At 45.5% G+C, this 72,089-nt stretch overlaps 2 pseudogenes; both read right to left on the bottom strand.

Annotated features, from left to right (window-relative positions):
• Positions 1-43,798: 43,798 nt before the first annotated feature.
• Positions 43,799-46,517, bottom strand: LOC146864067 (syncytin-2-like; annotated as a pseudogene).
• Positions 46,518-49,451: 2,934 nt separating this feature from the next.
• LOC146864066 (uncharacterized) lies at positions 49,452-65,197 on the bottom strand (annotated as a pseudogene).
• Between the last annotated feature and the right edge of the window lie 6,892 nt (positions 65,198-72,089).

Here is a 72,089-nt window from a genome sequence, read left to right as displayed (position 1 = left end):
TTTATTGGCATTTTTTTTATTTCAGTACAGATACAGATGAGGTTTTCAAGAGGCAAAAACAGGACCATGTTTACATTTCCGTTCAGAGGCAATAATATGTATAACAGTGATATACAGCCCAGTATGGAGGTCATTTCAGTTCCCTCTTGTTTCAAGTGACTTCCCTCCCAACTCCCCTCCCCTCCTTCGGCTATCCTGTGGCTATAAGGGCCTCCTGCGAGTCTTCCACCAAGACAAAAAGGAATATTTAACCACAAGTTTATATTCTGACCAAACACAAAAAGAACATCTTGTGCTCCTGTGTTTTGTAATCATCGTCTCTTTCACAAAGCATCAGTAATATGTACTTGATCTGTAGATAGGAATTTGATGTGGAACTTTTGGATAGAGAGAGTGTGGTAGGGAGACCAGTTTGTTGAGTTAGGTGATAAAAATTCTTCTTTTCAAAGATGAAATTCTGAACATACATAGTAAAAAAAGCAGTGGGGCTAAAATACAACCCTGACGAACCCCTTTGTCAATTTTAAAGTGCTTTGTGCATTTACCATCTTGGTTGACTCTGACCCTTGCATAAAGATCCTTGTGAAGATCTGCTAAAAAGTAGACTAGACAGCCGTCCATTCCCATGTCTATCAATATTGACTATAACTTTGTTCTATTTACTAGGTCAAAGGTTGAAGACAGGTCCATTAAGGCCAGCTGCAGCGTACCTTGACTGTATATTTCTCTGCCAAAAGGTCCAGGTTTAGGCATTGATCTATTGTACTTCTACCTTTTCTAAAACTATATTGGCAATCTATCAAAATTCCAGAATCGTCCAACCAATCGGAAAGTTTATTTAAAATAAGTCTACCTAAAATTTTCACCACTGAATCAATCAAGGAAATAGGTCTATAACAAACTGGGTCACCTCTCTGCCCCTTTTTTAAATACTGGAATTCCCAAACTACAAAGATACAATTAATTAAACAGGCCTGCACTGTATGTTTCTATGTATGGTGGCTCTGTAGTAAATACAGCATGGCCCAACTGTGTTATACAAAGAGTAAGTATTAACTGGATGGCAGGTCAGTGCCTTTGGATTGCTGGTAAAACTTGATGAATGATTTTATTGGGTGGAGCCAGTTAAATGTCAGGTCATTGTATAGGGTAGCAGGCTAAGGTCATGGTCTTTCATGTGACAGATGAGTGCCTCAGAGAATGGTTTAAGGTGTCAGGTTAGAAGCGGGCTCTCCAACCTCTCTATATTAGGAGCCACTTATGTTCAATGAAAATTATCCAGTGACGGCTGGCATGTACAAAGGGTAAAAGGGTGTGTGGGCACAAAAAAAGACAATTAAATCTAATAGACTTACCTTCCTGGCTTGCTGTGTGACGTCCTCCTCGCTCGGTTCTTCTCTCCTCGAGGCAGGCTGAAACGCGGGACCCAGCCAGCTCCCCTAACCAATCCTGGCTCTGCTCTCACAAGCATGAGAGAAGTGCCAGGATGGGAGAGAGAAGCCTCACTCAGCGCCCTCAAGAGCACTGGAGGCCTGCGTTTCTCTAACTAAGCTCTAAGACAGCTAGGTTGGAGGGGTTTAAAAAGCGCATGTCTGGCTGGCCGTCGCAAGAAGCCCGCAAAAGAGACATGGCATTTCAAACTTTAGCGCACAGCTCCCGGCTGCCACTCAGCAGCAATTTCCCAGGCCCGTCCTGACACTCAGTTCAGGACGGTTTGCTAAAAAATAAAATGGTAATAAATAGACTTTATTACCAGTTTATTTTTCAGCTTTGGGGCTTGTGAAGCGACACTTCTCCGCTCAAATGGAGAACGCCCCGGAAATTATCATGAGATACTAACGAGCTACCAATATTAGATTTGTTTTAATGACCACATTAGACAATGTAATATTAGTGCCCGGCATATACAAAATTACCGGTAATAATCACCGCAGTGCATCAGGCATAGTTCCAACTATGGTGGTTTAAGTGCCCTAGTTGATGAGGTTTAAATGTGAAACTTGAGTGTTGTGATACATTCTTTCAGGAAATTGTGTTTTTTTTACGTCGTTTCTTTTTGTTTCTCAGCATATGCTTGTTGTTTGATGTCCTTTTCATCGCCCACTCCACTGTTCATATACCCCACGTTCCGCTCTTTATGCTGACCTTTGGCGTGTATTTGTCTTTGCAGACACACTTTGACATTGTGATAAAACATTATTAAGGGGGGCCTGAAAAGGGAAATGACAGCACCTATTTGTTGGAAAAGAACGGCATGTAAGTCAATGAAAATACAAACTGTGGAAAATTAAAAATGGAACAAATTAAAATACCTGAATTACAACATCAGAAATGATTATATTTCTTGAATCCCAAATAAAATACATAATAGAAGGATAAAAATAGGGATACACATTCTTCCGTCCTTCGTTTGATTCGGGAAATGACGTGGACACTGAAACTTTACAGTGTGAACTCACCAAAGACAAGGAGCGTGAGGGGTATTTTATATGCGTGTGTGCGCATATTAATGCAAATATATCTGCTGAACAACTTGCATTAGGGATGCCATGCTTGTCTACACATATCGGTTACTAATCAGTGCTACAAAACTCTAAATTTATCATTTGAAAGGGCATTTTTCATTCTAACTCTGAATATCTGTAGTCATGCCTGATTACCTAACATCAATACTCACATCCTCATAGACTTAAACATGAGTTCACCAATAACATCATCAATATTACCCCGGTTATAATCATATATAAGAACCACACTCAACAACTAGATGTCTGCAGTACTTCTGTCAGCAACTAGATGTCCTCAGAGGAATTATAGAACGAGGAAAGGATGCAGCTGCTTCAGTCACATGTTATTGGTATCAGAGCAGACTTTAAACAGAGATGTAATCCTTCAGGCCCACTGTCAGCAACCAGATGCCCTCACGGACAGTGGCTAACGAAGGCAGTTTACTATAGTTCCACTTCACGTCATTAGAGACCTCATCCACTAGATGCAGGTTTGGCGTGTAGGACATGTGGAGAAAAATGTTAGATTTTTTTAATTATGAAAAATGGCAGAAGCTGTAGTTTTTAAAGGGTATTCAAATGCATGAAATGCTTTCTGCACAGGGAAATATAATGCCAAACTTTTTCTGTTCCTGAAGAGCAGCCCCTTCAAATGTAGCAGTGTACCAGTGTGGGAGTGAGAGGCAAATCTAGAAGGCAAAATGTGTTTCTCTATTTGGTGTTTCTTTTCTTTTCTTTGGGTAGGCTTGATAGAACATAATGCAAGAAGAATGTTTTAGAGGGGAAAACAAAATAATCACGTGGTTGCTATTATGGCCTCTGAGTTCTTCTCCTTCCAATGGTAATCTCCAATGGTAATCTTCCTCTTCGTTTCTTTGTTTTAGGACCGGGCTTCCATGGTGTGTCGTCCCCGGTTTGCCAGGAGAAAAGACACGAAGAGCAAGGTAAGTGAAAAGGTCTGGTGTATTTTGTTTAGGAGGGATAGAGACCATCAAAAACAACCAGGGGTGTTAGGATAAAGCTTCTTCTAGTGAGAATTATAAATCGTCCCCCCCTTTCTATTTGGTTTTCTAATTACTCATATTCTGGATCTCATGTTTTAATTACTGAGATTTTGGGGAAAGGGAAGTGCACAAGAAAATCATGTGAAATCGTGCTTTGCCTATTTTATCATCAACTCTTTATGGTTTGAAGCTGACTGCGCCCTTCATGCTATTTGTCTTCTTAAATGCTCTTACTATCTTTTGATAGATTGGTCTTCCTCTCATGCCTACTCTCAGGTTTCATTTTCATCAGGGACAACCCTGTTTAGGTCGAGCATTCAAGACTTCTTGTATATACTTTAGTATATACTTATATGTGTATGTACTTTGTGGGCTCTGGAGATCAGCCCTAGGACTTGTCTGCTTCCACTTAAGGACTTTTTTCTGTTCAATTGCCTCTATTTAACTGTCTTGATACAAAACGACCAGCAGAGGTCAGTAAAATACCAGAATTGATTTCTGCTGAGTGACTTTTTTTTCTTTTTTTTCTGGCAACTGCCTCCATTTAACCTTCTTGATAGAAAGTCAGTAAAATACCAGAATCACTTAGCATTCTCTAGATTCCAGTCCATAGAAATTGTCTTCCACGAGCACCCATAGACAATACAATTTTTTTCAAATCTTGTATTTTCAGTGATATGACCACAGAAGGCCCTGACTTTATATAAAAAACAGAGCTTTGGATTATACCATTTCCCGCTGAAAGGCAATATTTCTCTTCATGTGTTCCCATACCTGGTGTGTCACACAGTTTGGTGCTTACTTTCCCTCCATGTTAAAGAACATGAGATGTTTCAGCACTCAGGCTAATGTGCTGCATAGCTAAATACATATAAGGTCCCAAAGGCGAGACCGATTGCATTGCAAATGCTTGTTCCCTTTTTGGTGCCTTCTATTCACAACAGATATAGAAAAGGAAAGAAAAACAACTAGAACTTAAATGAAAGAAAAATGGTCCTAAAAACAAATTCTCTAGACAGGGTCGTTTTTTCTGGACACCACTATTCTAGTGATTGGAACAGTGCCTTCTTCTGGCCCCTCAATCCCTACTTGTTTCGGTTCGCCCCTGTTGAACTTGGCCCTTTTTGCAGGGTCATCCCTGAACTCTTTGCCTTCCTCCTGGATTTTGTCTGACCTGTTTTTGTTGGTTTTATGACTCGGGGCACTTTACCACTGCTGATCAGTGCTAAAGTGCTTATGTTCTCCCTAATATAAATTAATGTATGGATTAGTGACTCCATGATTGGCTAGTTTGGTTTACATGTCAGACCCTAGCACAGTACACCGAGTGTGCCCAGGGCTTGTAAACCAAATGCTGCTGGTGGGCTTCCAGCACTGGTTGTGCCACCCAGAGAAGCAGCCTGTAACAGTATGTCTCAGGTCTGCCACTGCAGAGCCTATGTGCAGTCTGGTACTGCCAAGTTGACTGGGCAAGTGCACCCACTTGCCAGTCCCTAAACCTTCCCTTTTCTGCATATTAGTCACCCCTATGGTAGGCCCAAGGGCAGGGTGCATTATTGGTAAAAGGTATGACATGCCCTGATGTGTGTGACATGTCCTAATAGTGAATTACAGGCATTTTCATGTTTCACTATTGCAAGGCTACCTGTTCCCCATAGGTCAGAATGGGCAGTTTGATTATTACATCTTATAATCCTAACTGACTCAGGGAACTAGGTAGAAATTCGAGTTTAGTATGCCTGAACTCAGAATGATAAAATACATCTTTTAGTGAAGGTGGTTTTTACATTCTGTGTTTGAAAATACCACTTTTAGAAAGTAGGTATTTTCTTGCCTAACTATCCAAGCCTGCCTCTGCTAGGTTGTGTATTCCATGTCTGGAGTTTGAGTGACAGGGGCTGAGGGATTCCAGGAGACAAGGTGAGTCAGCACAGGGCTGAATAAAGAGATCTGCATGTAGATGGGTGGGAGGAGTTGTACCTGGGACCTGAATAGGGCTGTGCCTTCCCTCCACAATGCTGGCTCCACCTCCTGTGGTGCATCTGATGTCCCTGCCCTGCACTGTGAAAGGAAAGAAGGAGTCATGGAAACAGAGTGCTCCAGGACTGGCCAGAACTGGTTTGGACTAGGCAAAGGCCTATTTTCCTTCAGAGAACAAAATGTATAAAAACGAGGACCCAGACCCCAGACCCCAGCACCTAGATTACTTTTCTGAAACAAGAAGAAACCTTTGCTGATTAGGGGAACCAGAGGAACTGAGTAGAGACTATCCTTAACTGAGTGCTGCTGTTTGGGGGATTGGCCTGCAGTGGTTGCCTGACTGCCAAAGAAAGGAGAAAGGAACTTTGTGTGTACTTTATTCAACTTGTGAAGGATCTCCAAGGGCTTGAGAAAGAGTTTGCCTCCTGCTGAAGTCTCAGGGACAACAGACCTCACCCACCAGCTTCCCAAGAGTTCTTTGGAAGTGCCTGCAGTTGTGTTGGGCTTTTTGAGGAACTGCGTGCCGCAAGGAGTTGGAAGCGCGACGCACGAAGAAAAAGCATGTCGCCGTACTGCCGCTGGTGCTTCACCTCGCATCACCGGAGAAGAGGATCGACGTCGCATCAGACGCCACCGCATCATCGGAGAAGCGTGTCACAGCATCGCTGGGAAAGCGTGTCACCGCTGCAGTTGTCGACTCATTGCCGAAGCACATCGCATCACCGGAGAAGAGGATCGACGTCACCTCAGATGCCACTGCATCACCGGGAAGCGTGTCGCAGGGGCTGTCGCAGCTCAGAAGTATCGTTGAGTCGCCGCACGGCCATCAGGCGTGCACACATCGTGTCGCATCAAGAAGAAGACGTCATCATTGTTTCATTGCTCCGGATCTTCATCGCATCACGGCGTTGCGGGCCGAATCGCCAGGGAAGCGCAGTAAGAAACTGACGCATCACCTCCCCTCACAGAGCAGAACCGACGCATCCTCTACGCATCAGTAGGGACCCGACGCATCACCGTTCTTGCATGTAAGGAACCGACGCTAATGATTGATAAAACTTCTCACAGATATTAAAGGTATTTCTAAGGCTGCAGTACAACTTTTAACAACAGGTGCCCTTATTGACAAACATTTTGAATTTCAACTATCAGGAAACAGATGTCACAAAGTACAAGGTGGCGGTCCTTCAGAAATGCCATCAACAATATTTCTGGTGCTGTCACAAGTGATGCCAGTCATTATGCCATTTGTAATGTGTGATGTCATGAGAAGTCGAATTGGGGTGAAATGATTATATACCTATCCATAACTAGGAAATTGAGGGATTTATCATAATTTAGATCATGACTATAATGACCATTTTCAGTGAATTTCGACTTTAATTACAATTTTTCCAGAGAAACGGGGTTTAATCAAGTAGATATATAATATTAATTACAATATTTTTGTTTTTATGCAGCACCTTCTGCTGTTTCAAAGTAGTGTAATTATAGGTGTGAAAATTAGCCATTTTAATAGAACTTAGTTTACTGATCTGGGAAGCATTACAGGCTCGGTGGGCCATGCTTGGATTCGAACTCTTTACCTGCAATTACACATATCTTTGCAGTGGCCCCTTAGACGGCCTACAAGCTTAGTAACCTTTCTCACGAGAAAACAATAGTGTGCCTTAATAAAGATTTTTCAGTGCTTTTCAGGTTCTAGTAAAATATTTCAAATAAAATATTTTAATAATTAGTCAGAATTTAGCAGCATGTCTACACCCAGAACCTGCCGGGCAAGGCCTTTGCACTAAAGCACCCAACAGGTACTGTTTGTGGCCACACGTAGTGTGCACCGGACCCGCTACCTACTGGGCATATTATCGGGCCATCCAGATGGTGTGGCAGAGTCTCATGAACTATAGCCAGTACTCTAACTCCAGTATTGGCAGGGATTATCTATACTGTGCCCAGCAAGAACTGGCAGCAGTGCATGACCAAGCACACACCGTGTCCTTGTACCCCCTATGGCGCAAGCTTTACAATGTGATGCATCTACCTAGATGCGTCACGTTGTAAATGGGGCACAACATGGCGCAGGGTTTACGCCGCCGCTGCGTCACAAAAGTGACGCAACGGCGGCGTAAAAGTGGCGCAAGTCCGATATAAATCTGCCCCCTAGTTCTTTTCCCAGAAACCCAGGAATACCAAGTTGCTAGGGGGCAGATTTGTATCGGACTTGCGCCACTTTTACGCCGCCGTTCCGTCACTTTTGTGACGCAGCGGCGGCATAAAGCCTGCGCCATGTTGCGTCCCATTTACAACGTGACGCATCTAGGGAGATGCGTCACGTTGTAAAGCTTGCGCAACATGTGGGCGTACCTGCACAGGGGGGAGGGTGTTCCGGCACAGGAACGCCTCCGAAAAGTGGCTAAGTGAAATCTACAAGATTTCACTCAGTCACTTTTCCGGCCATGCTACGTCAAAACCCTGCGCCTGCTTGAAGCAGGCATAAGGATTGACGCAGCATTGTAACGATAGGGCACCCCCGAGCCTTGCTGGAGCTGCGTCGCGCTTGCGACGCAACTCCAGCAATGCGCCAACCTTCCGCTATCAGATGCGTCACGCATCTGTTTATCCTTGCGCCACGATGCGCTGCATTGTAAATGCGGCGCATCTATTGTGGCGCAAGGGTAAACTTTCGTGACGCATCTTTCCTGGCGCATCCCTGCTGATTTGCAGGGATGCGCCAGGAAACATAAATCTGCCCCCTGGTTTTTTGTTCTCAGTTATAAAAATAAGCAGCAGGTTCATCCGACGAGGTCTCTGATGGGGGACGAGGAATAAAGCCAGAACCAGGGATTGTTCCAGGCACCGATTGATCCTTAAATGAGGAGATTAATGGCCTCCCTGGAAGACTGAGGCAAGATGCGAAATGTTCCAGCCTCTAAGACCTCAGGTGCCCTTTGTGGCTTATTCCCGGGATTAATAAATTGGTATTTGATGCTGTACTAATGCATGGAAACTTCTAAATCAGTCTTGAAGGCCCCACGGAGGCAAACGGAATAGATTTGTTCTGTTTTTGTATGATTTTGTGCTGGACTTCACACTGTGAGGAATAATGGACGCAAAGCTGCGATTAATTATTACATTCTTACGACCTTGCATAATATAATCGCTTCTGAGAGTCGACACATTTTGTCTACATACCTTCACAACAATAAACCTCAGTCTCGAGCCAGGGCATGCCAGGATAATGTTCTGTGTAACTAATTTATCGGGTTAAATGCTTCTGGAATGTCCTGGCTGTCGTTAAAGCCAGCATGTTTAGGCTTGCTTTGTGTAGTTATTGTTTATGAGACGTCTGCAACCAATACAAAATTGTAAGTTTTCATTTTTTTTCTAAGTTTACATTTTTTGATCTATGCATCTGTCTCTTGATTAATCATACTCTGATCTCTTTCAAGACTGCCAACCCTCTCAAGTCATGGAGACAACCTTCAAGCTGTCTTATTCATTCACCCATGCACAGCGCCTTCTTGTACACTGAAGTCCTTTGTATCTCCACCGCACCCCTCTAAATTTACTCCAACATTGTTCCTGTGAATTAATTCATTCATTTAACCTTTAATGTAGCCAGCCATCCATGCTACTCACTTATCTATTCATCCATTGATGCTCTCACACATCTATCCATTCATCCAACCATTGACTGATTGTCACAGTCAACAACAACAACAACAACAACAAACTTTATTCGGTTCTTTCAAATTAAACCATAAAAGGCATACAAACATCAATAAAACTCCACCTATATATAGAGTATTCCAAAAAGATAATAAACAGAAAAGAAAAAGAAGCACATACTGACAAAATGAATAACAACTTGATCTCAGCCTGATGGCAGCCCTTAAAAAATTGAGGGGCATATTCACAAGAAACTATCGCAGAGTCAACGGCACTTTATCGCAGCCAAAGTTTCAATAAATCCATCGCCCCATTCACAAGCTGGTGTTAACAGCCCATAGCACCAGTTTACCCGCGATAGCAGCCGCAAAAAACATCGCCACAGAGGACCCGCACAACTATTGCTAATGAGATTCAGAGTGGGCGTTCCCGTGCCAAAATCTGCGACATCACACCACAACATTCTCAACGACCAGCCACATCGGCGATAAAAACACAAAACAGGCGAAAAGGCGCGTTAGCACCAGGAAATCTACACCTGCTCTGACCTGGTGTAAAGTCAGACAGCAGCCTGCACAACAAAAGGGAGACCAGCCCAGGGCCACACCCGAAGGGCAACAGAAGGCATGGAGCCACCCATCATGCGGCCCGACACCCAAGAGGGCCACAACACCCACCGACACCAACCCCAGGATCACCCCTCCCTGGCATCCCTCGACCAAAGACATGCCACATCAGCTACACCTAAACATGCACTAAATAATCTACCTGACGTCGCACAATCACAACTGTCGACACAGAAAAGAGCAGCACACATTCACTTTCGAAGCTTTATTAAAATGAACACTGAAATGTAATGAAGAGACATGGCCGCTCCGTAGGTCCCAGCCTGCAAGACAAAAATCATGATAAGAAGGTGTGTCCTCCGCACATCAAAGGACAGAGAGAAGGGGAGAGAGAGGAAGAGAGGGAGAGAGAGAGAAGAAGAAGAGAGGGGGAGAGAGAGAGTGAAGAAGAGAGAGGGAGAGAGAGAGAGAGAGAGAGAGAAGAAGAGAGGGGGAGAGAGAGAAGAAGAGAGGGGGAGAGAGAGAGAGTGAAGAAGAGAGGGGTAGAGAGAGAGAGAAGAGAGGGGGAGAGAGAGAAAAAGAGAGGGGGAGAGAGAGACAGTGCCACCCTTGCGTACCCAGGCCACACTGCTCACCTGCTGCCACCGGTGTGTCTCCAACCACGTGCAGGTATGTATTGCTATTCACCAGGTCACACATCTGAGTCAGAGCCGCCAGCTGAAACAGAGTCCAGATACATGACTGGCACAGTACACACACCTGCATAAGACAACATTGCCTGCCTGCCCATGCACACCCAGGCAGAGGCCCCCCCAACCCTTCCCACCAACCATCGGAGGATGCCCGCCCATGCACACCCAGGCATAGGCAATCCAATCCCTCCCGCTGCCATGGGAGCATGCCCGCCCATGCACACCCAGTCCTCACTGCTATCCGCCACCAGTGCGTAGACAGAAGGTCCCACCACGTGCTGCTGCAAGCCACAAGCTCGGTGCCCGCGAACATTTCAACCTCCACACCATGCAGCCACGCTCCGCAGGGCAACAGGTGTCATCTGTGGTGCTGGGTCTTGATTACTCCATGGCAAAGGACATTCCAGTGCACCCGGCACCATTGCAGGCTGCACACCCGCTCAGCCCAAAGGGTGCCACTAACTCTGGGATCCCGGAAGCGACGCCATGTGGCGGTAGGCCCACGCTGCCCACTGGCTCTGGCCTACACTGCGGTCCAGCAGGGCACACACAACCTGAGCTGTCCGGACCGCCGGGACGGGGCATCATCGCATGCTGCACACCCGCTCAGCAGCTTAAGGTGCCACTGACTCAGTGCACCCAAAGTCACCGTCCGGTGGCGGGGTACCAGGGCCGGCCACAATGCTCCGAGTGCCATTAACCCTGTGCAACCCCAGTCAGCTCCACGTGGTGGCAGGCCCATGCCGGCCGCAAGGCTTTGGGTGCCACTAACCCTGTGCAAGCCCAGTCAGTGCCACGTGGCGGTAGGCCCGTGTCATGCGCCAGGAATCAGATGCCACCAACCCTGTGCACAACAACTCATGGGCCCTTTATGAATGCAAAGCGTGGAACTGCCGTCATCTAGTCACCACCAGAAGCGGGGAATGTGACATCATCGGCCCCTTATGTTGGCAGAGTCACATGGCCAGTGATGCCTGTCCCAGATGGGTGTGGTGTATGTGCAAACCTGTCCTCAGGGAGTGACTGTGACATGCTGACGACTAGACCAGTGACCTGCACACTACCAGCGAGTACGCCTGCGACGGGTAGCAATGAGGGCCCCCCTCGGAGCGTAAGCGGAGTGGTCTGGCCTGCCGTACGCCGGACCAGCGCAGGGCTTGCAACAATGACTCGTGGGCTCGGGCGTGGTCCAGTCCATGTCCGGACAAGGAAGTGACTGATGCGTGTGTCCCTGTTGTAGTGTTCACGGGACCAGATACACAAAATGCAATGCCGCACCCTCTGACTCGCATCCCACAAGATGAACATCATTGACGCAAGGGAAGGCACTGTCCCCACATTCATCCACACATCCATACCTGAATGATGTAAGACATGACACAGCAGTGCGTCACTGGATGTTTATTTGCACATCCAGTGCAGTTATGCAGCTGGAGTGGTACAGGACAATGCCGAGCACATTACACAATATGGGCCCGTGGAGGGCCAGCCAGAGTCCATACGGGGATGACATGTACTGCGGAAGAGGAAGGGTACAGTCCGCAGTCTGTCCGCCATGTCATTGGTCGTCGAACAGGATGTGGCAGTCCATGTGACTGTCCAAGGTGAGTGCATCGGAGTGTATCGGGGGTCAGTGGAAGATCATGAGGCCGTATGCGGCACCAAGCAGAAACAGGCCAGGTGGCGGAAATTAATGCTAGTGCCTCCTGATCACAAAGCCATCCACGTCCTCATCCCCAGATGTGTGCCCTGCCACCCCTGTGGGTGTTGCAGTCCCGGCTGCAGCACTGTGTGCCACTGACACATCAGGGGCCTGGGTGGATACGTCTGCCGCATTGTGAGGCACTGACACACCAGGGGGCGGGAATGTGGATGATGTGGGGGCAGCAGCATTCATCAGCGCCACGTTTTGTGATGGCAATGCCGTGATGGATGTCTGCAGCGCATGTTAGATCCCAGCTACATTCCGATGATGTGCAGCGGTGGCTGCCATCGTATCCGCCTCCATACGCACCATGTCCTCCATGAGCCTCTGCATGTGTGCCAGCTCACAGCTGGTATCGCTGGAGCCACTCTGAGCGGACAGCTGTTCTACTCTCTGCGTCATGACACCAGCGATGTCAGTCAGGGCTCGTTGGAGACCATGGGGCGGACATAGACACCCAAGGATGGCATCCAGTTTGGCAGCAATGAGTTCAAACCCCACCCGCACCTGCTCAGCCGTCTCCCCCTGGCCCTCCAGCACACGGCGTTGGAAGGCCATTTGTTGTTCCTGGGGGACTTGGGAGGGTGCCGGGGCTGTGAGTGCCTCCTGCTGGGTGGTTTGGGTGGTGGGTGGGGTCTCTTCGATGTAGCTGGCCTGCCCTGATCCTGGAGGTGAGTTGCGAATGAGGTCAATGATGTCTAGGAGGGCTTGTGCGTCGATGCTGGTGTTGTCCTCCTCGTCATCAGTGAAGAGTGGCTGGGTCTGCTCTGCAGGATGTGTTGACGTTGCCCCTGCGATGTGAAGGGGAGATGGTGTATTACAATGTGTCCACATGTATGTAGCCGCATGGTACAGGTTGACATTCTGACAGCATGGCATTGTACATTGTGACAGTCTGTGGGCCTGGGCGAGGTGCCAGAGTCATTGTGGGTGTGTACTGTGCCCTGCTTGATTGTGCATGTGTGCCATCGTGGTCATCTCCACCCATCCCCCCAGTAGCTGGTGGTCACTCACCCTGTTGCGGGTGTGTTGTGTCCTGTCGAGCAGTGTCCGGTCCCCCCGACTCCGGCCACAGTATCCACACTGATGACTGTCGACACCAGCTCCTCCATGTCATCCAGCACGAGCTGTGGCACTGGGCGTCCACCTCCAGTCTGCATTGCTGCCTTCTGGTTGGCTGCGAGTTTCTCCTTGGTCTTCCGCTTGGTGTCATTCCATCGCCTCTTTACCTCGTTCATTGTCCGCTTGTGCTCTCCGACGGCATTCACCTTGTCGACGATGTCCCGCCATGTTCCAGTTTTGGTGCCCAATGACACATTGGAGGTGACGAAGAGTTGTTGATGGTGTTCCATGACCTCAGTGACTATGATCCTGTTCGCCTGCGGACTAAACTTCGTCCTCCTCGTCTTCTTGTCCCTGCCCTTCCCTGTCCCCGATGTCCCGGGCTGGTCGTCCGGGGTGCTTGTGGGGTTGCGCTCATCCTCTGCGCCTGCTCCGGCTGCCTCCATGGTGCTTGGGTTTAGGTCAGTTTGGGTGTGCGTGTTTTTTCTACTTTTATGGTGATTTTTTTGGCCTGCCAGGTGAGTGTTGCAGGCCTGGCGCTGCTTATCGCTGATTTCCTCATCGCACTTTAGCCCATTGTGCGTGTTTTGTTGTTGTGGTCTGTGTTTTTATCTCGGTCATGGTGGTTGTATCGCGGACATTGTCCGCGGTGTCAGCGGACTATCGCAATGTACCGCCTTGTTGTGAATTTCACGTTGATACAAAGTTATTTTCCCGCGATGGGCTGCGATATTGGAAGTTGTGTTACGCTACTCTTACGGTAGTTATCACACGTTCTAGTGAATATAACCCTGAGAGTATACAAAATAGTTTTGTGAGATAAAAGTTGTAAAAAGATAGAAGCAGGTCCCACCTTTCTAAAACCAGCCTTTTTGAGAATTCAAATAATAAAAAACTTTCTAGAGACCTTGTAGAAACTGCAAAACATTTTTAAAAAGTGCATCATGTCCTGAGGAGACCGAATGTCGCAGCCACAGGGCATGAGGCACTGGCCTCTATGGGGGCCTCTAAGCTGTGCCAGCAGGTAATGGAAAAGATTGAACCTAAATCTGGTTAATAGAAAATGATCAGGATTACTTTTAATCCCCATAAGGTATTGTTCAGTGGTTTGTACAGTGTTTAATCCAATGTACATATGCACACTTGGCTTCTTCGGCTCTGTTGCTTCTCTGTCGCAGCAACGCCTACTAAAAAAACATTCCTTAGCCCAAGTAAGATCCTTCTTACATATACCCTCTGAATAGTCAAATAAATCCATCCTACCCAAGCCTTGAAGGCCGTCTTTTACATACTTTAGCCAACGTATGCGATTAACATTGTCGTGGGACAGGCAGTCCTTTAAGATATCCTTCTTTCTTGGCCCAAATCTTTAACTACAATGCTAGTGGGTGGAATGCCGGTTCATCAGACAGAAAGACCCGCCCCAACTCTTGGTGTACCGCTTACGACGAAGCACTTTGGCTTAAAGAAAGTGCCCTTCTCAGAAAGGTGTTTTCTATCACCTGCAGGGCCTCCAGCCCAGCATAACCCTAAATCTCACTTCCGTAGCTAGCCTTTGCAATACACTTGGCTCTATAAATCTTCAATAGAGCCCATATGGGTTTCCCTTTCACTCTACAGGCAAAATTAAAAACAGCTGCGGTCGCTCTGACCAGGTCTCCCTTCTTCCGGGTAATCATGGGGGACCAACTCAGTGCATTGTCAAACACTACTCTCAGATAACAAAAAACGTTTGTCTTTGGGATTGGCAGAGTTCCTATCTTAAAAGTGAAGTGCTGGGGTATACGAGGGCCCACCTGCATTACAAATGATTTACTGTCACCTGTATTACAAATGATTTACTGTGATTGACCATCAGATCCAGGTCTACCATGAAGAGGGCAAAGGTCTTTAACAAAAGTTGTAACCCCCTAGCTGTCCTCGCCATGAGGACAGCATCATCTGCACATAGGAGAACCGGCAAGCTATGCTTTCCCACCTATGGACAATCAGCTTGTACCTCCAAGAGGACTTTTTCAAGTGAATTGATATGTAAATTAAAAAGAAATGGGGCCAAGATGCACCCTTGGTGCACCCTTCTCCTAACATCGAACTTCCGGAATGGTCACAGGCACCTTGATCCACTCACCCATCCAAACAATCACATACACAAAAAGTGAAGAAGCACTTATTCTTATAAGCTAGACTAACTGTCTTTTATCAGTGCTTGATTTTTACCCAGCCGTCCTATGCCTCCTGTGATTTGTTGGACCAAATTAGTAACATTAAAGATGAGTTGTTAAGTTCCAGAATGCAAAGTGCTGCCAGTTTAGGTAGTCAAGCCTAAACTGACAAGCAGGTGCCCACAAGCAATCAATCAACAGTGGTTCAACTCCAGTTTTTGGTATCGCCTGCACAGCGCTTACGATGTGCTTGTAAATGTTCTTGTTTTATTATATCTCAAAAGGGAGCCCTTACCAGTTCTCAGTGACAAAGTACTGTTTTCATCCACTTTTGTGTGGAATTATTATTTTTTTGTTTACTTTCCCTGGCTGCACGCATTGAAACCGTGCCGCACATTTTGTTTATTTTCTCTGGCTCCACACATTGAAACCGTACTTTTGAAGATGTATCCGGCACTGCAACATTATTATTATTTCATTGCACATTTTGATTACTTTCTCTGCCTGCACACATTTTCTCATGGTACCCAGCATGGCTTTCGCCTTCCACAGTACACCTTAAACATCACAGGGCAGATTTACAAGAAAGTGACGCATCTATAGAGATGCGTCACTTTCCCTGCGCCAACATGCCAAATCCTTGCGTCACCATGGATGCAGCGTATTTACAATATGGCACACCATGGTGTAAGGATTGACAGATGCGTCAGAAATTCTGACGCATCTGTTGACGCAAAAGTCACGCATTGCTGGAGTCGTGTCGCAAGCACAACGCAACTCCAGCAATGCTCAGGGGCGCCCTTTGCCTAACATGCTGCGTCACTCCTTACGCCTGCTTCAAGCAGGCGCAGGGTTTTGACGCAGCATGGACGTAAAAGTGACTCCGTGAACTCTTGTAGATTTCACTGCATCACTTTTACTGGGCTTCCTGAGACGGAACGCCCACCCTGCGTACATTAAACCTGACGCTTCACAACGTGACACATCTCCCTAGATGCATCACGTTGTAAATGGGCCGCAACTTTTACGTTGCCGCTGCGTCACAAAAGTGATGCAACGATGGTGCAAAAGTGAAGCAAGGGGCTTGAAAATCTGCCCCCTCATATGTTGCTGTAGGCCACTTGCCACAGAGTGACCACAAATCATGGTCTATAATTCAAGGATTGTTAAAATATGGGATAAGATCTCTTCTCATGGAAATCCTGTCCACCTTCTAATGCTGTGCCTTTAATCATTGTTTACGACTTTGTGGAGGAGCTAATAGGTGCCTATTTAGCTGAAGATATCCTTCACATACCCCCACACGCAAAGCACCTGCACATTGAGGTGCCTGACAGTGTAGTGTGGCACACCACACCAATGCTCACACGTGCATAGCTGCAGGTTTTCTTAGGCACACGGGGAATGCAGATGTCAGGCTTCCCTCTGCCACTAGGTGCGAAAGAATACGCCTGTATGAGGCAAAGCCCCGTGCTGCCTGGGATCACAGACTCCTTCACATAGCAGAGCCCCAGCTCCTGTGTATGAATTCTAGTCAGATAGCGCAGGGGTGAGGGCACTCTGAATGATGACGTGATGCTCAGTATCTCAATTCTGTGGGAGCAAAATCCAATGGACCACTGCCCTGAGAGGCTCTGTATCTGTTATTGATAGTGATGGCAGCTGAGGCAGAGGAAAATCCATCATCATGGGCCCATACTAAAATGCATCTGGTATGTCCACATGGGGGAGGGCAGATCCCCGCTGCTTGCATGGCGTTGCTTGGGAAACGAAGGACCCAGTACCTCCTCCAGGAGGGCTTTGGTAATGTCAAGTCTCCATTTCCTCCGCACACTATGGCCGGCAGCAGGTCTGGGCTGCGCCGGAGACGGTGCATGCAGTCCGCCTGTTTCTGTGCGAGCTGGCGGGATAACAGTGAGTCAGTGCACATTGGTATTAGAGGACAAGTTACATCAGTGCAAGAGGGAGTATTACAAGGAGGAGTCATGGAACACCATTTGAACCAATAGCCTCACTCTCACTAAAACACTCTCAATGTCCTTACGTCGCTATCTATGAGACCACCCTCACTCTAACTTTCTCGTGAACAAATGCTTGTTCTATCTGTCCAGCATCTCCCTTTCTCTCTCTGACAAGCTACACCTCAGCATTTCTAACCCTCTCTGTCTCCCATAGTCTCTCCTTTTTGGGTTTTTCCCCCGTCTCTCATTCACTGGTCACCTTTTTGTTGCTTATTGCAATATACTGGTGTTAAACCATTTCTATTGAGGTGCAACATGTACCCTGACAGTGTTAACAAGTGTAAAAATAAGACAGTAATGAAGTAATACCATCATGAAATATGCCACATAATTTGCGTTTTCTTACTGCATAAGTTATTCAACCCTGCAGTTTAATTTAGCCCTCCCCTGCCACATAATTCCAGTGGCCCTGGTTATCGGTTTGTGTATCACCAAGATAACATTTGTGTTTGCTGAAGAACTTGATGTTGTGATGACCCCCACAGTCTTATCCTCTCCCACTTGCTTTATTTGCACGTCTGAAAGGACTCCTGCTCTGTCCCAAACATCCTGAGAATCCAACCTCTAAGAAATGTCTCTCCACAATAGATTGTGGATTTTTCAAACTGATACTGGATCAATCGTGATTCAATCTATTTTCACTACTCTCTCAGTCATGCCACTTATTTTTTTTCTGCAGGAACATCTTATTGGATAGGTACTAAAAACTTTTTTCTTGCCAAGGTAAGGATTTATAATTGTTTTTCCATTCTGAAAATGCGTACAGTTTGTGGAGTGTAAAATAGGGAAGGCACCTTTCTTGTTTTTAAAGATCACTCTTTTATTTATTTTATTTATATACTTATTTTTTATTTTTTATTTATCTGTTATTAAATTTGTAAGGCGCGGCAGCTACCCAAAATATTTTATATTCCATTTACCACATCTCCTCCTGCCTTTCCAAGAGACGACTCACATGGGAGACCTAAGAAAAGACCATGACAGGAAAACAGGTGACCGCACCCAGTCAACACAGATATCAATTTCAAGCAGGTCTTTCTGCAGATTGTGTTTGCAAGATAAAAAAGAAATGCAATAGGTCTCACATAAGTGAAACTTTGAGCTATTAGAATTGCAAAGGCTGATGTTTATTTTATTTGTTTGATTAAAAAATATTCCAACAGTAGCATAAGTACTAAAATATACTCTGTGAAGCAAGGAAAGGGTGCAGTACCACAGGCTGTTACTAGGTGGCCCTGTGGAGTTGTGAAGGGACCTCTATTAGCCACATTAAATATTAAACCCTCAATGCAATTATAAAGAGAAAGATTGCAGCTCAGCATAAGTTTCCATTTATTTTTATTGGAACTGAGGTTTTTGTTAGCTGGCGTTTTAAAATAGCACCATTGTTGTTTATTTAAATGGTGTCTTTTTAAAACCAAGGTAGCAAAAATCTCACTTCTAATAAAAACAAATGGAAACGTTTGCCCTGCTGCAATGTTTCTATTTATAATTACATTAAAGATGTAGTATCTTATGTTGCAAATGTGATCCGTTTCCAACTCCACACGGACATCTAGTAACAGCCTGTGGTACAGCACTCTTTCCTGCTTAGAGGAATTTTTTAATTGCTTATGCTACTGCTGGGATATTTTTTAACAAAACAAAAAAAATTGCATTTGCAACGCCAATAGCTAAAAGTGTAATTAATGCTAGTCCTATTGCATGGCAAATGCGTGTTTTATCTTTTCCTCAATTCCAAGATAGCTGATCCAATATGTTTCTTTAAAACAGTTCTCTCTACGTAGCACTCCTTTCCATACAGCTTCAAGGGAAACATTGGTGTAGTGGGAGCTTCCTGGGGGACTTTGGCGAAGGCTGCTCCTCTACTTTTGAGGACTGTAACCACATTGTGTGCCCTAATTAACACTGATCAGGCAATGTGGATAGATATCAGGTCCCGTAAGACAACGGCTCCCTAGCTATCATTCATGGTAACAGATTACTAAAGTGTGAGCCTCTATTAATGGGTGCAAAAAAGTACTTGATGTGAGTTGAATACACAGTTACCAGGCGTAATCAAGCATGTATCATCAGATTAATATCTTTATTTCACATATGCTGAATACATTTAAAAATATAGTGCATACAGTGCGGTGAGAAGTGAGTGAAAAACAGTTTGAAAGTGCTGAAATACTGTAACCCCACTGAGATAGTACAGAGAGTTTTGAAGAAAATTCTTGGTTGAGGGAAAATAGTTGATGTTTTGACCCCAAATGGAAAGAATCTGCTGGTCTCTTCAGGACAAGAGCTGTCTGTCTGAAGCAAAGATAAGAGGGAATTAGGTTCTTGGTGGAAGCAGGCTTTTAGTCTAATTGGTGAATATGCTTGATGGGGAGCAGCAGATGGAGTCTCCAAAGTTAAACAAGCATTGGTAAATGTATTAGGTTTCTCCTATGTGATTAATAATACGTTTTTGTTGTACGTTTTGTCTTGGTGAGCAGTTGTGCAATATTAGCCTTCTTGACAGGGGGTTAAGGGAGGGGGGGTGTAAGTGCTCGAGTGAACTGAGGAAAGGGCAGCCTGTGTCAAGAGGAAGTCGAGGCTAGTAATAGACATTTAGTAATACGGGCATTGTGAATCAAAGGCTGGGAGATTTAAAAATATGAGGAAAGGTTGGTGAGCGCATGGGCGCAGAGAAAGCCCCGAGTCAGAAATTAGGAAAGACCTGTCAGAGACATGGGGTGGCTGCAGCACAGAAATTGAAGTGCACTCATTGTCAATGTGCAGAGGAGGCAGCAGGACTGAAATAAGAACAGGGCCAGGAAATGCCGGAGTGAGAGGAGACCGCAGGACTGAAATGAGGAGAGGACCAGCAGTGCAAGAGAGAGGGAGGAGACCCCATGACTGAAATAAGGAGTTGTGCCAGCATGAGAAACAAGCATTGGCATAGCCAATAGGTCTCGCTTTTGGGACCTTATACGTATTTAGTTATGCAGCACAATATCCTTGGTGCAAAAACATCAACTGTTGTATGGCTAAACACTTATAAGGTCCCAAAGGCGCGACCTATTGGCTATGCAAATGCTTGTTGGAGTTGTTTTAGGTGGGCTGCGCGGTGGAAAAGGACTACGGAAAGCTTTTCTGTCGAGGTGGTGCAGTGAAGGATGGGGACCTGTGAAATGTGAAATATGTTCATCTTCTTAAAGAGACAGCCGCCCTGATTTACAGTTTCAGTAGGATTGCACAAGAGACCACCCCACAGGCGTAGGCCACGTGTCATATGTGCACACTTAGGCCAGTCCTGGATGTTGATGGTCCTTGTCCGGTTACGTTTCTATGATGGTGTTTGTTGAAATTGTTTTCTTAATCACAACATGTCGACATTCCCAAATCCATTCTTAGAGCAGCGTGATTTTGACCTCCAAACTACTACGTGCTAGCTATAGTTGTTTTACAGTGCCTAGACCTTGCTCTTGCATCCAACCGCTATGGTGAATGTCCTCTCAGAATTTTTTGTATATAAAAACTTTGGGGCAGATTTACAAGCCCCTTGCGACACTTTTACGTCACCGTTTTGTCACTTTTGTGACGCAGCGGCGGCGTAAACCATGCGCCACGTTGCAACTTATTTACAACGTGACGCATCTAGGCAGATGCGTCACGTTGTAAAGCCCTGCACCACATAAAACCTGCGTCAGGTTTCATGTGGGCGTTTTGTCGCAGGGTGGGGTGTTCCCTCACAGGAAAGCCCCGTAAAACTGACGCAGTGAAATCTACAAGATTTAACTGAGTCAGTTTTACGACGCTGCTGCGTCAAATCCTTACGCCTGCTTGAAGCAGGCGTAAGGAGTGACACACCACGTTAAGTATGGGCGGTCCCTGTGCATTGCAGGAGTTGCGTTGCGCTTGCGACGCGACTCCAGCAATGCGGCGCCCGTACGCCACAAGATGCGTCACGCATCTTCCCTTCCTTGCACCATGGTGCGCCGTATTGTAAATGCGACGCATCTGTGGTGGCACAAGGGGGGATTAAGTGACGCATCTGTTCTGGCGCAACCCTGCTGATTTGCAGAGATGTGCCAGAAGTTGTAAATCTGCCCCTTTGAATCAGAAAAGACCTGACAAGTTTTTTTTCTTATCTCAAATGTTTTTATTAGACAACTGCCCCACTCAGTTTTCAACTCTGTGAGTTTGTGCCAAAGTTTAGCTAGCAAATTGAAATGAGGGGTAACTATTTGTCATTGGAAGATTCTGGTTGAAAAAAATCTATCTGCCGTACCCATATAAATATTTTTAAACCGAACCGGCAAGTAAAATTTTGTTCAGGCATGTTCTACAAAAGGACACGGAAGTGGTACATGGGACAAAGCAGATTGGGTGATTTACACGTACCAGAGTATTTGAATATTGTATGCGATAGGCTTGCTGTTATAGAAAGATAACAGCATAGACAAACATAGCTCTTGGTACAAAACAAGCTAGGCATGCAAACTGTATATGGCTTCATTTCCATATTCGCATATTTACTCTGCTTGATTGGCAATTATTCGTCACCAGCTTCCTATGGCCCAGCTCCAGGCCCCAGATCATTTTTCATGTTCGATGACATGGGAAAGATCTCAAGCATTTTAAAAGTGCACCTTACCAATTATGAACTGGCTGATGTTAGTAATTTGTAGAAATAAAAAGGTACATGAATTGCTGCTCGTTCACAGTTGGCTCTTTTAGAGATATCCGTTTTGTCAATCAGGCATTTCTTTGGTGATGTTGTTAACTATGTAATTTCCTCAAATAAGTCACATTCTCGGATAAAGTACAGACAAAATATATGTTATAAGCTTGGCACCTTTTTTAATTCTTTAGTTTGTAGAAAAAGAACAATGGCGCCCTCTGCTGTATTTTAGAAGTATTGCTGCATTCTTAAAACAAGAATTGGCGCGCGAAAGCACTTAATGAGCCATGACGGCTCATAGATAAGAAAGGCAGATGGCGGCTGTGCACGTTCACGCGCACATGCATGCAAGCTTTAGGCCAGGAAAAGCTTGTGGGTAGCACTTTTAGAACCCCCTTACTAAAAGTCGAGCAAGCAGCGCATGCGCTGCTCTAGGCTCGACCTAAAAAGCGCAGGTCAAAAATGAGAGAGAACCACACAGTGCCAGAGAGAGAAGAGACTGCAGGACAGAAAAAAGAGCAGTGCCAGCGTGAGAAGAGGCTGCGGGACAGAAATAAGGAGCAGAGTCAGCGTAAGAAGAGACTGCGGGACAGAAATAAGGAACAGTGTCAGCGTAAGAAGAGACTGCAGGTCAGAACTGAAAGAGTGACATTTCATAGCAGCATGTAGGCAACAGTGTGCACTACGGTACCTAGAAGCAAGCGGTGTGTGTCTACAGTCATCAGAAAGCACTGTGATCTCTAATAATCAAGGCTGTGGATCCACCAGCACCAGAAGAAATGCCGTTGAAACACGGATATCAGGCATAGGGGAGAGGATGTGGCGCAACAGTCCGAGCAGCTGACTTTGGAACTGGGAAACCAGTTTCTAGTCTCCACATCAGTTCAACATCCTGTGATCCTGGCATACCACTTAATCTCCCTGGGCTTACCAAAAAATGAATGTGCTCTTGTGTAGCTCATGTAAAGCTCTCCAAAACCTTCGGATCGAGGTTGCACTATAGAAATCTAGCTTCCTCCCCCAAAAAGGGGGTCCCCTGAAGAATTGGGTGGCCCTTGAAAGTGCTACAGTGGCTTGTGTTACGCCCCTGCCCAATGCCTTCCATTTGTTGTCACACACACACTGCTGTTGGCCTAGGTTTTATGGTTTAAATATTTTATTGAGAGTTATCAACATACAGTGTGCTCAAAGTTGCCTAGATTGAAGCTGCGCCTTAACGGCGTACGTGGCCTAGGTTTTAGTGTGATGAAATTGCGCACCCATGCACAGTTGTCCCGTTTCGTTTATCACTCGTTGGCCTTAGCCCATTATTAAATGTGGTAACTTTGAGTAACTGTGTCACACACATTGCAGTTGACATGGCGGTTCCTGAGGGTGCCATCCCCATGAGTTTGCTCAGTGGTGCCAAGCTGCAGTAATAGCATGGTACACACCTGCGCAGGTAGCACAGGCTGGGTTTGAGCAGAAGGTGCGTCAGGGAGCAGAGCGTGTAGCCGACATGGGGCCAGGGCACTCATAGGCAAGGTGGCTCAAGCCACCCACCTCTCGAACCCAGGGAAAGCACGTATATTCAACAGAGATCATCAAACTGCCTCCATAGATATGGCTGCTATCACACCACAAATGGGCCTTGCTCTGATTCATGCTCACTTGCCACACGTTGCTGCTGCTGCGCTTCCTGCGTGCGTGTCCATTGGTGTCCGTGCATCAGTGCTAAGGTGTATGCCATTGGCCCTGCTATAAACACACGGTTACACCACTGACACAAGGTGCACATAGTGTGTGAGTCCTTCACATGCAGAAGTCTCACTGCTAGGATACGAAAGTTGGTGGATAGGTATAAAATCAGTCCTTCATCATAAGCCACAAGCCCACACACTGAAGGAAGGAGAAACCCTGAAATCCAAAACAACTCATTCACATTAAAACAAGCGCTGGCCTCGGCAACAAAAAGGAGCACTAGATTGGGTGCCTGCTTCAGTCCCATGAGGACTAGTGAGTGCCATCAGGGTTCAAGTCTTGGTGGGAGGCACAACATCCAGTATTTCTGTGCAAATCGCTTAATCTCTCTGTGCCTGTGAAGTGTTCCGATCCCTTCTTTGGGGTCGCGCTATGTGTAAATTAGCAAACTTTTAAGAAAGGAATTCCAAAACCAAAGCAGATGTACACAGTACTTGGGCCTTGCGAGACTGAGAAGAGAAGCACATGAAGAAAACAACAGGAAATGGTATACTGCAGCCAATAGAAAAGGGGGGAAGAAAGTGGCAAGCCTGGGAACCAATGAAAAGCAAGGGAGAAAGTACGCCCCTTTTAAAATTTATAATAAATACAATAGATTTCACAAGCACAGCGCACGCATTCTGCAGGCAAAACCTAAAAAGGGATCAGAATTATTTCAGAAGACCTCAAGAATCAGGATCAAGTGAATCAATGGAGCGATAGCAGGGGCTGGGAAAAGAAAGAGCCACATAGAATAGACCACAGGGTTACTGGACATGCTGCGATCCATTTTTAAGCACCAACCATGCCATAGCAAAATGAGGGAAATTACGTTTTTTGTCTTTGTAAACATAAAAAAAGCATAATTTTTGGAATGGGTTAGTGCTGCTTGCAATGAAACAGTTTTGGGGCTATTATCTGAGCAAAGTTGTGTCTCCTGCAGGTGTGACTAATAATAGGCTCCACCTCTAATACCAATTATACTTGTACATGTTTCAAGATCCTTCGGTGCAGACTGAAGCACAAGTGTTCGGTAGCTCTTCCATTGTTCTATTCTGTCATATGACGAGCACCTTTTACTCAAGAGGCACATTAAGTGACTCATCAAATAAAGCCAATTGAATTTCCCTTTCTGCCTCTACTTTGTTTGAAAGCCTATATGTACTTCACCTCTCTGAATACCCTTATCCTTAATTTTAAAAACGTTGCCTCAAGCACGTTTTAGATTTTAGAGGCATGATGGCACAATCAGGAAAAACACACTTGTTTTGTTGCTTTTTTACTTTATTTCCAGATGCTAGCATGGTATAAGGCAGTGGTTCCCAAACTGGGGTCCGCGGACCCCCAGGGGTCCGTGACACATTCCTAGGGGGTCCCCAGGCAGCAGTTTTAAAAGCACTGCAAAGTTCCTTGAATAATCTGCAGTTTTTGGGTAGCAATAAAAGTGTCAAGATGACTCTGGTGACTAATGTACCTGCTGTAGAGAGATGGAGGTTTTGTCCAGTGGCAGCTTTGACTCATCTTAGGAAGCGCTGGTGGTCAATATGCCAGCTACAAAGAATGTCTACCATGCATTTAAAAAAAAAAAGAAAAAACAGTATTTTGTTTTGTGCACAGCTCAGTGGGTTCCTGCTTTTGCCACAGAGATTCTTTTTTTATTGTGCAGGTCACAAGTACCAATCGTAGTCTAGCACAGTGAGCTATGAACTGCCATCAAAGAGCTGCATGCAAACTGCACAGTACAAGTTAGTAGGTTATGCTTTTTCCCAGTCTTTCATTATTCCGATGCTGCTAAAAAGGTTTGTTTGGGTAGAAATAAATTCTTATTATTAAAATCAATGCTAATCCCTGTGTTATATTCTGAATCCTGAATTTCTGCTTCTCCAAACCAAGCACTTTAAAAAAAATACCTACCAGTATAGATGACATGCGAAGCCTACACCTTGTAGTCCCCTTTGCCTTATGTAACATTTTCTATTCACCGATTTACACACACATGATTCATGGTCTCTCTTTGTGTGTGATGTAAAGTGCTATTACACCCTACAGTGGTATGAGAGGTGCTATAAAATAAATTAAATACATGTGACAGTGGGGCTATGGAGAAATGAGAGGCACTGTCGGAGGGTAGTAGTGAGGGAATCATTGAAGATTGACAAAAGATTGTTGTATCCTGGTGCATAGTAAGGTCATTGTTTACTATGCTTTAAAAGCTAAAACATTTCAATATATAATGACAAATGTGTTTTAAAATGCACCATTTTCCCCAAAATTTTCGTGGGGGAGATCTCCCCAAAGCCCCCTTTGTAGTGGTCAGGCTCACTCGCTGCACTTGTGCACTGTACGGGGACTGGTCTGACATTTGCCAGAGCAGCTTTAGGTTTCCAGTCCAGCCTTGGCAGTAGCAGGAGCCTCGGGTGGCGAAATAAAAGCAAACAATGAAAAGTTAGTCGCAAGATACAGCACCAACCTTCCCATTAGGATTTTTCAATTTTTGGAAATAATTTTAATATAAAAATCTAAAATCTTTTGTAATTCACATCAGTCTTTGTTTGATGTGCACACATGTTTTTTTTCTTTGAATTACAGTTTTAATGTTTGAGATTTAAATCATACAAATTGGTTGGGTGTTCCCGTATTCCAGTAGTGACTCAATGGGGGTCCTCATGAGTGAAAAGTTTGGAACCACTGGTATAAGGAATTTGTCTATGTTTTGTAAGTACTGCGATAGGAGTCACATTGATATGCTTGTCTGAAATCTGATGTAATTGTAAACCTCTCAAAAGTCGCCAAGACCAGAGCACGGGAGACTGAACCCCTTCACAGCAGTCCAAGCTTGCTTTTGCTGCAGTGTTTGTCCCGCTGTCCCTCAGTCCAGGGGCGTAACAAAGGCCCCGCAGCCCCCGCGGTGGGGGGGGGGGGGGGGCGAGCTCCCCTCAACACTTTACCCGGGCCTGACAGCTCCTGAAGAAGTCCGGAGGGGGGCCCTCCCTGCACTGTGCAGGGGGGGAGGGCTCCTGTTTCGTTACGCCACTGCCTCAGTCTCTAAAGCACTTCCAGGCCGGGACAGGATGCATTTCGGACCCACTGCTCAGTCCATTCTGACCTCTGAGGTGAGGAGAAGTAGTGACATTGCTCACGACAATAACTTTGCTCAATCAATATTTGCTTGATAAAACTCGTTTCTCATACTGGTAACAGCTGGTGGTGGTTCTACCTTGTCCCCTTACTTTATTGTGCTTACGTGAACATACCTCTAGACCAGTAAAGCAGTTCTATTTTCGGACACCAATCCATGCCCCTTAGACACACCTCATGTAATGGTACCGTTTCTGACCTCTAGGGCCTCATTTACAATATTGTGACGCGCGGCAGCGCAGCAAGCCTTCCTGCTGCGCTGCCCTGCGTCAAAATAAAAGGGCAGAAATACGCCGTATCCACGAAATACGGTGCATTCTTGTCCTTCTCCCCTGCGCCGGTGCACGAACAGCAGCCATGCGCCAGCGCAGACACCCTGCGTCACTCTGCACAGCAGCCTTGCGCGAGCGCAGACACCCTTGCGTCACTCTGCAAGGGTGCCTGCGCTGAGGGGATTATTGTTTTTGTGCAGGAAGGGACAACTTCCTGCACAAAAACAATCATTAAAGGCATTTTCCTCTTTCTCTGCGTGCTGCAGAATGCTGCGGGCATAGAAAGAAGAAAAAACTAGGAGAATTAAAAGTATTTCTTCTCGTTGCGGCATTCCTATGCCTCCCCTGGGAAGGTGTAAGTTTCTGACGGATTCATAGCTTTACAAAATGTTGTAAATCTGGGAATGAGTCAAGTTCCATGGATGTTGCGCAGGAACACCTACAGCAACACCCATGGAACTCCCCTTTCACAGAGTTATGCGTGAAAGGGAAACATATTTAGAAGGCCATTAAAAGTCACGCAGGATGACTTTACATGGTCTTGTAAACATGGGGAAGCCCATTGCACTACATCAATAAAAGTGGCACGCCGACGGCGCAATGGGCTTGTAAATATGCCCCCTAGTGTCTAGTATCTCCCTAGGACAGACGCGTGGCCAGTCCTACAAGGGTCCGCTGTCCTCTTGAGCAACTCAGCTCATCTATCACTTCTGAAAGCATTACTTTGGTGAGAAGTCACTGGGCCTTATCAGTAGAGCAGACAATGAGTGAATAACCTTGTGCCAATAGACTTTGATTATTGGACGCCTCGATGGCATGGAGACAATCACCCATTACCACCCTACATCTGGTGCCATTCAGGAACTGTGTTTTGCACATTTTCCAGAGTCGTTTGGGGGTGAAATAAACGTGATGTAGGTAGTTCAAATGTCTCAGTGGTATCCTGCATAATGAACGGGTTCACCCTTTTCCCAGACTTTTATTGACTTTATGGGTAGTTATGAGACATTTGAAAATGAAAATCATGCTGTCTGTGCTGCAAGAAGAGATCTCTTTAGTGTCAGAAAAACCTCCATACAGCACCTTGGAGCACTGGGGCTCGCAGTCAAATACACAGAGAAGAGGAAACTGGTTTACAAAAGATTAAAGTCTCAGGAAAATAATAGATACAGCCTGGGTGTTTCCATCAGTCGCCCTTTTTGTGGAAGGTGTGGGCTGGTTTGCATATGTTTAGTCTTCATAGTGGCACCATCAGGCGACAAATGACACAATATTGCCAGATGAATTACAAGGAGCTCATCCAATTATTTAATGACCCTTGTCCAGTTAAAATGACGTGTCTCACAATACCCACAACCATAAATTGACATGTGGCTCTTGCGCTCTCATTTCAAACATATTCAGTCCTACAGGTAAGTGCCAGACTTATCACTGTAAAGCGGTGTGTCCTGGCTGTCAGCACCTGACATTGCGACATTGTGAGCCTGTTGTGTTCTTCTTGTTATGCAAATGTATGGATACCAAATGAGATGAAACAGAGATCTTCATCACCAACAACAATGAATTATACGTAAAGTAGTAACGAATGAGTACTGATACTGTCTGGATGTTTCTGCGGCCACATGGGTCCCTACAGCGCCAACATGCTCTGAGTGGAAAAGTTCTTTATGAATATTAACTGATGATGATGACAAGTAGAAGTAATTGTAGGGTTGGCTTAAGCTAGCACCTGTATCGCCTATTATTCGCACATGCATACCTTTAGTGGACGCATTGTGCAGAAAAATAAAACATAGATTTATGAAAGCATTCCTGGAGATAACATCATTGTAAATGGACGGCGTAATTGTTGCAGGCAAATCTGATCATGTATTCAGCAGGGAACAGACCAATAAATTACCCATGATGGCATAACTGGGTTAACTGAATAACTTAATATATCAAACATGCAGTAGACATGTTGGTGCTTGGGTATCTGGTGCAGATGAGAGAGAGCCTGCCTTGTTAGAGACAGCCGACATTAAGTTGCCGGCAGCAAATCTGTGTGAAAGACTGAATCTGTGTCCACTCTAAACTGAGATACTTAAAGTCCACCCCACTGCATGGCAGAAATCCAAGCTCTGCGGATCTCACCTAGAGGCTTATTTCTCGCACTTTTCCAGTGGGCCACAGTCTGGGAGTAACCTGCCTTTAACTGTGCACACAGCATGCATGCTGACAAAAAAAAAAGATTTTTACTCAGTCCCTTATATGACATTTTCCCCACTGGTCCTAGAGTAGAACAGCATTTTAGCAAACAAGATTAGACTGAAAAGAGATTCTACCTAGGTCTCCCAAAGTAACAACTGTGGTGGCTGTACAACGTAGCTCCACATATGCTAGTCAGAGTACAAATCATACTTAGCCCCGAAGATGCTTCATTGGCCCCCTTTTGTGAAAAGGGCTTGATTTAAGACTGTGCTTTGCACGTAAAGCTTACTACAAAACTGGCCCTTCATTCTTGACTAACACATTTGCCAAATATGTTTCTCGTATAAATTTGCAATCCACACATGCAGAGTTACTACAAGACCACTAGCTCTGGAATCCAGTGTGGAAGCTGAGCATTCTCTGTCCATGACATCAGGCTATGGAACTGCATCCCGCTAGAACAGAAAACAGTCTCTATCACCTCCTTTTTAGGTCTTGCATAGGGCAGCGCAAGCGCTGCCTCTACGAGGCATCAAGTAATTAGTATTAAGGGTGAAACTCCACATATTGCGTTTTTGTTGTTTAGTCCCTTGCCATTGGTTTGAATCTGGCATTGCTCTTTTAAACTCTTTGCATAGGGCAGCGCATGCACTGCCTCTACGAGGCATCAAGTAATTAGTATTAAGGGTGAAACTCCACCTATAGCGTTTTTTTGTTTTGTCCCTTGCCATTGGTTTAAATCTGGCATTGCTCTTTTAAACTCTCTCATTATTGGCTGGTGGGCCGGTGTGTCACTTCTGTTTTCTTCCGTTTTTGGAGGAAGCAGCATCGAACAACTACAGTTCACTGATGCTGCAGGGCAGTATCTTTCAATTGTAGGGACTACTTTGTTGTTGCCTGGTGCCTCCTCTCACGCCGGGACAGGACCAGGACGCACTTGGGCCCACAGTAGTTCTTTTTTCAGCTTTATTGCTCCCTCCACGGACCGTCAGAGCAGCCGGTGTATTAGTGACTGTGAGACAACTTCTGCCACTCGCGCATCACTCGATGCTCCGGACCACTCCTGTCCCCTGTGCCGGACAGTATCTCGAGGAGCCAACCTGCACCCAACATGTTACTGAGAAACATCGTAGAAAGGTTCGGGTTGGTCGCAGAGCAGGATCTGGGCCCCAAACACCAGGAGAAGCTGAAGCTGGTCTGCCAACAGGACTACGCACTCCTATGCTTGATCTGCCGAGAGTCGATGGATCACAAGGCACATACAGTGTGTCCCATAGAGGATGCTGCCAGGGAGCATAAGGTGAGCACATGGTAGATCTACGACAACAGAAAAGATCCGTTTAGAACCAAAAACAGTCACGGGACTAAAAAGAAAAGAAGGGCACGTTAGGAGTTCCCAAAGTTTTGCAAACAATTGCTTGGCAATTTGTGGCAAAAAAAGTGATGTTCAACACTCCGTCCATCGTTTCCTTTGGTTTTTGCTTTGTTCGCCATAGGTTGGCAGGGTATGCTCAGACGTGAGTCCCTTGCTCACTTTGCCACTGGATTCAAGCAAGCCTGGCTGAAGACGGCTGAAATGCCAGAAACCGGTCCTAGGAAGCTTGTTTCCGGTCCAGGGAAGACATGGCTTAGCAGTTCGGGCTGGACTGTTCCCATGAGGCACAGGGTCAGACTGATTTGCATATGGCCATGTCTGAACTGGGGTGGCAGAGTGGGCTAAAGAATGGTGATGGATTAAACCCAGATCAGTTGACTGGGGGTGAGTGCTTGCTATGTTCAACACTCCGTCCATCATTTCCTTTGGTTTTTGCTTTGTTCGCCATAAGTTGGCAGGGTATGCTCAGACGTGAGTCCCTTGCTCACTTTGCCACTGGATTCAAGCAAGCCTGGCTGAAGATGGCTGAAATGCCAGAAACCGGTCCTAGGAAGCTTGTTTCCGGTCCAGGGAAGACATGGCTTGGCAGTTTGGGCTGGACTGTTCCCATGAGGCACAGGGTCAGACTGATTTGCATATGGCCATGCCTGAACTGGGGTGGCAGAGTGGGCTAAAGAATGGTGATGTATTAAACCCAGATCAGTTGACTGGGGGTGAGTGCTTGCAATGTTCAACACTCCGTCCATCATTTCCTTTGGTTTTTGCTTTGTTCGCCATAAGTTGGCAGGGTATGCTCAGACGTGAGTCCCTTGCTCACTTTGCCACTGGATTCAAGCAAGCCTGGCTGAAGACTGCTGAAATGCCAGAAACCGGTCCTAGGAAGCTTGTTTCTGGTCCAAGGAATACATGGCTTGGCAGTTCGGGCTGGACTGTTCCCATGAGGCACAGGGTCAGACTGATTTGCATATGGCCATGTCTGAACTGGGGTGGCAGTGGGCTAAAGAATGGTGTTGGATTAAAGCCAGATCAGTTGACTGGGGGTGAGTGCTTGCTATGTTCAACACTCCGTCCATCATTTCCTTTGGTTATTGCTTTGCTCGCCATAAGTTGGCAGGGTATGCTCAGACGTGAGTCCCTTGCTCACTTTGCCACAGGATTAAAGCAAGCCTGGCTGAAGAAAGCTGAAATACCAGAAACCGGTCCTAGGAAGCTTGTTTCTGGTTCAGGGAAGACATGGCTTGGCAGCTCGGGCTGAACTGTTCCCATGAAGCACAGGGTCAGACTGATTTGCATATGGCCATGTCTGAACTGGGGTGGCAGAGTGGGCTAAAGAATGGTGATGGATTAAACCCAGATCAGTTGACTGGGGGTGAGTGCTTGCTATGTTCAACACTCCGTCCATCATTTCCTTTGGTTTTTGCTTTGTTCGCCATAAGTTGGCAGGGTATGCTCAGACGTGAGTCCCTTGCTCACTTTGCCACTGGATTCAAGCAAGCCTGGCTGAAGATGGCTGAAATGCCAGAAACCGGTCCTAGGAAGCTTGTTTCCGGTCCAGGGAAGACATGGCTTGGCAGTTTGGGCTGGACTGTTCCCGTGAGGCACAGGGTCAGACTGATTTGCATATGGCCATGTCTGAACTGGGGTGGCAGAGGGAGCTAAAGAATGGTGATGGATTAAACCCAGATCAGTTGACTGGGGGTGAGTGCTTGCAATGTTCAACACTCCGTCCATCATTTCCTTTGGTTTTTGCTTTGTTCGCCATAAGTTTGCAGGGTATGCTCAGACGTGAGTCCCTTGCTCACTTTGCCACTGGATTCAAGCAAGCCTGGCTGAAGACGGCTGAAATACCAGAAACCGGTCCTAGGAAGCTTGTTTCCGGTCCAGGGAAGACATGGCTTGGCAGTTCGGGCTGGACTGTTCCCATGAGGGGGTCAGACTGATTTGCATATGGCCATGTCTGAACTGGGGTGGCAGAGTGGGCTAAAGAATGGTGATGGATTAAACCCAGATCGGTTGACTGGGGGTGAGTGCATGCAATGTTCAACACTCCGTCCATCATTTCCTTTGGTTTTTGCTTTGTTCGCCATAAGTTGGCAGGGTATGCTCAGACGTGAGTCCCTTGCTCACTTTGCCACTGGATTCAAGCAAGCCTGGCTGAAGATGGCTGAAATGCCAGAAGCCGGTCCTAGGAAGCTTGTTTCCGGTCCAGGGAAGACATGGCTTGGCAGTTCGGGCTGGACTGTTCCCATGAGGCACAGGGTCAGACTGATTTGCAAATGGCCATGTCTGAACTGGGGTGGCAGAGTGGGCTAAAGAATGGTGATGGATTAAACCCAGATCAGTTGACTGGGGGTGAGTGCTTGCAATGTTCAACACTCCGTCCATCATTTCCTTTGGTTTTTGCTTTGTTCGCCATAAGTTGGCAGGGTATGCTCAGACGTGAGTCCCTTGCTCACTTTGCCACTGGATTCAAGCAAGCTTGGCTGAAGACGGCTGAAATGCCAGAAACCGGTCCTAGGAAGCTTGTTTCTGGCACAGGGAAGACATGGCTTGGCAGTTCGGGCTGGACTGTTCCCACGAGGCACAGGGTCAGACTGATTTGCATATGGCCATGTCTGAACTGGGGTGGCAGAGTGGGCTAAAGAATGGTGATGGATTAAACCCATATCAGTTGACTGGGGGTGAGTGCTTGCAATGTTCAACACTCCGTCCATCATTAACTTTGGTTTTTGCTTTGTTCGCCATAAGTTGGCAGGGTATGCTCAGACGTGAGTCCCTTGCTCACTTTGCCACTGGATTCAAGCAAGCCTGGCTGAAGACGGCTGAAATGCCAGAAACCGGTCCTAGGAAGCTTGTTTCCGGTCCAGGGAAGACATGGCTTGGCAGTTCGGGCTGGACTGTTCCCATGAGGCACAGGGTTAAACCCAGATCAGTTGACTGGGGGTGAGTGCTTGCAATGTTCAACACTCCGTCCATCATTTCCTTTGGTTTTTCAAAAAAGTGATACACCAAGACTTCTTTCAGCCATCCTTGCAATCTTTCCTCTCAGCTCTTCTTATTCTTTACCTCCTCCGTCACTTACTCTCACCCTCTTTCCTTCGGCTTCTGTCATCCTCCTCCCCTTGCCTGGTCTCCTTTCCGTGGTGTCTGTGAACTCACACGGACCTCCGCGAGTCCGCGGGCCGGGGCTGTCCACTCCCAGCATAAATAAAGAGAGCAACTGCTCATGAACTCGTCTGGCAGCTAGGATGAATTGTGGCTGTGTGTTGACGCCGTCCTCCCGCACAGGTTGGTGGTAGCTGCACGGCGTGCGCGCAGCACCAATGCTCTGGCCTTCCCCTACTTCACAGCTTTTCAGTGAACACCCCCGTTCGCTAGTGGCTTCTGGGGATCTTTGAAATGCGTGTGGGTCACATGTGTCCAGATCACCCTGTTGCCACCTTCCTTTCCGTGGCCTTTTCTGTGCTGGGCCTGCTTATCTTTTGTAACAGTTCCAAGGGGACTGTCAGCCAAAGTTTAGCCATATATGAAGTGACACTTTGCAGACAGACCGCATTCACACATTGTGACAAAGGGAGGAATGCAGATCTATCCCCGAAGAAAACCCAGACTACACCGAACCATATCCATAGACCACACCAAACAATGGAATACCGATCAAATGTACCTCTGAAACCTGGACCGCTCCAAACATTGAACATAGACTGCAGTCACAGATACCACCCAACAATGAAAAATAAACCGCACTCATGGAACAGATCAACTCTACCACAGAGCTCAATAATAATGTGCACAGACTGCATCCAGCACGAATGCACATTTCACATGTGTTTCCCAAAAGAAACACAGACCATACATAACAAATTACAAGTCACTTTCACAGGCTTCATGTAAAACGAGAAAGAGACCACTCCTACAAGTTGGACAAAAATACAACCAAAGGAAGAGGCAAATGCTCAAAGATAACAAAAAAGAGCACACCACTCAATGAACATATGTCACATACACCAGTGCAACACAGAAATTACTTACCCGTTTAAACCCGACGATAACATCCAATCCAACTGTGACTGACACAAACAAAACGACGGCACCACAAGTCACTCATTGTGGCTCTCGCTGAATATGCAGCATTTGCAGTTACATGCTGGGCTGAAAGTACCACCATCTGCCCTTACTGCAACTGTCACTGAATGTGCACCAACCACACAATTTTATATGTGTATTAAAAATAGACTGACCTTGGAACACGAGTAGGCCACTGCATCCAACCCGCGTTACCCTGGGGTGAAGATGTGATTAGGGAGTCAGAACTCTGATTTTGAAATTACCGACCAGTTCTGGGTCGTGTCATATTGTTTCTTTCACATCCATCACACAACGCTGCAACCTCACAGTTACACACTTACCTTCATCATATGTGGCGTTCCTCAAGCTCTTTCCCTTCTCAATGTTTGGTAATGCTAACATGGTGCCACTGGTGAAGCTAAACCATTCTTTGATATCAATATTAAAATAACTACGGGTAGCTCCAATTTTCCCTTTTACTTTTGATGGGTTTGATTTAAGCTGCAGATGCACAGCATACCAATATAACGAATAAAATAACATCACACGAACACGGCAGACACTCCATAGAACACCACCGCAACTGCAATTAAAAGATAACATCATACAACACAATAGTACAATAAAATAACACAATAAGGACACACAATAAAATGCAATAATACACCAACAGAAAAAAACAAATATTCACTATAACACATCCCAACACAGAGCAACTCAGTACACAAGGACAAATAACACAGCACATGCACTCAGTACCTCAATGCAACACCAACACCACAATAGCAAAAGATAATACAATCAAAACACACGAAGAGCAGCAGAAACACAGGACAGAACACAACACACCCAAAGCACAAGAGAGCATTACAACACAATTGAACAGTTAACACGGAAACTACTCGCACATCACAATAATAGAAGCATAACACAAGAGCTTACAGCTTCGAACCAGTTCTGGAGGGCCCTCCCTCTCTCACTGATGGAGAGGGCGGCCTTAGTAACAAGCATTTGCAATGCAATAGGTCTCGCATTTACGCAAGTTTAACCTATTGGCATTCTAAATGACAATGCGTTTTATTTATGTTTTAAAAACCAAAACCTAAATAAAAGGCATTGTCTTTTACAATGCCAATAGCTCAAACTCATGTAAATGCGAGACCTGTTGCATTGCAAATGCTTGTTAATAAGCAGCTACGGCCAAACTCAGCAGCGAGGGACTGCGGACACAGCTGAGCAGCTGTTTTACTGAAGCCTGTGACAGACCAAAGAGCTGTTGTCCCAGAAGCGTAGAGCTAGAAGATGTTTGGCTGAACACCCTGACCCCTAAAATACACAGCTCAGCAAAACTGGAAGCAGTCAGTGTTTGTCTAATGTTCACTAGTCTTAGGCTGTGTTAATCTTTAACTATAAACAACAGATAGGGTGCCTCCGCTGGTGCATGGCTGCTGTCTGTGCATTTGCGCAGGGGAGAAGGACAGGAATGCCCCATACCTTGTAGATATGGCATATTTCAGCCCTTTTATTTTGACGCACAGCAGCGCAGCAGTAAGGCTTGCTGCGCTGCCATGCGTCAGAATATTGGAAATGTGAACCACAGGAACCGAAGGCCCAAACCTCATTGAATGAAGGACGCTCTGTCAACGAGAGGGGTCAAGAAGGAATCAATCAGGAGGAATGTGGCAACAGCGTCACCCCTGCCTCCAATGCACAGTTGAACCAGGTGACGCAGACCACCGCCTCACTGAGTAGCAGGCAGTGCTTTAAGTACAAACTGAATTATAGAAAACAAGGAAACACGGTACACTAGTAGCAAATAGAGAACATCATAATAGAAGGTCGTAAATGGAGGCCCACACATACCAAGATGGAACATAATCAGGCATTTTATGGTGAGATGCATACCATATAAATCACCTGAAATAGCATCCAGGTGTGATGTCGGTGAGGTGAGACCGGGAATATATGGCCACACCAACAGTTAATCATGGGGCGCATACCAGGTCTGGCGTTGTAGCAAGAAAATACACAGACAAGGTATTGTGGTATTCATAGCCCCTGGCCCGAGTCTCTCATGTGACCTCACACATGGCCGGGGTCTTATTTAGTAACTGGGCACCACTTAGTGCAGGATCAACCATGATTACATAACAATGCAGGGGACATCCTTCAACGCCCCTCTGGTCAGGACTCTCTTCACGAGTCCTGCGATGCACCTGTTATGTCACAGGCGTACACTACATTCCTTCCCAAAAATGAAGCATAAGAAAAACCCATTACAACATCATGACAGCAGCATAATATCAATGTCACATCCCAATTGCAATCAGGGGCAAATGTCAAGATGCGCTCCCACACAAGAAAACACATACCTAATAGGTGACGTGTTACCTGATACCATGCCCATGATACACAGACTTACACAAAATCATCCCTCAGCCTCGTGGACAGCCCTGGATTACCCCACAAATGTATCGAGTGCAGGCATTACGCCTAGTCAGCACGCTGGGGACCGAGGCAGAGGATACCTCCCACTGGATTTCTGGTCCGCTAGGAACCTCTGGAATGTCATCATGGGGCTCCAGTAGCAGCTGCTCGAAATAGTCCAATTCACCAGTGTCCTTGAGCTCATCATGTGTCGTAGATGGACAACTGTCCTGGTCAATGATAAAAAAGCTTGACAGCTGAAACATTCTGTGTGATTGTCTCTATCCTCCTTATCGCAGTGATGTGGGTGCCTTTCCGATGGATGATGGTCCAGGGATTTAGTTCGAATGCCAAACAGAATTTGCTGCCAGGACATCGATCTTGTACCAACACCATGTGAGCTACCTGTAAGTCATACATCTTTGCTCAACCGCGATGACTTGCATGATCATTAGACTTCTGACGCCTCCCATAGACTCGCCAGTTGTCAACAGGATATGGCAGCCACTGTGGATGGTGCAGAATGGAATCTACAACAACTCGGCCCATAGAGAAGTTGGCGGCCTGAAGAGGCAATCCAAATGACTTTATACCAAGTTTGCATACATCTTTCAGCCTCCCCATTTGCCTACGGCCACCTCGGTGTGATCTTCTTGTGAGTGATTCCTAAGGAAGTCAAATATGCTGTCATCTCTTGCCCGTGGAAGGGAGGGCCATTGTCAGTTTGCAGTTCTTTAATCAGGCCATGAGTGGCCATTACTTTCTACAGTTTGGGTATCACATCACTGGTGCTCAAAGATGATATGACCTCTACTTCCGGATATTTGGAGTAGTCATCAGTCATTACAAACATATGTCTCCCATCCAGCAAGCTGCCAAAATCAAGGCTGGCACATTTCCAGAGATGTATTGGTCCTTTCTCTGTAACTACTGGTGAGAGAGGGTTTGCTTCTCCTGAGGCCTGCCACTAGGAACAGGATCTAAGCACAACCTCGACTTTTTCATCCATTAAGTGGAACCACAAAGTTTGCAACCTGTTTTTGGTCTTGAGCATGCCTTGATGTCCAGCATGGGCAAGTTGGATGACTCGATCCGTATGGGCTGTGGGTATGACAAGGCAATGTCCTCTCAAAAGGCATCCACTTGGGCCCCTACTCAACTCCTGGCAAATGTGATACAACCCCTCCATGACTCGTCGAATCTCTGGGGTAAATACAACTCATTCCTTCTTGAAATTATGCCACTGTTTTTATGCATTGTCTCCAAAGCCTTCGGAAGACAGTCATCTTGGCTGGTCGCTTGGCAGAGGGCCTCTATAGAGAGGGAAAGAGGACAAGATCGACCCGCCACATATCTTACATACTCCTCAGTCTCATCGGCATCCGCTTCTTCTTCAGTAGTGGCCACCCTAGGATAGCTGTTAAATAACCCGCTCAGTTGTGAGATTCAGGTCTGTACTCCACATGACAATTGTACTCTTGAAGTTGGAGAATCCACTTTTCAATCTGCGGCTTAGCGGTGTGCCATTGAATAATGGAATGAGCGGTTTGTGATCCGTGGATACCGTGAACGAGTTGCCATATACATACAGGTGAAAATGGCGACACCCCTAGTGGATGGTAATTGCTTCCTTTTCAATTTGAGAGCATTTCTCGTTCATTAGTAAGCGACTTGCAAACACCACGGGGGCCCAATCATCCTCTACAGACAAACGCTGCATCAATACGTCTCCCAGACCTTCGGGGCAAGCATCCGCTGCATTGGTAGTGCTTTTCCGGGGGGTCAAAGTAGGCCAGTGTGGTCTCATCCAATAGAGCGTCTTTAGTGGCATGGAAAGCAGCTTCTTGTGCCGGGCCAAATGACCAGGGGACCGACACTTTGGTGAGTTCACGTAAGGCCTGCATCAAAGTAGTGAGGCCTCTAATGATACGGCTGCAATAATTAACCATCCCTAGAAAACTGCATACTTCTGTCACAGTGACAGGAGCTTCCTTAATGTCTCAGACTTTGTCAGGATCCGGGTTTACTCCCGCAGCCGAGAACACGTACAAAAAGAAGTGTAACGTTTGTTGTAGGAATATACACTTGTTGTCGTAAAGCATCAGACCGGACTCTTGAATCCTCAAGAGGATCTCTTTCAATTGTGCGTTGTGTTTGGAATCTGTTTCGGCATAAATTACAATATCATCACTGACATTAACCAACCCCGGGAGGTCATTCAGATGTTCCTGAATGGTGTTCTGAAACATCTCAGCCCCGCTGGAGAAGACAAAACTCAAACGTGTGGAGAACCTCAGGCCAACATGAGTTGAGAATGTTGTGAGGTACCAAAACTCCTCATCCAGGGCTAGCTGGTGATATCCTGAACGTAAATCCAATTTTAAAAAAACCAGCTGGCGCTATTAAATTCTCCAATCAGGTCATCTATTGTGGGTGTGATATGTCGTTTGCTATTGATCGCCATGTTGGGCATGCGCATGTCAAAGCATATTCTCATCTCGCCAGGCTGCTTGGGCTTTCAGGTTACCACAATTAGTGAAACCCAGAGGGTAGGCCCCGTCACTTTCTCTATGATGCCAGTGGTCTCCAGCTTGGCCAATTCCTTTTCCACTAGTGGCCGCAGGTGGAATGCAATGTGCCAATGACGTAGGGCTATGGGCTGCCCAGACTTGTCGATATGCAGATGGATCTCTTAGCCTTTCAGACATCCAGTTCCTTCAAATACTGCAGGGAATTCAGCCAGAAGATGTGTGATAGCTTCCAGATGGATGCCAAAAGCAAATGTTACAATGCCAAGGTTTTCAGCCGCCCTGCAGCCTAAGAGCATCCCAATTCCCTCTTCAGCCACATGCACCTTAGACTCCACGGACTTGAATCCATATGTGATGGTTGTCTTGAACTTTCCTCACGTCACAAGAGGTCTGTCTTGACCATATGCGAACACCTTGATGATTGCCGGATTCAACTTGGGAGCTGGTTTCAAAGTTCCACAAGCGTCAGCCGACATGATGTTGATTGTTGCTCCAGTATCTACCCCGGTGGTGGTGACCTGGTCTCCGACCCTTATCTGGCATTATGGCACACGACGTGAGGTTTGAGCGGCAGTGCCAATGGTGAAAACGGAGTGGACAGTATGTTCTTCAGTATCATCGCCATCCATGTCACTGCCTCTTACTCTCACTTCCGGGATTGTATTAACGGTGGTGCGCTGTCCCAGATCCTTTCCTGAGTGACAGCCCCTCATGAAGTGATTGAGGTTTCCACAGCCAGCGCACTTCTTCCCTCTCTCCGGGCATTCAGATGATCGATGGCTATTTCTGCTACAACGCCCACAGGTTCGTGGTTGAGTGCTGTCTCTCCTACCCTGTTCTGCCATGATATTTGAGATGATGGCATTGACCAGTTCCGTCTTCACTGGGGTCTGCAAGGCAGCTTCCATGTGATCTGCCGAGCTCTGGAAAGTTCCTTGGTCCTGCCAATCGTTGGAATGTCCGCTAAAGATTTTCCGGATTCCTTTAGAATCCTCTCGTGAAATTTGGCGGATTCACACCCTTGTATGATCTGTCCTCTTATTGCCTCATTTTCATAATTAAATCCACATGTGCTGGCTAGTTCCTTTAGATGCGTGTGGAAAACATCAATGGACTCCTCCACTTGTTGTCTTGCTTGCCGAAATACGAACCGCTCATAGTCCTGGTTCGCCATCGGTTCATAATGCACAGTGAGGGTCGCTATGATGGTGAGGTGTGTCTTAGGAGCCACTTCATTAATGGACTTTGATATTTTGTAAATGTCTCTTCCCCTTAGGTGCAGAATCATAGCTCTCTTTTGGACATGATATACTTTTGTGGCCTCAAGGAAGAGTAGTACACTCTTCACCCACTTCTTCCACTTAGGGGCCTATGCCGATGGGGCGCTTTCCACTGTGAATGGCTCCAAAGGCAGCATGGTCACCATGCAGCAGGTGTGATCAGGTTGTTATCTGTAACAGCTGTCGTCCTCTTGCCCTCCTGAGTGTGATTGTTTTTTTTTTTCAACAGTGTCCAACAAGCCACATCAGTCACTTCCTGGAGCCAAACCAGTTCACCCTTGGGGAATCAGGGCTCTTATGCTGTTGCAGTCTTCACTCAGGCTCAGTGCAATGAAAGTCTTCAATGAGACAGTTCACCTTCTCTAGTTGCTAATGCTGCTGTTTATTTCCCCTCTTTTCTCCTATTGTTTTAAAGTGTGAGGTTTGCCACAGTGAATGTATTGGAATGTATTTACCTACCAAAACAAGAGATCCTGCACACCTCTGGGGTTCTAGCATATGGTGCTGTGCTGTGTAGACCTTCCGATTCCTCTGCACAGTAGGCACTCATGCGGGGAGCACTGTTCGGCCGAAATGGCCCACCAGGAATGGGAAGCTCTGCCCCATTGTACTTCTAGACGGGCGTCTTCAGGTGAAGCACTGCACACGCTGGGTGACTCGGAGCCGCATGGGGCACGAGCACCGCGTGTCGCCAGAGCTTACACGCAGCCGCCACACTGGCCTGATATCGGCACAACAACACCAGCTTGTCGCCAATGTGATGTTGGTGAGGTGAGACCGTGAATATATGGTCACACCAACTGTTAATCGTGGGGCGCATACCAGGCAGGCCTGGTGTCACAGCAAGAAAATTCACAAACATGGTATTGTGGTATACATAGACCCCGGCCCGGGTCTCTCCTATGATCTCACACCCGGCCGGGTCTTATTTATTAACTGGGCACCACATGGTGTGGGATCAACTGTGACTACATAACAATACAGGGGACAACCTTCAACACCCCTCTGCTGAGGACTCTTTTCACGAGTCCCGCGACGCACCTGTTACGTCATAGGCGCCACACTACACCAGGCACAAGTAAGCCCTCCAAACCCTCTTTTTTTAATTTAGTGTGTGGAACCCCGACCCTGAGCTAAAGCATCAAGAAATCGTCAGGAAACCATTGCATTCCAAACACACTCCCGCCAGCCGGAGAGGACATTGCAGACCACCGGCCGGGTGAACAGCAGAGCAAGGAAAAGCAAGCTGCTTGCCGATGCCACTCCACTCACTGGTCCAGACAGGCTGCTGTCAACAGATCACCCAGTTTGGTTCAACATGGAGAGCCCTGCATGCCGATCAGTTGGCAGCCGAGGTGACACCTTCACCAGGGTAATCCAGACATACCCACCCAGGTCAGGGGAAGGCACCGCAGACCTCCGGCCAGGTGCAAGCAGAGAAAACCTAAGTGCCAGAGTGAGATTACTAGACCATTCCACTATGGCCCAATGAACACACATACCCCCAACACCCAACAGAGAAGGGAGTCAACTGGCCAAATGCTAACAGGCATGCCCCGTTCAAAGCCCAAAAAAGGAATACACATAACATAACAGGAAATGTCATGAAAACCTGCCAAATCACCTATACGTGACAAAACGAAGAAGAAATGTACCAAAACACGTGTTTCAAAACCGCATACCAAGATACGACGAAAAACTCAAGGAAAGAAACAGCCACAGAAAGGAATACTGTTGGAGGGAAAAATCTCTGTAAGAATAACAAAGGAGCAAATTGACAATACAATATGGTTTAATGCATTAATCAGCTGGGGAGATCAGCCAGGCTCAGCCGAGACTGGAATCTGATGTCCAACGAACAGTTCAAAAGCAGTGGCTTATATACTCTAAAATCACAATAGAAAAAAGTTACAAGCATAGGATTTACATCACAAATGAGTAGATTGAAATCCGCAGATACAACAATTTCCTGGAAACAAAGCACATATAGATATGGGCCACATGACCCACGCATCTCACATTGGCGGAACCTCCTCGGTGGTTTTTCTATTCTCAGACTTCAACCGGTATTAACAACATTTTACATACATCTGTTTCCCTGTGAAGCGAGTGATTATATTTTTGCCTAACGCTTTTTGGCTACGCTAATCTGACCTCTGGCCTGTGGTTTCATCCATCATGACTAGCATCATGTAAGTGTGACATGTGGTTTTCAACTGGAGCGACTTGTGAGCAGTGGCAAGGCTTGCACCTGGGCCGGTCCATCCTTTGTGTGTGCTTAATCTATGTGTGCATGCATTAGTAACATATTACAAAAGACATGATTGACACCTTTCAGCTCGTCTCTCTGGAAGATGGTCTTGTGGTTTGTGATTTTTGTAGTTCCAACATTTAAAACACTACTGGTTTCCCGAGTCTAGAGGAAGATATGATCTACGCTTCATTCAGTAGCTATTCTTTGTGAATGTAGGCCTTTTCCTGACCCTTGAACAAACTGTGTGACCTGATAAGTTCAGCTAAACTCATTGTCCTTTGTAACATGCTATTTTCTGACCTATTTCTCGTGCAGAGGCCTGGGCCTGCGTTTCTACTGAGGCCTAAAACTGCTTTCAATTTGAAACCTCTGCTTAGAAGTTGCAGGCCTTAACTCTGTGTGTTTGTACAAATTGTATCCTATTTTTCCCTATATCATTCGCCCCTTTAGTTGATTCTTCAACTACTTCTTCTCCAAATCTGCCATCCTCAAAGGGAATCTTCCTGTATATAACTCTCTGTTCTAAGACATCTGTGGTGCTTTTCCTCCCACGCTAGCTGTCATCTTTTTGCAACAGGCTAGTATCACCTGAAATACAAGGCACATCAAAAGCAATACAACAATTAGAGGCAACAAGGCCTTAAACAACCCCGACATCCAGGACGGCACCCAATCGAACCAGCCCTTGAACCACCCCCCTCTTCGAACATCTTCTTGTGGAGATCATGCAATGTCCGAATGGCCCTGGTCAATGTCCCATTGTCTGCATCATTGGCTGGCACATACGTGCAGCAAGCGGATCCAATCTTCTTGCACCCCCCCCCCTCCATGGCCGTCATTAAATCTAGAATGTATGTATGCTGCATCACCATTAATCTAAGGGCACGTAATTCTTCCTTTATGGCATTGAAGCCATCTTTCCGTGGCATTTATGGCCTTCATTAGCTCCCGTCTCGTGATCTGGAGACAGGGGGCTGTTGCTTTCGCCTGAATCAATGGCATGATGCTACCAAAGAATAGCTGAGCATCATTAAAAAGTCTGTGTTCTTTCGGAACATTTTCCCAGGTTGTGGTGCGAAAGTACTCAGCAGATCGTTTCTTCACGTGGTGATGCAGCAAAGTCATTGGACGGCTCATGGGATGGTCATGCAATGTATTAATGTCCTCTCCTGTTATCACCAGGGAGGGGGTGTGCAGTGTGACCAGGGAGCAGAGACCACTCCATTTCGGGAGTAGCTGTAGGTGGAGCGAGCCCCACACTGCCAAAAGTGGTCCATCAGGCTGGCAGTTCCCCCTGCATGTTGGCGTTGTCCACAGTGGTATTGCAGTCAAGGTTTCTTCCCACCTTTAGTGTCCCATTTCCTCTAAAACAAAGAGAAAACAGTGTTAATTGTATTGCTACTCTAGGGTGTGTGTTGGTTCCTGTCCAGGTATATCTCTGTATGTTTGCATCCCATATTTGCTGACATTGTCCTGCTACCTTATCACATTTTAAAGGGCTATTTGTTTTGTGCCATTCCACAATGATATAGCTCTACATATGAATGTGGCACCAGTGTGCCATTTATAATTGGCAAATACTGACCCTGTAACATTGAGCACTGGCCTAGCTGCGCAGTCGGGGGGCAGAGGTTTGGCTCAATAGTTACTACATTCGGACGATGGGTTAGACTTTTTTTTAAAAAAAATGCTGTAATATCCATTTTTCCCAAACTGCATAGTTTCTTTTCTGCCCTGTTTCCTTCATTCTTGATACTTCCTTCACTATATCTTCATTTTCTGTCAGTATTTGTAGGACTCCGGGGTGGTGTCAAATAAGGTTGTATTGACTCGAGACTTTGCCGGACTAACATGCATTGGTTGTAGCTGTGCTTTGATTCTACATAAAAAGAAGTGCAAAAGACAGTGTGTAACATTCGGGGGTACCTCCTTGGGGTGATGCAATCTATCTACCACAGTGGCATGGGGAATAAGGGAGCATAGATAACAACTGGTATTAGTTGTAGATTGGCCTACACTATGCATGTGCAGGTACCCACTATTTTCAAGCAGCGCATTGTGAAGAGGGTGATGATCAGTATCATTTTTAACACTTCTACGCATTCGCATGATATCTAATGTAGAGAAAAAATCGAAATAGACTAGGGCTATCATCAATATTAACGCACCGAGGAGGAAAAATCTAAGAAGAGTACATATCTTAAAATAAATGTCTGTTGAAGCGTAGGAGGGAGGCTTTACTCCAGTTGCTTCTCCTGTGCTCCCCCCTCTTTTACCTGCTTGGTGTCCGAAAGGATAGATGACAAGGTCGGCGCCATGGCTTATGTCCTTGAACTTTCACCGCAGTAGCTGTGCTGTGAGGTACTGGGAACGGGGCCGTTGAATTTGCTGTCCTTCCAGGTACAGGTAAAGTTCTTTGTGTACACTAGAGTTCCAACTGGCAAAGGTGGCCTTTGGTCATCTACTGGAAGTGCGTTGCCGCACCTATCTGCTACCTGGGTGACCTGTTTAGAGAAGAACTTTGCGGCTTTTGTTAGCTGTGCAAAATAGTCAGACATTTCAGTTTGAACAACTTGAGGTGCACCTTCAGTTTGCAACTTGTGTCTCGTTGGGGGCACAAATGTACTCATCAGTCTTCCAGTCAATATTTGGTGTGGGGTCAAGTGGTGATCTGACCCTTGGGTATTTCTGAGGGCAAATAATGCTAAAGGGAGACAGTACAACCGGTTCTTTTTCAAGGTGACTCACAGTTTACTCAATTTGTTCTTGAGGAGGCCATTGAGGAGCTCCACAATACCATTACTTTGAGGGTGATAAGCTGATGAGAGCATGTGTGTTATTCCTAGCAAGGTGGTAAGATGGGAAAAGATGTTATTCACAAAGTGTGTCCCATTGTCGGATTTGATACCTTCAGGAATTCCCCATCTCGAAATAACCTCATGGATCATAAAACTAGCAGCAGGCTTTGCATCACAGTGCACACAAGGGCCTGCTTCAATCCACCTTGAAAATGGACAGACTACAAGTATGAGATACCGGTAACGGTTGCATCTGTCACTCATATCAACATAATCAATGTGCAACTCCTTGAAGGGTCCTTGTGGTCAGGTATTGTAGAAGCTATTACCTTGAAGGTGGGATTTGGGGAATACTGCTGGCACACGGTGCATGTGTATAGGTACATTGTGATCATCTCATGGAACTTGGGAACATACCAATCCTGGCGTATCTGGAGGGACATGTTGTCTCTGGCAGTGTGTGATGGAAAATGTAGCTGGTTCAAGGCTATAAGTAGTAGTACTTGGGGCATGACAGGCTTCCCTGTAGATATCTGTCTGTATATTAAATCTGTTCCTGTCTGTGTGCATCCCCTACATTCCCACAACTGCTTTTCATGGTCTGGAGCATTTGCCTGTATCTCTCTTAGATGCAGGTGAGCTGTTTCTGTTTAGTGCCTAGAAGGGTCCAGGGGATCATAAGGTGCATCTGTGTCGCTAGCTGCTGTGTCAGTCATTAATAGAATTGTGGCAGGTATATTGTTTAGAGGGAGTTTGGCTGCTTCCTTGGCTGCTCAATCAGCCAAGGCATTTCAACGGGACACAAAGTCTTGAGAATTTGTGTGGGCTGTGCATTTTACTACAGCGATTGCATGTGGTAGAGCTAGAACTACAATCAGGTCTTTTAAAAGAGGGCGATGCATGACGGGGCTTCCATCGGATTTTAGGAATCCCCGTCTGCTCCACTGCATAATGCTGGAATGCACTGTTGTAGTGACATAGGCTGAATCAGAATACACTGTAACTGTTTTGCCTTCAACCTGTTTAAGGGCCGCCACCAGTGCTACTAGCTCGGCAGCTTGAGCAGAATAATGGGATGGCAAAGTTATCTGCTCTGTTATCTGCAAAGTATCTGAAGAATCATGCTGCATGGCTCTGAACACTGCTGCCCCTGTATGTCGTATTCCTGTGCCCTGATCTATCATGGAAGATCCAGCTACAAAATATACGACAATATCTGGAATGGGGTCTTCTCTTGCCTGGCTACACTCATCTGGAGTATATGTTGCACAGTCATGGGGGTCACTATCTGCACCTTCAATAGGGGGTGCAAAGAAAGTAGCAGGGTTGACTGTATGACACTTCACTACCTTGAGAGATGGTAGTGATAACATTATCTCATAGCCTTCTACTCTCTGTGTTGTTAGTGTCGTCTTAGCCTTCTGAATTATTGCAAACACTGCATGTTCTGCATACAGCGTCAGAGGCGAACCCATGCCAATTGGGTCGCTTTTCTCAACCACAAAGGCTGCTGTTGCCAAAGCTTGCACGCAGGGGTAATGGCCTTTCGTAACATGATCAAGTATGGAATTGGTTTGTGGGCTAATGGATACTTTTGGGTGAGGACAGCCGTCATCACCTGGCCATTGCAGTGGCAAAAAAGGAAAAACTCCTTAGTGTCCCTAACACTGGTGCATTTTTTATCTCTGTCTTTAGTTTGTGAAAGGTTTCCCGCATTTCAGCAGTCCATGTTATTCTGTCTTTCGGTGTCTTTGCCTGTTTGATGGCTGTGAGCAAAGGGGGTATCAGGGTGCTATAGTCAACCTATTGTCTGACATAGTTACATAGGCCCAAACATATTTGCATTCCCTTCACTGTCTCGGGCTCAGTCATCTGTGTAATTGATGCTGCTCTTCCATGTGTAACTCGGCGACCTGAGGCCTACTTTGTATCCTCATTGAGCGAGGGAGAAAAGCAGAGACACAGTGTCTTTTCTGAACTGTTCTTCTGTGGCACTACAAATTAGTAAGTCATCGACAAACTGCAGTATTGTGCTGTCACTTTGAAAATTGGCAAGGTCATTCTTGACTGCTCTATTGAAGACTCTAGGGGACTCACAGTACCCTTGAGGTAAACGAGAATGGAGGTACTGGGAGCTGCACAATGATGAGAATGCAGTCAATTAATGACTATCTGGGTGTAGTGGAATGCTAAAGAATGCATTTTTTAAGTCTATGACTGAGAAGTATTTAGCATCTTTGGGTATGTTAGTCAGAATAATGGAAGGGTCAGGTACCACAGGGAATTCTGGTATCACTATGTCGTTAAGGGGGAAATCGGGGTGTTGCAGGGGGATACACCCGGGTATATGACTCCCTGCTCTACCAATGCCTGTATAACTGGGGCGATGTCCTCCTCTGCTTCTTTGGATAGAGGGTATTGCTTCTTCTTCAAGGTTATTCTGAATGGGACTGCTGTGCGGACGAGGCCCACATCATGGGGGCCATTTGTCCACAAATCAGAGGGTACCTGTGCAAGGTCAGTGTCCTTCCTAGGACCATAAACAGTCTTTGGTATTGCAGACCTTGTTTCCAGCATAGTACGCAATGGAATACTGTCTTGAAAAACTAATACTGACCTTGTGGGGTCATCAGCAAACAACTGGTCATCTGATATATCTTTTACTTTTATATTGGGGTCATGAAAGATGACACAGGTCCACACCGTACAGGTGTAATCACTGGGCATGACCATCCCCCAAGTGGAAGAAATCTCCACAGCTTCCACCTCCGGTATGAGAGCTTTACCTGACACTTCAGAATTCAGCTTTTCTGACCAGGGGCTCTGGCAGCGGAACCAAAAGTTCCTTGGCAATTCAACTAGCTTTCCTGTTAGTTCTGGTGTTTCTGCTATGATAGTATACACTGCTCTAGTAAAGGCTGGATGTCTATAGGCCTAGCTCTGCTTCGGTCACCGTCTGGGTGGTGAGTGACCATTGCCATGATACGTTTGCGAGACATTCCTGGCGTTGAGCAGATCATTGTCGCATCCGCCTCAAAGTGGATGGAGATGTTTAATTTTACCGTAAGATCACGTCCTAACAAGTTTGCTGGGGCCGTGGGGGAGAATAAAAGTCTGCTGTTAACGTACCTCCCCCCTATCTCCATCTCCACAGGTTTGGTAAATGGAACCCTCATCACTTCCCCGGGGAACCCCTGTGTGTCCATTGATGAATTTGACAGCGGGAGTCCTCTCTCACGAATACAGGACCTAGTGGGCCCAGTGTCAATGAGAAAGCTGTATTCCCTGTCATTTATGGCTACTGTCACATTGGGTTCCTCGTCTAGCCTGTGAGTTATCGATAGTACTGGACACATGAGGCTACTCCGCGGGCACCTTCATTGAGCATATCCTCCCACATAATATTGCTGAAAGGGGTTTCCTCCTCTGACCGTTACCCTACCTTGTAAGGTCTGGTGTTGTACAGTAGGCTGAACTGCCTGTTGCGGCACATACTGCATTTTGGGTATGTGTTGTTGCACCTGTTGTGGCTGGAACTGTTGTTGAGGCTGCATTTGGGGCTGTGGACGATATGTCACTTGGGGGCTCATGGCAGGCTGTGCCACAGTGAGACCAGGTTGTACCATTTGTTGGCCATATATTGCCCCTGCCTGTTCGTTGTTCTTTTTGGTCCTACATTCTCTAATGAAATGTCTTGGCATCTTACAGTAGTGGCATGTTTGCCCGCCCCTAAATGTGTTTTGCCTATTTCCCCCAAACCCTCCTCGCCCTCCTTGCCCATTCCTGTTAATAAATCTACCAATTTTTTTACTAATTTTATTACATATGCATAGTTACCTAAAACCATTGCAATACAAATTCCAAGTAAAACAATAAAATCATGATAAGATATTAATTACACATTTGCAAAATTCATATATCATCAGAAGCTTAAAAACTGTCAAAATGCTATCAGATTAAAATTGCTTTGTTCCTCAAACAGATAGCCCTCAATATAAGTTGTGCATTCTGCCCTGCTTCATTACTCTGTCTGGGCAGTGCTATTAACCAAGAAAGGACATTATTAAAAGACCAGCCAAGCGCTTGTATGGAGGCTTCCCAGGTCGACCTTGTTAGGGGCAGTCTTGTATCCTAGTAAAAAGAGTGGACACAATATTCCCAATTATTTTGGCATCCAGCCACCTGCATGAGTTGATGGCCTAAAGGCTACGCCTTAGACTGGAAGAAGTTTAGGTGTGCGATGGCATTTTTTTCTCGGCTACATCTAGGAATCTCACTAGTCTACAGTTTTTGCTGGACCAAAGCATGCCAAAAGCTGCTTACCTCCTTGAGAGAATTCTCCTTTGGTTTAGGGGGACTCTTAACAGCTGTCTCTTTTCCTGTATCAACTCCTTGCAGGAGCATAATAAATGGCTAATATTGCCCTGGCCATTTTTGCACAGACTACAAGATGTAAGAGATGGCTCCCTCTTCCACGGTGGAATGTTCTGAGTGCACGGGAGCAAGCCAAGGCAAAGTTTTAAGAATTTAAGTTTCTGAGATTTTGGGTAGCCCAAATGAAAATATTTTTTGGGGGCTAAGACTTTATAATTGTTCAGCGTCATCCAGGCGTGCGATCTTGCTGAAAAGGCTGCTTTGTCCTCCACCAGCGCCAATTTGTTCAAGGATTTCATCCTGGATGGTGGGTCAGTGTTTTCCAAAGGGCCAAGAGTCCAGTACATGCTAGAGCCTCCTGAAGATAGCTTCTTGCAGGAGAATCCTCCCTCTGTTGGAGATCTTGCCATAGAAGCTGGTTTAGAGTTTTAGGGGCCGATATTCTGATCTTATTCCAGCAGTTGATGTATGCGCCGTATCTGGCCCATGATTGCTTCAATAGGCCAAATTCCAGCCTAATTTGCGCCGGGGATGTGTAGTTTGAAAGGCTAAACGTGGTTCTATATGCTTTTACTAAAGTTGTAGCCAGCAATTTAGCGTCTCTGCCTCTTAAGGCTTCACTATCATAAGTTATTGTGGGTAGAATTTTAGCCTGTGCTACATTGAGTAGGGGACTCAATGTTGGGCCCGATAATTTAAATGTTAAGCTTTTCATGGTTAGAGCTAGCACCAGCCCTTTCCTTTGAATCTGTTCTCGCTGTCGAGCAAATGATCCTTCTTTGGACACCTAGGTACTTATAGGCTCCCACTGAATCTATGCATGTACCGCCCAGATGCCAGCTTCTCACTTCCTTCCTTTTGTTGTTGATTGACATAGTTAAAATAATTGACAGCTTGTTTGCTTCAGAGTAATCCTGCATGCTGTTGAGAAGATGTTGCAAGCCAACTACTGTGTGGCTGAGAAAGATTACGTTGTCGGCGTAAAGGAGATTGGACAGAGTTGTGTCTCCCATCCAGGGCACGTGAGAATTGCTGGTGTTGAGTAACTGCGTTAGGTCTGCCATGAATAAATTAAATAAGATAGGTGCCAGCACGCAGCCCTGTTTGAGGCCCTTCGTTGTTTTTACTTTCCTTGTCAGATGCGTCCCTGTGCCTAGTTTAACCTCTACCCAGGTATCTGTATGTAGGAGCATTATCATTTTTAAAAGAGCATTTGGGATACCCCAGCTGGCTAGCTTTGCCCACAGTCTAGGTCTGTCCACATTATCGAAGGCGGCACTAAAATCGATAAAACCAAGGTGCAGCTGCATTTTCTTCGAGATTGCTGCGTCTATAAGCAGGGATAATGTCAAGATGTTCGTTGTTGTACCTGTTTTCTTACGGAAGCCTGTCTGATTTAGTGGAATTATATCATTAGTGTCCACCCAGGCTGTAAGCTCTTCCAACAACGTACCCGCAAAGTATTTGGCCTCATTGTCGATTAGAGCTACTAACCGATAGTTGCCAGGCGAAGCCTTGTCACCACGTTTGTGGATGGGAATGATCGTAGAGTCTTTCTATGAATCAGGGATGACACCCTGTTGTCTAACATCCAGGAACATAAGGTGAAGTATTCTTGCCCACTCTGCCGCCCTCTGTTTAAACAGAGAGCGTGGGATTCCTATCGGGCCCGGCGCCCCTTCCTTTCTTCCATTTGTGATCTGCTGCTTGATTAGAAGATGTGCAGCTTTGTCTGACGTTTCCTCCAGCAGTTGATTTAAGTTTAAGGACTTATGTGAGGCTCTATCGTTTATTTGATTAACCGCGTTGCGGTCAATTGGAACCATTTATACTTCTTTTAAGTCTTTAGATTTGCGCGCCTTGTGCTGCAGTTAGTCTTTTTGCTTGCTCGAATGGCAGAGTGCGCTTCATGTTTTTCCATGAAGTGCGGATGGAAATTGTGTCCTGCTTGTCTCATCCACTTAAGGGCTTGGGGGAGCTGTTGAGGGAGCTGTCAGCAGTTGTTTATTCTGATTTCTCTTTTCCGTGGCTTGTTCCTTTTAGAACTGTTGGTGTATGCGCTTGCTGAACATCCCCTGGCGGGGACGTTGCTGTTACTGAACTAGCTGAGCAGTCTGAAGCCTAGTCTATCAATGGCTGAGTTGGCTGGGTCCCTGGGTGACCCTCTAAAGGCTTTGTTGAGTGTGCAGCGGTCGCCAGGAGTCCGATGTTTTGGGCCGGACGACTTGTGGCCGGCATGGGTGCTGCTGCTGTTGTGCTGGGTAAGGTGGAGGATGCCCCCAGGACGCTTGAGGTTAAGTTGCTGTTAGAGGCTGAGTTGGTATGATCTGCTGTGGGAGATAAACTCGGCTCACTGACTTGAGTGTGTATTAAAGCTGTAGTTAACTGTAGCGAGTGAAGAGTTTGAACCGGTTGAAGGGGAGACTGAAGACCTTTAAGTGCCGCATTGCTTGAGTAGACAACAGCACCACTGTCCTTTAGGAAGTTGAATTTTTTATAGATTTTGGGCTGGGTTGGAGAGACCTTGGAGTTGGGGGAGACTCCCCTTCTTGGTGGTGCACTGTCCATTAAGTCGACCTCTGTTAAGTTGAGGGAAGTTTGGTTGAAAGATTGGGCTGTGGGTGGGCCAGATTTACGCTTCTTTCCCTTTCCCCCTGCTTGTCTTGGCTGAACGGCCCCCCGAACACGCCCTGATCTCATGTTTGAGGGTGACGGTGACAATGGATAGGCTCCCACAAGGGCCCTCTCAGGTGCCCTGTGGCTCGAAGACTGTTGGGTATTGACCAAAGGCTGGTGGCTAGTAATGGCTGGTGGTTGAATGGTATGGTGGTCTGCTGAAAGGAAAATGTCTTGGGGGTAACCCCACCGTTAACGACCTTTCTCCTGAGGCGCTTTAAACATTTACTTAGAGATTCTCCCCTAAGGCATCCTGTGGCCCACTGTGTTTTGTGCGTATCTGGGGGTTTCTCTAACTTCAATGCTTTCAATCCTTTCAAATTTTGCAATGGTGACAGTTTCTGCAATCAGCCCCAGAGCCTAAGAGCAAACCTGGGTAGCCGAGGTAGCCCTTTATGTCCTCTGATCTGAGTTGGCAGGGAAGACCTGGGAGAACCAGGGGGGGTGGTTCGGCACCTGCTCCTGTCCCATCCCCCCTGCCCAGACTCCTGTGAGGTGCCGGTGCCGGTGTTGCAGCTCCGTGAAATGGAGGTGTGTCTGTGGGGAGGCAAGCGGGGCACTTAAGGCAGATTCGCAGGCTGCACCTGGTCTGACCAGGCCGCCTCCGCGATTCCGCCGAGTCTCTCTCTCACTGTGGCCATCTGGAAAAAGGGCGGCCGCACGTGCGCTGCCAAAATAGTCAAATCGGGCCGCGAATCGGCCGTGTCGGGCCGAGCTAAGCAGGTGAGCTAGCGGGGTTGGTGGGCTGGCGGCCTGGCGGGCGTCGTAAGCAAAAAACGAAAGACAGCTGCATCTACCTTCGCTGCCCCCCACCCTCCTTTTGCTTTGGAGAGTGGCAGCGCCGAAGGATGAAAGCGCCGAATGACGAAGTGCCGTCGCTAGATGTCAAGGTGGGGGCCACCTCCTCCGCTGCTCCTCGCCTCACGCAGCTCGCCTCTCCTCGCCTGCTCTCTGCAGCTCTCTACTGCCCTCTGGTGCCCTCTGCTGGACAATAAAAAAAGTCCGCACAGCATTTACGATAATGCATTTTCCGTATGTCATGTTATTAAATCTGGGGGCGTAATGTTGGGGTTGCGAAGTTGCGAAGTGGTGTTTACAGGTGGCATGCCCTAAGACACTGCGGCCATCTGGGTAGTCGCAGTGGCAGTTCCTCCCTCTGTCCTCTTTGCTAGTTTCTGTTGTACTAATTTAACTGCTGCTTTCTCAATTTTAGCCTTCTCGCTCTTTTCCTTGTCCTGTCTCCTTTTACAATAATGTATTATGTGAGCCTGTATCTCAGTCCATGGTTTGGCTTCTGAGGCTACTATGTTGTCTAGTTTGTACTGCACTTCAGCTGGCAATCCCTTCTTCACTATGTTATAGAACAGTATTACATTTTGTCCAGTCACATCCCATCTCTCCCCTACCTCCTGTGTCCATTTCTCTTTAATTCTGCTGAGGAATTGTGCTGGGTCTTCATCTGGCTGCATTGTCTGTGCCATGAGAGATCCAATGTCTGGCCTGTCTGGGTACATTCGTCTTAGTTGTGTCCAAACAACTCCCCTTACTTTGTTGAAGTGTGCCCCATCACATTTTGAATTAGTCAGTGCCACGTCCTTTACTCCTGCTTTCATGAACAGTGTGTCTGTTTCATCTCCTATAAGGGAGGTTAATAAGGTTTTGATATCGCTGATTGCGAGGGGTATCCCTGCTGTGTGTTTTTCAAAAGCAGCTATCCACTTCCCTGCCTCTTCGGCAAGTGGTGGCAGCTGTTTTTTAAAGATTTTCTTTATCCATCTGGGGCCAAGGTATGTATTGGGGCGTCCCTGTACCTTTAAATATTAAGGGCAGTTGTGACAGGACTGTGTCCCTATGTCCAGCAGGGTGACGTGAGTCATATTGTCTGGCATATATTTGCCATATTCGCTGGCTGTCCTTCATATAAGGATAATCCCACTCAGGATCAACTATACCGTGAAGGATGCACGTCTTGTGGTTCAAAAGAACCATCTCGTGGCCATGGTGTCATTTGGGGTGCTAGTCCTTCTGTCCAACCTGCTAGATTGTCAGTAAAAGGAACAACATTGTACCAACTCTGTTCGTGTTGGGCCACTATTTCATTGGGTGTCAGATCACTGCCCGGGCGCACAGGGAGTAGGCGTGCTGTGTCTTTTCTCAATGTCATTCTTCCCGTCATGTTAAATGTCCCCTGCTTCTCATAAGGGCTTGCATGCGTTCCATCAAATCTCAATCTGTTTAACTCTCGCTGCCCCCTCTGTAAGGCCTGAGCAACCCTGTTGGTGTGTCCCCCCTCACAGGCATATTGTGACTGTTCTCTATCATGGTCGTTCACGATGGACATTCTATTATCATGCTCTGTGATAACATCTAATGCCCCATCTGATCCTATGTAAGATCTGTCTGACCTCATGTCTTCTTCACCTAAGAGGTTATGTGCACGGAGGAAGAGCTCCGAGCTTTGGTGTTCCATCATTTGTGACCTGCCTAGTGTCCTCTGATCCCACAAGGGCACCTTCTCTTTTTCCCAGGTTGTTCTTGTGTCCATCTGTCCATCTTTCCTTATCTTGAACCACTCTCCTCTTTCCACCTCCAGTGTGCTGCGGGAGGTGTTTTTGGTGTAAAGGCTAACTTTCCTGTCCTCCTCTCACTGTCGGGGCTTGAATTCCTTGCACTGCTGACTGTTTTCATAGTGACACCTCCTCTCTGTGTGTCCCTTGAATCGGATTTTTGGTGCTGACCTTGACTTTTATCTTTCTCAGTAGGCGCACTTTCATCGTCTAAATGTAGTGTAAAGGTAGCATGCATTGTCCTACATATTTATTGGTGTCTCCCCCGACATCTCTCGAGGTGTGCTAGCCATTCGTGGGCGTGGCGTTAGACGGACATATTCATTGTGTTTGGAAGATGATTCTGATGGTGGGCTACACTCAGGATCTGAATATCCTACAGCAGGCAGATGTGAGGAGGTGGGAAGTGTGTTTGATGTATTAGCCTGCATTGTATACATGCCCTGTACCTTTGCAATGTTTAAACTCGCTTGTGCCTCTCAGTACAAGGTGGAGGAGCTGAAGGAGGAGACTGGGGCCTTATCTCAGTCTCCTTTCAGTGTGTTTCACAAAATACCTTCCACTGATCTAAGATGGTTTTCCTTTTTTCTAATTTCTTCCTATTATATTTGCTTTGTAAGAGGGTGGCTATTTGATCTAATGTTATGCTGTCAAATGAGCCCTTTTCAGGCCATGCATGTTCAATTTTTGATGTTGCCTTATGCCACTCCTTACAATATTTCTCTATTTTGTCCTTGTTTTTCAGGGAATACCTTAACCATGTGTTCTAAAGGGGTCCCCATTATTTTTGGGCCGCACTTGGCCTCTGTTTAGTCTTATATTTGGGCTTAACTTGTCCCTGTTATAAGTGTTCACTCTTCCTAATGAAATTGCTTATTCTTAGTTCTATTATACTTTCCACCTGATGCCCTTATCTACCTCATGGGGTGTTATGGTAGATTTCCTTCTGGCTATTCTCCTTGCTACTCATATAGGTAATGAGTTAATTTCTTGGGGGTTTTCTGGGGGGGTGTCTCACTGTGTGGTGAACTACTGCAATAGGTTTTGTAGAATTCAAAACCAATTCCAATACCTTAAGTGTGGAAAGGTCCTGTTCAGAATAAGCTGCAAGAAAATTAAGGAAGTTCCTATCAAGTCTATCTGTTATTTCTTCTATGGTATGTGTACCTTGAAAATAGCTATTTAAGTCCTCATCTATACTATTTGATAGTTCTTCTAGGCTCCAATCTGGAGGATCTAAGGTTTGACTATAGGGATAATAATTGATAGCATCAGTATTTGTTGTGGGGTTCATGAGGTTACTGTACACTACTCTTAATAATTGTAATGTGGAGGACTGTGTCTTTGTGTTTACTTCTTTGGGACCGATCTTTTTAGTTATCTGACAGGAGTTTTACTGTCTCATCAATGTATGTTGTCAGGAGACCCAGTGGTAATGTATAGTCAATACCTAGGCGCTCACAAACCTGACATTAAAGGGTTATCAAATGGTATTGGGATTGCTGGCCAACCAGGGTCAGTACCGCTAGAAAGGGCCCCAGGGAGACCGTTATAAAAATGGATGATTAATTCAGGAATCGGTTGTGGTTGGCTACCTGTGCGCCCTTGAGACATTTGTCTAAATAAAAAAAAAATCCTTTTCCTGAAACTCTACAGTATTTCACACAATTCAGAAATCCTACGTATAAACAGCACAACTACAAAATGACATTAATGTGTGTCCTTACTTCTATTCACATCTGCATAGTCATATTAATGTACTCTAAAACTTCATAGTAGGGCAAAAAACTACTACTACTGCTGCAGCTGCAGCTGGTCACTTCTCCTTAACTCACAAGGAAGATATACTTCACTGCCTGTAACTACAAACTTTGACTTTCAAACTTAAAGTCTGAGATTACTTGAATTGTTCTGCTCTTACTTAGAATAAAGTTCCAATGAACATCAGGTTTTCACCTGTTTCTTTACCACAACGTCAGAATGTACGCTGGCTGTCCAGCTTCAAGTCCTACTCTTTCCTGACTGCTTCTGGCTCTTTTAGCCAGGTCCCCTAGTATCTTCCAAACTTACCACCGGAGCTCTAGTCATTGTTATTGTGTCAGTGCACAATCATGCATGCATTTCCCCACATATAAACATTAATAAAAATAATACCATAGGACACATCATACTGTCAACATGCTACCTGTAAGGTATAAGGGACAACATTTGCACTGTTCTCACCTTATAAGGATGCCAACTCCCAAGCTTCACCTGTCCCAGAGAAATATGAAGACTTTCTAACCGGCGTCTTCTTACCTTCTTTTAGTTGCGCAAAACCACTGCAATAAGGACAGGAGGTGCCTAGGGTGTGGCAGGAGGCAAGAAGAATTGGAAGTCCTGGCTCAGGCTCACCATGATGTTGGAGGGAAAAATCTTTGTAAGAATAACAAAGGAGCAGGTTGACAATACAATATGGTTTAATGCATTAATCAGCTGTGGAGATCAGCCAGGCTCAGCCGAGACTGGAATATGATGTCCAAAGAACAGTTCAAACGCAGTGGCTTATATACTCTAAAACCACAATAGAAAAAAGTTACAAGCATAGGATTTACGTCACAAATGAGTAGATTGAAATCAGCAGATACTACAATTTCCTGGAAACAAAGCACATATAGATATGGGCCACATGGCCCTCGCATCTCATATTGACAGAAACCTGCTCAGTGGTTCTTCTATTCTCAGACTTCAACTGTTAATAACAACATTTTACATACATCTGTTTCCCTGTGAAGCGAGCGATTATATTTTTGCCTAATGCTTTTTGGCTACGCTTATCTGACCTCCGGCCTGTGGTTTCTCCATCATGCCTAGCATCGTATAAGTGTGACATGTGGTTTTCAACTCAAGCGACTTGTGAGCAGTGGCAAGGCTTGCACCTGGGCCAGTCCATCCTGTGTGCGAGCTTAATCTATGTGCGCATGCATTAGTAACAGATTACAAAAGACATGATTGACACCTTTCAGCTCGTCTCTCTAGCAGATGGGCTTGTGGTTTGTGGTTTTTGTAGTTCCTACGTGTAAAACACTACTGGTTTCCCATGTCTAGAGGAATATATGATCTACACTTCATGCAGTAGCTTATCTTTGTGAATGCAGGCCATTTCCTGACCTTTCAACGAACTGTGTGACCTGATAAGTTCAGCTAAACTCATTGTCCTTTGTAAGATGATATTTTCTGACCTATTTCTCCTGCAGAGGCCTGGGCCTGCATTTCTACTGAGCCCTAAAACTGCTTTTAACTTGAAACTTATGCATAGAAGTTGCAGGCCTTAACTCTGTGTGTGTTTGTACAAAATGTATCCTATTTTTCCCTATATCAATACACATGACGTAACATGAAAGGCCAGTTAAACCAACAAACCAGAACCAACTGCTAATATATGGTTTCGAAATCATGGGCCAAACACCCCATAGGTAACACCCGAAGTCCAAAAAAGAAAAATGCTGAACTGGACCCCTGTCCTGAATGGACGAAGAAACCATAATCAAGCGCCTGCACTCTCAAGCTATAGCACATGGCTGCAGGCAGACCTCTATACATACACAGGTGTACATCACCCCGCATTCCTGGCAGGCAACGCGGAAGCACGGCAACACAGGTGTAGGCCAGATTAACACATATATAATGGATAATTGTACCCCCCCTTCACTTCCTCCACAAGTGCTCAGCAGTCAGTGTCTCCTCCACCTGCTGCACCACAAGCAGGAATAGAGAAGTGCCGCAGTGCAACAAGTGCACACCAGACTCACAAGAAAACTGCACCCGGCCCACATGCTCCGCTATGCGGCAGCTGAACCATGTGCAACCGGCGAGCCTTCGATGGCCAAATGCTGACCAGCTGAGTGCCTCGGCAACACAGGCACACAAACAACCCGGCCGGAGAAAGGGCCAGCAAACCTTTGGCCAGTGGAATCCAGCCCCGGCAACAGGCCACTCCCACCCCAATCGGAGGGAGGCACCACCGACCTCCAGCCGGGTGAACACATTAGTGCAGACATCCTACAGGACCCAGAAAACTCACTGCATCAATATTAGCCAGCAGTCCACCAGGTTCAATGCTGGTGAAAAGGAAGTGCTGTCACCGTCTTCAAATAAACAAACCTTCAGTGGAGCGAGCGCTCCGCACTCACCCTACTGTGTCTACAGACACAAAAGAATAGGAGGTGTGGTGTGGTGGGCGTGGGCGCTTTTGATATTGGTAAGGAATGTGTCTATAAGGCACAGGGGCCTCATTATGTAATGGAGATGAGCCAGAGGGACAAGGAGGTAATGCAATTACTGCTTCACAGGTACTGGAAGGCGATCTGTTAAGTACGTGAAATGCACAGGTCTGGTTAATTTCCCATTCACCAAAATTTTTGCTGAGGGATTTTTATAGATGGCTTTAATTGCTGTCAGACATGTTTCTCCCAGATCAAAACGTTGTATCACTTTAAACAAGAATGTCCAATTGACCTGGTCGAAGGCTTTGGCAGCATCAAAAGTCATTACTGCCAAAGAGGTCTTATATGTTTGGGCCATGTCTATAGCTCCGATAAGGTCTTGTACTAATTCACTGAGCTGCCTCCCTTTCATGAAGCCCTTTTGATCTGGGTGTATGATCGAACCCATCACTTTATCTAAACGTGTGGTGATAATCTGTGTATAGATCTTGTGGTCACAGTTTAGGAGAGAAATAGGCCTATATGACTCACAATTCGTGGGTTTTTGTTTGGTTTTAACAGAATTGTAATAGTCGCCTCTTCCCATGAGGCAGTGGGGGTATTACCCTTTAAAAAGCAAGAATTAAACAGTTGAAGAAGAATAGGTGTCAATTATTCTTTTAATAGGCTGTATATCTCATTTGGAATGGAATCCGGACCTGCTGCTTTACCCTTTTTTTAAAACCTAAAGCTTGAGTTATTTCTTCCACAACTATAGGGCATTTTATTTGTTCTTTTTCATTTTGTTGAACTAGACCCATACAGACAAGGCTGCCCTCTTTCTCCGTTACTCTTTAATATGTATATGGAACCACTGGCGTATAAGCTGAGAACTAGCCAGAATATTATTCCATTTAAATGTAACGGATGGGAGAAAAAAATTGGGTTATATGCGGACGATCTCATCATTTTTACTGGTGACTTAGAGACATCATACACAGGAATTTGGTCTGAAATAGAGAATTTTGGTAGGGTCTCAGGATATTTACCTAATCAACAAAAGACAGAATTAATGAAATGGAAAACAAATTTCGAAAGTATCTACACAAAAAAAGATATAAGGTATTTGGGGATACAGATAGCTCAAAATATTGATAAAATCACACAGATAAACTTTGAAAAAGTGACAAGAAAAGTAAGCTCTCAATTACAAACTTGGGGAGCATTGCCTCTTTCCTTTCTGGGTAAATCTAATCTATTAAAAATATCAATTCTTCCTAAATATACATTTCTATTTAATACCATTCCCTTAGAGTTCCCAAAAGCTTGGTTTAGGAAGGTACAAGGGCTTTTTTCAAGCTTCATATGGGGAAATAAAAGTCCAAGAATAGCCTTGAAAAAACTGAGGGAAAAAAAAGAATATGGAGGAATTGCAACCCCATATCTATATCTGTACTTGTGCGCTTTCCAGTTAAAAAATTCCCGGCAATTGATGATGGAAAGTTCTATGTTCTCGCCTCTCTACAAGGCGCTTACGTTTGATTTCTCCCAACAAGCTGGATGCTTCCTTCTAAAATTTGGTCATCCAAAATTTTTCAAAAAAGCTACATAGAAGATTTTGCTATCTGCAGTAAAGCTTTGGTCCCAGGTGAGCCACCTTTTAAAAATTCCTTATTATAATGATATTACACCAGTTTGGGATTCTCCAGGGACGCCCTTGTGTCTGGAGGATGCTCTTGCAACACCTTTGAGGAGATGTGGAATTAATACTTGGGGACAACTCCTATTTGAGGCGGAACTTATATCCTGGTCCCAAATATCTGTAATCTGTGAAGATCAGGTTTCGAAGTTTAAATACTATCAACTGTTAAGCTGGACAAAATCTTCTAGAAAAGAATTAGAACGAAACTCGAACTTGTCTCTAAAGATATCCTCTCGACAAACACAAGTAAAAGAAGTGGCAGAATGGTACTGGCTACTTGTCCAAAATGGGGAAGAGGAGCAGGTCTTATTCATGGAGACATGGAGGAAGGACCTACCGGATGAAGATCTCGAAAATATTGGGCAAGTATCTATGTCTTCTTTATGGTCCTGCATAAATGCTGCCCCCTTAAAAAAGAATCATCTCTTCACAGTCCATAAGGCCTACTGGACTCCCCAGAGAATATCGAAAATGGGAAACCGTGAAATCAAGTGTGGAGAAGATAGAGCAAATGAGGTCCACATGTTCGGGAGCTGCCTGGTAATACACGCTTTTTGGAACAATGTGGGTAAGACCATATCAGATATTATGGGATTGGATATAAAATTAACAACTATGTCGGTAATTTTTGGGCTATTCCCAAGGGAAGTTTTTGGAGGGGTATTAACAAAAAGTCATCAAGCTTTGTTCTTTACTCTGATTTTACTAGCTCGAAGGGAGCTTTGTATTAAATGGATTCTGTCTTGCCCCCCCACGGAAGAAGAATGGATTCATTCTATTCTGAGGGTATCTTCCTTAGATCAAGCTGGTAAAAGTACTAAAAAAACAAAATATTGGGAAATCTGGGATAAATCGGTGGAGACAGGAGTTAGCTATATATAAAGCCCTGTAAAAGTTGGTCTCTCTTCCCTTTTTTTTTCCCTACTATCTTTATTGTATTTTATTGTTTTTGTTTTTAGTTTTGATTTCTGGGTCCAATGATTAAAAATATGCCCCACAAAAAACCCCAGGATGGGATTGACTCTTTCCCCCTGAGGACGGAATTGTGGTCTATCAAACTCTCAAGATAAAGGTTGAGGCCCGTATGAGTATTTGAAGGTTCGGATCTGGAGATATAAGGCATCCTTTTCTCCCCTTGGGGCATGACCAGACCAGTAAAAACCTGCCTTTAAATTTCTTAAAAAATGGGTCAGAGAAACCTCTTCTTGAGTTGGAGCATATTGTGGTTAAATGAGGACTAAAAAAATTAAAAAAAAAAAAAAAGAAATGCACAGGTGATGTGCGCTGGCATTGTATTGTAACTATAGTTTCAATGAGTGTCTTCCCTGACTGTTTGTTGTGAGGCTCTAAAAGTGTTTTCATAGATTAGGATAAATTGTACATTACAATGACTGGCATCCAAAGAGAGGGCATGATATATGTTACACTTTATGGGATGTGTTATTGGATGTTATGTTATCTTCTGTTGTGTTATTGGTCATTATGTTGTGTTATTCTGCATTATGTTGTATTATTGAATATTATGCTGCATTTTACTTTGCAATGCTGTGTTATTTTATTTTCATCTCTTTATGCTACCTTCAGGCAGCTGCGCTTGAATCCCCTTTCCCCTATAATACGCAGACGTGAGTACAATGGTCATGTATGAGACAAACACATAAAATGTCAATGTTGTTGCTTATATGATGTGCAGCATATATTTAAAGTGTATGTAATACTTGTCTTCAAAGTAGCATTTGATTATTGTGTATGGAAGTGGTGTTTTGCACTGCCATGTTGTCACAACAGCGTGCAGCGTTGTTGAACACTGACATGGGAAACTGCAGTACACAGTGAGCACATCTCACACTGATGTGAGGTTGCAGCAGCTCACTTTAGACTGCCGGCGGGCATCCATAAAGAGAAAAAGGCCTGCATGCCATTAGAGGGAAAAAGGCTGCTTTATTAGGACAGGTTTGTCAACTAATTTCTTTAAACATTTACAATCAGTATAACAACCCCGCCTCACTAATACAAAGCAACGAATCTAGACCCCACCACCCTTTATCCACCCCAACAACCCCACAGAAACCACAATGAACTTCTCCATGTCATCCAAACACCAGGCACCAATCTTCTGTAACCAGCCCAAGCCTTGGACCTCTTTCCTACCTTTCTTTGCTAATTTCACCCTACTGCTTTCATCACTTTCTTCCAACCCCAATTAAGACAAATCGTTTCCTAACTTCACTCATCAGACCAAGGTGATCCCCAGGATGAAGGTCGACCTCAGTCCCACCCCTCGTTTTAATACACAAAAACCATCACCACTCCACCCCACCGCTCAGACAATCTCCTTCTGCCCTACTGTGGACCGGCCGGCCAACCTTGGGATGCCAACTTTACTACTAACATTTTCCACCTACTCCCCAGAGCATTTTCCTAAACTGTAAAACATTACTGATATTGTGATTCTGTACAGCTCCATGAGCCACCCCTCCCCCCACTCGTGACGATATGAAAGTTGCAAGTATAGTGAATCGAACCATCAAAGAGGATGTTGGGAGTGGGGAAATATGATTAGATCAATTCAGATAGAATAATAGAAGAATCAAAGGCCCTGATTATGAGTGTCCTGGAGGAGAGGAGGTATTTATCACACCTGATAAAATCTGACTCCCTGGAGTTCGTAATTTATCAGGTGCAATATATTGTACCTCTGCCTAGTCTAGTTTTTGGTTTAAAACATGTGGATTTTGGTGCTCACTGCACCAAAGTCAGCGAGTCGTGGTAAATACTGTACTCTTTTCCACTTTCAAATTCCAGAAGATTTGATCTGTGAAATGTAATGAAGTGTTTAGACTTTATCGCATCTGCTAGTCACCGGCTGTGGTTAGCTCTGCACTTCTCAGAATAACGACCTCTGCAGACATGTGTTTGCAGCTCTGCTGAGGCGTAGGTTCTGAAAAGGTGGGTTTCATTGTAGGGTGTACATTTATGGGGCTGTATGTGATGATCTTCTGAAAGTGGATTTCTATGCAGACCTACACCACCAATTAATGATATCAGAGATCTATCTTCATGCTGTGCAAACTATCCAGCAATGTTTGTATAATTAAATACTCTGCTTTATTCATTACTCTTGCAAATTGCTATAGTTAGAGCAAAAGATAGATCACACTGCTTTGAGTAAATTATTTTACTGAGTTGATTGTTTGGCTCGGTCTGAATGTGGGGTGTAGATATGCGTAAAGGGTGACCTGTGAAGGTCTGGGATGCTGAGTCTCCATCTAAGAACTGGAATTCCTGGTCGGATGAGGTATGCACCCAGGCCACGCAGGAATCACCACTCTAGTCAGGATAAGCTAAGCATACACAAAAAGATAGCCTGTGCTCACCCTCTGGTAGCTTTGCACAGAGCTTATCTAAAGAGGCAGTGTGTAAAGTATTTGTGCAACACAAACACACACACACACAATAACACAATGAATAGAACACAAAATTAAACCACACTGGTTTAAAAATATAGATTATATTTTTATGAATAAAATAAGTAGTAGAACCAGAGTTATGAATTTTTAAAGAATAAACCAAAAACAGTATTTAGAATTTAGTGGTGTTAAAAGGTTACCTGAGGTCATGCTAGACCAGGGTGAAGCCAAAGTTCAGGCCAACCATGATGGAGCGCAGGTCGGATACAGTTTCAAACAGGCTCTGCTGAAGTTTTACCTTTTCAAAGTAAACCAAGAGTCTCATTCGCTGGCGAGACATTCACCAGGAGCAAGTAGAATGTTGCTAACAATGATCCTGCGGGCGCGTATATTTGGCCTGGCGTCGCAGATGGAGCCTCATGGTCGCAGGTGCCGTTGCTTGCTTTCCAACAAGACGATGTTGCAGTGGCTCGCACTGATCCTTCGAGAGAGCGGCTTAGTTCTGGAGCGAATGGGCTCATTTGCGAAAGCAATGAGCCCAAAAGCTTGATTTCAAGGAACCAAAAAAAACACTTTTAAGGGCCCAGGACTGCAGAAGCGCCTCTTGGGGGTCTGGAGCACATTGAAGATTGGCCCAGGAGCTGTAGTTGATGAGTTGGAAGTCTGTTGTATCCCTGAGACTTTATAAGGACAGGAGGCAAGCCCGTAAGCCCTTGGAGATCCAGCTCACCTTCAGCATATTGAGAGAGCAGCAGGTAGCAGTGCAACAAACAGAAAAGCAGGCCTTCCAGATCATCAGTCCAGTTGAGTCCTTTAAGCAGCAGAGTAATTCCTTTGGCAGAGCTTTAGGTCCATATCCAGAAGTGCTTAATTTCTGGAGGTCAGAGACACAGTGCGCATGGAGTGGAAACATTAACATCACACCTACAGCTATCCTGGCATTCTGGGGTTCCCAGACAACTCACAGACAGCATAAAAGCACTTTTAAAAGCAGCAAAATGTGCATGTTGATCTGTTGCTTACCTACTTTTGCTAACAGATCTGAGTATAACCTACTCTTCAAGCAACTTAGTGCACTGTGGCACAGCAGGATTTTAGTCCTTAATATAACACCTTGTGGAACAATCAGAAACCAGGGCAAGGCTGCTAACTGGAATGGAAACACCAACACCAAAATTATGGGCTATCCTGGTACCCTGATGTTCTCTGTCAATATCAGACAGCGCAAAGGGACTTTAAAAATGCTAACTTGCACTTTTGATCTATTGCTCCATGAACTTTCTTATCCAAAACCTCCTTTTAAGATTTTTAACTAATGTTTCTCTTTTGTACGATTTTAATTAATTGAAACAAATAAAGTTTACTAACTTACTGAAGTGCACAGAGATCCCTTAAACCTCTGTCCTGTCTGCCAATGTATCTGTGGGGGGTAATCAGTTCTTTGTGTTGGGACAGGACACAGTCTATTCAAGTGAAATGTTAGCTCCTCCCTCCCATCCTGCCCAGGCAAGGCCATCAGAATACAGATGTATGTAGATGAGTACTCAGACAAACCTATCCTTCCTGTGTTCTGGTTGTCGAAAGTGAATGCACAAAGTGTAGCTGTCAGCCATCCCAGACGTGTATTGGAGACAGGATGTCATGCACCCGGAACAGTAAGTACAGAGAAATGTCCTCTTTCTAAAAGTGGCATTTCTAAAACAGTAATGTTTAATCCAACTTCACCAGTAAGTAGAATGTATCAATATCATTTCAAACATATGAAATACGAAAAAGCTGAGCAGAAATTACAGCATAAAAGTGTATTAAGGAATTCCTAATGCTAACCTATGAGAGGAGTAGGCCTCACAATAGTGAAAAATGAAATAGGCTACTTTTCACTACCAGGATATGCAAAACATACAAGTACATGTCTAACATTTCACTTACATAGCACCATGCCCTTCGGGCTACCTAGGGCCTACCTTAGGGCTGACTTATATGTAATAAAAGGGGAGTTTAAGGCTTAGCAAGTAGTTTTAAATGCCAGGCAGAAGTGGCAGTAAACTGCATACACAGCAGTGGCTGGCCTGAGACCAGTTTGAAAGGTTACTTGTGTGGGTGGCACAATCAGTGCTGCAGCCCACTAGTAGCATCTAGATTACATGCACTGGGTATATGGTATGCCACCTTACAACATACTTACAAGTAAATTAAATATGTCAATCAGAGATACACCAATTACACACATATTTAGGGAAGAAGCAAATGCACTGATTAGCAGTGGTAAAGTGCTCAAGAGTCCTAAAGCCAACAAAAAGATACAGCAAACGTGGAGGTCAAAACCAAAAGCTTTGGGGGAAGACCACCCTAAGGATGACAGGTCTAACACTCCTGAAGTTTAATGGCGGCTGGGATCTAAGCATGTGATTGCGGTTAAGGTTTGTGTTTTGTGAGGGCTGTGATTCCAACAGAGCCTAGGTCATCATGTGTGATTGAACTTTTATATGCCGCACAAGTGTGAATTAGAAGTTGTCCAGGCTTTGTGTTAGTGATAACTCTGTAAATGTTGAGATTCTTTTTAAGCAGGTAGCTCTCTGAAGATCATGCTTCTGTGTTGACTGTGATCACACGAGAGCTCAGTTTCTACATTGTTCAGTAGTGGTCATACTGCCTCTTCCTGCAATTGGATTGACTCATGCTTACCCATAGTCACCTATTTATAATGCACATAATTATGCATGAAAAGCACCCACGTCCACTGTCAATAAGTGTGAATGCAGACAGGTCTGTGCTGATAGGGAGCTTTGTTCTTTGCTGACGAATGTAGTCTCCATGTTGACGCTCATATAATTTTGCCATTTATCTATTTTGGATTTAGCGACAAACCACTACTGTCAACGAAAACCAGTCATATTTCATCTAGATTCTGAAACCACCTTGAAACTAAACTTTAGTGTATCGCTCTGAGAAAGCCCTAGGCCTGTGCACCATTAACGGGCAAAACACGAGTTGGCTGGCTCAGTGACATACACCTCCATGCAACTAATGGCATTTGAAACACGGAGGGCCAGATGTAAGACAATTCATTTTTGCGAGTCGCAAGTTGCGACTCGCCAGACAGGTTTTTTACGCTCAGGATTTATATGGTACGTAAAATCCGACTATGCTCTTGCAATTTTTTTATTCTGAAACCAGCATGTAGTTTTAAAAGAAACAGAGTTAGCATAAATTGCTGAGAATGTAATATTTTAGTCGTGTAGTTTTGCAATCTACCTATAAGAGTAAGCGCCTCACTTTAACAGTCAAAAACTATTTGCATGGTTACATCTTCAAATATTGCAGATTCAAAACTGTCTCTTTATACTTTTTGAAATTGGTAGCACAAAGCTATTTAATGAAAACTGAAAAAAACCAGCCTGAGGTTTTATAACAGAGAAAAGTAGTAGGTACTTGTTTGACCTGGCCTTTTTGACAGGTTTACCCCCAAACTTTTTGCCTTTTGCCTCCTATTTTCGTTGACTATAGGATTCTGGGTACTTTACCACTGCTATTCAGTGCTAAAGCGCATATGCTCTCTGTATAAATTGTGACAATGATTGTTTATCCATAATTGGCATATTTGATTTACTGGTAAGTCCCTAGTAAAGTACACGGTGTGTGCCAGGGCATGTAAATCAAATGCTACTAGTGGGCTTGCAGCACTGGTTATGCCACCCACATGAGTAGCCCTGTAAATGTGTCTCAAACCTAACACTGTAGTGTCTCTGCACACTGTAGTAAACTGCCATGCTGTCCTGGCAAGTGCACCCACTTGCCAGGCCCAAATCTTCTCTTTCCTTACTTGTAAGGCACCCCTAAGGTAGGCCCAAGGTACCCCTATGGGCAGGGTGCAGTGTATGTGAAAAGTAGGACATGTACTGATGTGTGTAACATGTCCTGATAGTGAAATACAGTGTATTTCATTTTTCACTATTTAAAGGCTGTCTATCATTGGGGCTAGGATGTAAGATTTTACATGTGTAGCTTTCCATAGGTACAAGAAGGAAAAATGGAGTTTAGGGTTTCTGAACTCAGAATTTATTAACGCAACTTTTGGTAAATGTGGTTTTTAAATTCTGTGTTTGAAAATTACACTTTTAGAAAGTGGGCATTTTCTTACTTTACCATTCTTTGTGCCTCTGGCGGTTTGTGTATTTAGTGTCTGGTGTTTGAGTGACAGGAGCTGGGGATGTGCATTCACTCTAGACAATTACTGGGGCGGGGTTGAGGTGTGCCCTGCATTTAGAGTGGTGGGAGGAGTTTTGCTAGCACAGGAATAGGCTGTGTCTCCTCTTTCACAATGATGTCTCTGCCCCCTGTGGTCATGCTGCAGCAGAGAGGACAGGACTGGTTGGGGACTGGGTTCAGAGGCCCTTACAGCAAAGAGAACAATAATAAATTGGGGTATAAGTCTTGGACCTAAAACCCCAGGACTTTAGATTACTTTCAGGAACAAGAGGACCTTGCCAAGAAGAAGAGCGGAAGGACTGTGTGAGGAGCACTGACTTTTCTATGGATGGAGTGGGTTGGCCTGCAGTTGCTGCTTCTGTCTGTGATGGAGGAAATGGACTGACTCTGTTTGCCCTGCTGTGGTATCCTGCGTGGGAAGAATCTCCAAGGGCTTGTGTGTGCTTGCCTCCTGATGGAAGTCTCAGGGAAATCAAAGACTTCAGGAAAGATCCTTGTTGAACTAAAGTAAACCTGCATAAGAGGAGCACTGCCCCTGCTGTGTGAGGGGTGGGTTGGCCTGCCATTACTGCTCCAAGCAGGCGAAGGACTAGACTGTTCTTCGCCCTTGTTCTTTTTTAGCTTTGAGAGGTGCGCTGTATCTTTCAGTGCATCTGGTGGGGAGAGCTTACCCTTCTGTGAAAGAATTCTGTAGCCTTCAGTGCAGCCCGTGGGGTGAGCTTCCCCTTCATGATGGAGCACTATGCCACAAGCAGGAGGGAACCCCAAGTAATTTCCCCCATTGTTCTCAGCGTGCCGGGCCCTCCTGGGTGGAGAAGCGCTGGCCGCCCTGCCCCGCCCGGCACCATCAGCTGGCCTCAGAAGCTGGTTTCCAGGTCACACCATATGTCAAGAACCCCTTTGAGTGGCCCCACCCCCATAATCGAGTGTCAGCCAAGGGAGAGCCAGCTCTGCCGGCAGCTTTCTTAGGCTACAAACACCAGGGGACCTCAACGTACAGTAGCCTGGGAATCGGCAGGAGACGTTTTCCTTTGGGGTCATTAATTGGCCGCCGGGAACCCCCTTGTGCAGCTCCCTCCTTCCAGAGGGAGCCACCGTGCTGTTGCTAGGCTTTCCTGAGGAGAGACCACCTCTGACGGCGAGGCAGCCCTCCCAAACTGGGCAGCGTGGTATCCACGACCCGACGGGGGATTGCCTTCCTTGTAGCTGCCTAAACCGCCCAGCCCCCGTGATTGTGGAATGGGGTTGAGCTATGCGAAGTGGCAGCTGCACTGCACGTTCGCGGGCAGCTGTGTTGTGAGTATTTCTAAGTAGGAGTGCCTGGAAGCTGCCTCAGACGGAGCCATTCCGGGGCTGGGTTTGAGAGCAGTTGTTCCACAAATATGTCAACATATGCACAGGGAGGGTGCACAGTAAGGAGGTTCTTATGACTGGGGAAAACTATCAGTGGTTGCTTTATTGCCCTAAATGCGATGTTATGCATAATGGGTCCATGATGATCTTATGACATGTGCAGCTTTTAAGTCTTTACATAAGTGCACTACTTGTGATGTTATGACAATGGCCTAATGGGCAAACTGATTTTTGATATATTTGCTTTATATGCATTTTTATGGCAAGTGCCTGGTTGCACAGTGAATTATGTGATTGTGGTCTGATATACTTTACATAATACAAAGTGATTCATGGTCTCGGGACCAGATGTACGACCCTTTTTGTCTGCCCCATGTACAAACCCTATTTTGCGAGTTGGTAACCTATTACCGACTCCCAAAATAGATTTTGCGACTCGCTATGAGAAAGGGGCATGCCAAGGGCGTCCCTTCCTAATAACGACTCGCACTTCAATGTAAGATTGTTTTGCGGCTGCAAAACACTCGCAATTTACCACCAATTTCAAATGAGTAGTAAGCCACTCACAAATGGGACTGGCATTAAAAATATTGTTTTAAGAGCAGGCAGTGGTCCCACTGCCTACTCTAAAAAAAAGAAACAGAAACGTTTCATTTTTCTTTCTTAAATGCAGCCAGTTTTCCTTTAAGAAAAACGATCTGGATTTAAAACAAGCATTAAAAATGCAACAGGTCTCAGCTTTGTCAAAGTTAAAGCAATTCTGCTTGGAATTAGGTGGCTTTTTAGCTTTGGCTTTATTAGTGTTTTTCAAAATTTCATGTACATAACATGCATATGTATGCATATATGTATATGTATGCATGCATTTATATAGATATGCAGATGTATATATGTTTATATATGTATGAATGTATGTATATATATATACATACATATATAAATGCATATGCATATATATACATTTAGATATATATTTATATATATATATTACCTACTGGCGGTCGCCAGTAGGTAGTTATAGTTAGGACCCTGTTTCCATAGGAAATCCGCAACATTCTATTTGGAATAACTTTGGCGCCGGTCGACGAATCCTCGCGAAATTTTCAAAATAGGTGGGGCGCTACGCTCCGCTCCTACCCTGAAAGTCTCGGGGGGATTCGTCAAGCAGGGGCCGAGAAAAAAGGGGGGTCCCAAAACGCGTTTTCCCCATGCATTTTTCCATAGGACCTTTAGACACAGCTACAGCCCGAACGGCTGAACAGAATTACTTGAAATTTGGCAGAGAGGTAGCCATAAGGTCAAGGAAGTGCCTTTTGCAGGTTTGGTGTAAATCTGTTCAGTATTTCCTGAGAAAATAGCATTTAAAAGCATATATATATGTGGGCGGAGCCTAACCACACATCTCATCCTGAGATCTGATTGGCTGTCAGCACTTCATCCAAGAAGTGTTGGCAGCCATCTTGGGACCAATATACATGATAGCACCTCATTAAAAAGCATTGCAGTTAATAGAAGGTTTTAAGACTTTAGTTACATTATA

The sequence above is a fragment of the Triturus cristatus genome, chromosome 2_1 (genome assembly GCF_964204655.1).
Source record: "Triturus cristatus chromosome 2_1, aTriCri1.1, whole genome shotgun sequence".
Classification (NCBI taxonomy): domain Eukaryota; kingdom Metazoa; phylum Chordata; class Amphibia; order Caudata; family Salamandridae; genus Triturus; species Triturus cristatus.
The sequence above is the reverse complement of the archived record's forward strand: the minus strand, read 5'-3'. Positions and strand labels throughout refer to the sequence as shown.